Source organism: Rousettus aegyptiacus, unplaced genomic scaffold (assembly GCF_014176215.1).
Source record: "Rousettus aegyptiacus isolate mRouAeg1 unplaced genomic scaffold, mRouAeg1.p scaffold_m13_p_8, whole genome shotgun sequence".
In the NCBI taxonomy this organism is placed as follows: Eukaryota; Metazoa; Chordata; class Mammalia; order Chiroptera; family Pteropodidae; genus Rousettus; species Rousettus aegyptiacus.
The window spans coordinates 14,477,241-14,543,226 of record NW_023416311.1 but is presented as its reverse complement, the minus strand read 5'-3'; the positions used below and the strand labels follow the sequence as shown (position 1 = coordinate 14,543,226).

The 65,986-nt window shown below is 53.1% G+C and overlaps 7 protein-coding genes and 1 long non-coding RNA gene across 18 annotated transcripts in view; 5 read left to right on the top strand and 3 right to left on the bottom strand.

The window, feature by feature from the left end:
* The first annotated feature begins 28,374 nt into the window (after positions 1-28,374).
* On the top strand, positions 28,375-29,260 carry CLDN9 (claudin 9). Its single transcript, XM_016122225.2, has one exon. The coding sequence runs from the start codon at positions 28,375-28,377 to the stop codon at positions 29,026-29,028; it is 654 nt and encodes a 217-aa protein (XP_015977711.1). The 3' UTR covers positions 29,029-29,260.
* Positions 29,261-29,659: 399 nt separating this feature from the next.
* On the bottom strand, positions 29,660-33,391 carry CLDN6 (claudin 6). Of its 3 annotated transcripts, none has more exons than XM_036226079.1 (3): positions 33,322-33,391; positions 32,763-33,125; positions 29,660-31,059 (listed from the first exon to the last, which is right to left on the bottom strand). In XM_036226079.1, the coding sequence occupies exon 3, from the start codon at positions 31,029-31,031 to the stop codon at positions 30,366-30,368; it is 666 nt and encodes a 221-aa protein (XP_036081972.1). In that variant the 5' UTR covers positions 31,032-31,059; positions 32,763-33,125; positions 33,322-33,391; the 3' UTR covers positions 29,660-30,365. The 3 variants fall into 3 exon arrangements, with proteins under 3 accessions (XP_036081972.1, XP_015977710.1, XP_036081973.1); XM_016122224.2 differs by having other exon boundaries at positions 33,314-33,374; XM_036226080.1 differs by having other exon boundaries at positions 29,660-31,054; positions 33,314-33,374.
* Positions 33,392-33,502: 111 nt separating this feature from the next.
* Positions 33,503-35,547, top strand: TNFRSF12A (TNF receptor superfamily member 12A). Its single transcript, XM_016122263.2, has 4 exons — positions 33,503-33,657; positions 34,389-34,493; positions 34,708-34,842; positions 34,932-35,547. Exons 1-4 carry the CDS (start codon positions 33,564-33,566, stop codon positions 34,985-34,987), a joined length of 390 nt encoding a protein of 129 aa, XP_015977749.1. The 5' UTR covers positions 33,503-33,563; the 3' UTR covers positions 34,988-35,547.
* Positions 35,548-35,795: 248 nt separating this feature from the next.
* HCFC1R1 (host cell factor C1 regulator 1) lies at positions 35,796-37,221 on the bottom strand. 4 transcript variants are annotated; one of them, XM_016122259.2, is made up of 4 exons: positions 37,006-37,221; positions 36,639-36,764; positions 36,396-36,524; positions 35,796-36,156 (listed from the first exon to the last, which is right to left on the bottom strand). In XM_016122259.2, the coding sequence occupies exons 1-4, from the start codon at positions 37,098-37,100 to the stop codon at positions 36,021-36,023; spliced, it is 486 nt and encodes a 161-aa protein (XP_015977745.2). In that variant the 5' UTR covers positions 37,101-37,221; the 3' UTR covers positions 35,796-36,020. The 4 variants fall into 4 exon arrangements, with proteins under 4 accessions (XP_015977745.2, XP_015977747.1, XP_015977746.1 ...); XM_016122261.2 differs by having other exon boundaries at positions 36,639-36,695; XM_016122260.2 differs by lacking the exon at positions 36,639-36,764 and having other exon boundaries at positions 36,396-36,587.
* Positions 37,222-37,279: 58 nt separating this feature from the next.
* On the top strand, positions 37,280-40,167 carry THOC6 (THO complex 6). 2 transcript variants are annotated; one of them, XM_036225706.1, is made up of 14 exons: positions 37,280-37,549; positions 37,779-37,964; positions 38,091-38,206; positions 38,312-38,376; positions 38,468-38,571; positions 38,660-38,697; positions 38,782-38,830; positions 38,951-39,022; positions 39,114-39,216; positions 39,302-39,351; positions 39,437-39,499; positions 39,598-39,708; positions 39,793-39,927; positions 40,007-40,167. In XM_036225706.1, exons 1-14 carry the CDS (start codon positions 37,511-37,513, stop codon positions 40,085-40,087), a joined length of 1,212 nt encoding a protein of 403 aa, XP_036081599.1. In that variant the 5' UTR covers positions 37,280-37,510; the 3' UTR covers positions 40,088-40,167. The 2 variants fall into 2 exon arrangements, with proteins under 2 accessions (XP_036081599.1, XP_015977744.1); XM_016122258.2 differs by lacking the exon at positions 37,779-37,964 and having other exon boundaries at positions 37,288-37,549.
* Positions 40,168-40,246: 79 nt separating this feature from the next.
* BICDL2 (BICD family like cargo adaptor 2) lies at positions 40,247-47,714 on the bottom strand. Of its 4 annotated transcripts, none has more exons than XM_016122255.2 (10): positions 47,617-47,714; positions 46,091-46,386; positions 43,475-43,690; positions 43,234-43,350; positions 42,986-43,132; positions 41,908-42,099; positions 41,642-41,791; positions 41,111-41,241; positions 40,738-40,858; positions 40,247-40,648 (listed from the first exon to the last, which is right to left on the bottom strand). In XM_016122255.2, exons 2-10 carry the CDS (start codon positions 46,370-46,372, stop codon positions 40,487-40,489), a joined length of 1,518 nt encoding a protein of 505 aa, XP_015977741.1. In that variant the 5' UTR covers positions 46,373-46,386; positions 47,617-47,714; the 3' UTR covers positions 40,247-40,486. The 4 variants fall into 4 exon arrangements, with proteins under 4 accessions (XP_015977741.1, XP_036081598.1, XP_015977743.1 ...); XM_036225705.1 differs by having other exon boundaries at positions 41,642-41,737; XM_016122257.2 differs by having other exon boundaries at positions 43,475-43,687.
* LOC118606585 lies at positions 45,209-48,872 on the top strand. Its single transcript, XR_004952539.1, has 3 exons — positions 45,209-45,393; positions 46,214-46,398; positions 47,321-48,872. It is a non-coding gene; the product is annotated as an uncharacterized LOC118606585 (long non-coding RNA).
* A 14,651-nt stretch (positions 48,873-63,523) lies between these two features.
* The window catches only part of MMP25 (matrix metallopeptidase 25), a 10,903-nt gene continuing 8,440 nt past the window's right edge, over positions 63,524-65,986 (top strand). Inside the window, exons 1-3 of one of the 2 annotated variants that reach the window (XM_016122253.2) lie at positions 63,524-64,261; positions 64,429-64,581; positions 65,004-65,136. In XM_016122253.2, coding sequence (XP_015977739.1) covers positions 64,492-64,581; positions 65,004-65,136 — 223 coding nt within the window. In that variant the 5' untranslated portion in view covers positions 63,524-64,261; positions 64,429-64,491. Of the gene's footprint in view, positions 64,582-65,003; positions 65,137-65,986 lie in introns of both variants that reach the window. The other variant, XM_016122254.2, reaches the window with a different exon arrangement.

Here is a 65,986-nt window from a genome sequence, read left to right as displayed (position 1 = left end):
TCAACAAATGGTGCTGGGACAACTGGATATCTACATGCAAAATCTACTTAGAAAAATCTGGTCTAATCTATTTTTCCAAGTATGAATATTCATATATTTCTTGACAAAAACATTAATGAGTTTGATTACTGGATGATGTCCCAGACCCATGGGTGGTTACATATAAATGTTATAAGCACCCTATTAGCTTTCTAAAATCTGACACATTTTTTACTTCTGAAACACACCTGGCCTCAGGGGTTTGTGGACCTGTAATACTGACCTCAGGGAAGGCTCAGCCATAGGTCTGGCATGTACATTCCTCAATAAATGCTTTTATATAATAATATATAACGCTCTGAGTAGTCATTAAAAGGACACACAGTTACAATGGTCCCAGGCGTATAAGTGACCGTGTTGGGGAAGAGAAGGATGTTGTGTTGCTATAATGTTGTAATTGAAACAAAAACAAGAAAACAAAAGGGAAGACAGTTTAATTTTGAGAGGAAGCCACAGTGTATCAAAAGATGCCATACCCAACAAGGGGTGAGTAACAAACATGGAGAGGAGTCATCTGAAGTGTGCCCTTTCCATCCAGGGAAAGTGAGGGCTGAGGGAAGGTCCCATGCGGGGGCCTGTCTGGAAGCCTCACCTCACATACTGTGAGGAACTTTCCTCTGCCACTTTTACCTCAGGAATTCCAGCCCAGGGTTTCTCAAAGTGAAGAACTGAGATGTCAGAAACCCCAGGGCAGTGGTTAGAAGTACAGCCTCCAAGCCCAGTCCTGGAGCATTCGGAGTCAAAGGACATCTGCATCTTAAACAGGTGTTAAGATCATCCCAATGCCATTTACTTTCTAGCACCGCTGGCCTGGCCAAAAGGCTTTGAGGGTGGAACAGAGGTCGTAGGTGAATGAATCCAGGCTGGCCCTGAGCAGAGGTTGGGCGGGACACCTCAACTGACCACGGTCTACTGCGCTAGACTGAGTTCCTCCCGGGCAGGCCCACAGCTGATTCACCTCCGTGGGCGTGGGAAAACCCTGGCGAACAGATTTGAGTAGATCATCTGTCACGGGGGAGGGGCTGAAGATGGAACGTGGGTGGGGCTTTTCCCGGGGAGGGACAAGTAACCAGGAGGGGGGCAAGTGGCTAGGGGAAGAGGCTCCCAGATGAAAGGGGACAGGGAGGCTGGGGAAGGACAGAACAGCAGGGGCAGTCACTCCCAGCGGCTAAACGGGAAGTGGGCGGGGCCGCCGGGGGCAGGGCTGGCCCAGAATGGGGTTAGCAGAAGGGCAAGGCGGGACCCAGGCCAACGGTGGGGGGCTGTCGAAAGCGGATGAAGGAGGAGGTTGGAGTGGGGAGTGGGTGAGGCTGATCCGAGGAGGGGGATCTCAGGGAGCAAGGGGCTGCGGGGAAGGAGGAGAATGGGAGGGAGCGCGGTGTGGCTTGAGAACCCTCAGGGCTGGGGCTGGGCTCACCTGGGGCGGGTGGGCGGGGCGCAACTCCGTGAGGTCCCAGATTCCGGGTTGGCATAGGCCACGGGAGTCCTCGGGGCGGTCAGGAGGGCCGGGGTCTTCGGTCGACAGCTCTCTACGCCAAGGCAAAATGATTCTCTCCAGGGGGAACGGCCCGTGAACGCGCGCGGAGCTAACTCGCGCCAAAAATTCCAAACCGGCCTCGAGGCCCCGCCCAAGAATGCCTTATCCCCGCCCCCTCCTCGATGCAGCCCATCAGGGGCGCCCAGCCTTCTGGGGCTCCGCCCGCCACGTCCTGGCGTGCGCGTTGCCAACCCCGCCCCTCAGGCTCCTCGGGCCGTATGCTCTCATTGGACAGGCGCTCTTTTTCCTGGCGCCGGCCTGGGGCGGGTTTGGCTAAGCTGTGCGTCCTTGAGGCTTTGAGATGCGGCGCCAAGTCTCAGGCGATCTTTGGGCCCCTCCGGCCTGGTTCCCCCCGACACCCACTGACCTCTAGACCCTGGTCCTGTCACCCACCGCCCTCGCTGTACGGGCTTAGTTTTCGCATCTGTAAAAGGAGCGTTCACTACGTTTTGCCTCAGAGGTGTAGCCCCAGGAGGCAGTCAGCTCAGGGCAGGAAAGGAAGTCCTTGCGATCTCTGGGGTCCCAAAGGAGTGGAGTTTCCCGGGCTCGCTGGCTGCCCCTTCACACGTGCCGTGCCCCACACGGGGGATGCGATGGGGATACCTGACCTTCCTCCGATCCCGCGACCCGTGGAACGAGCTACTTCGGGAACCAGAAAAGCCGCCTCTTTTAGGAAGCCCTTCCAGATAACCAGACAGGATCCTCCCTGCCACCAGGCCTCAGCCACCTCCGAGGCAGCCCTTCCCATTCTTTGGCTGAATGACCCTTCCTGGCTGAACGACCTTGGGAATGCACCTGGGCCTTTCTGAGCTTCGAATTAGTCTCCTCTCCTGTAAAAATTGAACTAATGAAGCTTTCCTCATAGAGCTGGATATTCAAATGGAATGATCCCCTTAAAGTTCTTAGGGACAGAGCAAGCGCTGATTTCTAACATTAGTGCAGCTGGGGTTGCTCCTTCAGGATGAAGGGGAGTCCTGCTTTCAAGACACCATCCCTAGATTGCTTGGCACCTCATCACATTCTTCCTCTCTTCATTTTTGTATTGTGCTTATCTCTATCTGAAATTCTATCCTCTATTTATTGGTTTACTTGTTGACCAACCCCTCCCCCAAAGTCTCTGAAAGGTCGTGGACAGCAGACTCCCAACCCATTGCAGTGTTTGTCCTTCAAGGAGCACTCTCCAGTGCATGGACCAGCCTGGCATCCCAGGTTAGATGCAGAGCTTCTCTGAGGGCTGCAGCAACAACCCCGCCCCGCCCCCCAACCACCACCACCACCATGCACCCTTTACATTAGCATCTCTGGCAGCCACAGCCCCTATGACTCAGGCTGGGTCTTTATTAAAGACCCCGTGCTTGTCCCCAGGAGGTCTGGGAAGTAGGTAGGCTCCTCTCCAGCTGTCATCCCCAACGTCAACCCCATATCCAGGAGTCCTGGACTCAGACCTGTTTCCAAGTGCTCATTCTTGAAAGTCTAATTCACAGTGACTTTACATATTTTTTAAATTCAAAAACATCCTTCCAACAGACATTTCACTGTGTGGAAGGGATATAATGTAAAGTACGGATAGCAGATAAGAGCATGGGCCACAGAATGGAGAATTAGGGCCCCTCTGTCACACAGAAGCTGTGCAATCATGGACAATTCTCTATGCCTCTGGGATTGTTTCCACATTTGTCAAATGGGGTAATAATAATAATAATTTTTACCTCCTGGGGGGAGGGGCCATGAGCATTAAATGAGAAAATGAATACGAAGTGCTTAGTACAGGGCCTAGCACACAGAAGGAGCTTACTCATTGTTTAATGAGTAAACAGTAACACCCCTTCATTCGCATAGTGTTTTGTGGTTTTCAAAGCTGCCACCTAGGCCAAAAGGAGGACCCTGGAGGAGAGGGGCCAGGACTCCCGCCCCCACCCTGGCGTCACGCGGACAGAGACGCGGGCCGACAGGATTCAACCAAAGGGCTCGGCTGGGGCTCGGTTCAGCAGGAAGCCCCCAACCCCAGCTCAGGTGCAGGATTCCCAGGGTCTGGCCTCACATCCAGGTGAGAGCTGGCTTAAGACGCGCACGCCCCCTTGTGTGCCGTCGCGGCAATAGCACCGCGGACCCACCCAGGCTTTCTCCAAGAAGTCCCTCTAGGGATGGGTCTGGTCTACAAAACAGGATAACGCGAAGTAAGAAAGGCAAGGAAATGGCAGCCACAAGCACAAAAATGGCTACCCTAGCAGGAAAGAGGAGATTGTGATTGGTGCTTCGGAGGAGCTAGCCATGTTCTATTTCTTGACCTTGGGGTCAGCCGCATAGGTGTTTTCTTTAATAGGTATTTATATATTTTACATTTGTCTTATGCACACTTCAGAATGTATGCCATACTTCACACTGGCATAGGTTTAATAAACTGACAAGTGAGTGGGGAGAGGGAGTTAACAGAAGTCAGGTTTGCACAGTGCTAAGTGCCCCAGGGGTGCTTGGGAAGATGTCTGAGAGGTGCCTTGCCAGCAATTGGGCTGAAAAACTGCCAGATAGAGGGATAAGGGGGTGACCTGAGGAACCCTTAACATAGCTTGGGAGTCAGAAGGTGTCTGCCCTGAAGGCGCCTGGTCGCCCCTCCAGCTGTCCGCCCTTAATTTCCACCCTGGCAGGTGCTACTACCATGAGCAGCTGGCTTGGAGTCTGTTGACACAGGCTGTGCCATTTTAAGCGATGTGCTTCCTGGGCCTCTGTCTTGTTCTTTTAACACCCCAGCTGTCACCATGCCCTTGGCTTCTAGCTCTAGCCCTCAAAGTTGTTCCTCTTGCTAGAGTCTGGGTCATGTCCCCTTATTCCTGGGAGCAAAGGGTAGCCCCAGCCCAGGCTCCATCAGGGGTTCTCTCAGCCCCCAAGTAGTCCATGTGCTCTCAGGCCCAACCTGCCTTGGTGGGGCTGAGGTGAGCTGAGGTGACCAATTGTGCTGGAGGTTGAAGTGGCAGCAATGCCAGGGCTCTGGGTGCCCAACTGGGCCTGAGCAGCATAAAGCTGGCCCAAGGCCCCTGGCTGGCGGGATGGATGGCAGGCATTTTTCACAGGCCCATGCCAGTACCCAGGCAGCCTGGCATTGGTGGTGGTACTGGCATTCCCTCTGCCAGTGGCCAAGCAGGCACCCAGCCTGTACCTCCTGCATGGCCCCTCTTGGTCTTCCTGCCTGTCTCCTCCTGCGTCAAGCTTCCCTGGCATCCCGAGGGGTAAGCTGAGTATCTGTGTGTCTGAGTCTGTGTTGGTGGGCCCTCAGCTTTCCCAGGTCTGAAGCAGACACCTTGGGTCCAGACTAGCATAGGGAAGGCAAAGACAGCAGTGTAGCGTCTGGGGTAACTGGGCCTGTTGCTGCCCACAAATGCATGGAGTATCAGAGAGTAGAAGACTATGGACTCAGGGGCCCCAATAGACTTTGCTTCAAACCCCAGCCCCACTGCTTAGGAGGTGTACGGTTTGGGCCAGCTCCCTTCTCTTCTCTGCCTCTGCTTCCCCATCTGTAAAACAGGGTATGAAGTAGCTTCCTCAATATCTCTGACATGGTGGCACTATTAGTATCATCATTTTAGAGGAGAGAAAACAAACTTGGGGAGGCGAGATTCCTGCTCAAGCTCCCCAGCTAGATAGAGCAGGTACTCGAATCCAGCATCCAGCCTACTAACCATGAGGCCACTCAGCTGCCCTCCATGAGGAGACCAGGGAGCCAGTGCCTGCTGCCATGAGGAGGAGCAGGTAGCCTGGCAGAAAAGCCTTCCCCAGGGAGCCTGAGTAGATTGTCCCAGATGTTTGGGGCTCTCATGGGTGGTTGGAGCCAGGGGCCACCCCTGAGCCACACCCAGCATCCAGTGAAAAGTCCAGCCTCCAAGACTCCGGGTCACGGCTCTGTATTGGTTAGGGCAGGAAGTAGGCATGTGGGGTGTTGGGACAGAGCACTAGATTTAGGGGACCAAGCAGGAGCCTCATGCAAAGGTGGGTCTGGAGGGGGAGGTGGGTGCCATGGTGTGTGTGTTGTGTGCTCAGGTGAGCATGATCACTGGCTGTGGGCCCTCACGTGTGGGGAAAGAACACAGCAGGGTTGCAGCTCGGGGGTAGGTGGGAGGGGAGGCACAGGCACAGCTCAGTGCTGAGAGGACTACAGGTGAGGGGTACCTGGGAAAAGCCCTAAAATTCACTGGTGGTTAGACCCATCCCTATAGGTGTTGTGAGCTCAGAGGCCTTAGACAAATGCAACACCACCCCCTGCTGCCCATTCCTTACTGTAGCCACTCTCTAGGCCCCCGCCCTTCCAGGCTGCCTGGTTTGGCAGGCTGGACTCCTTAGCCGCAGATGCCAGGAGGGTCTGGCCGGGGAGGGGGCAGGCCAGCAAAAAGACAGGGCGTGGGGATTTTGGACTAAGACCCAGGAGGCCTGAATCACTGCTGTCCCAAGCCAGCCCGGTGGGGTACACAGACTCACTGGAGGAGGTGATGGCTGGTATCCAGACCCCCAACTCCTGGCATTTCCCAGGCCTGCCTCTTCTGTCTTCCATATTTGGCTCCCCACCAAGCCCCCTGTGCCTGGCCTGGCTCCACTGCGCCGCCCACTATGAATGGAGAGCAGTTACTAGCCTCCCAGGCACACTTCTTGCAATCCTGCCTCCACCATACCCTGAGCAGTCACCCCTGAGAATCTGTCTCCCAAAACTAAAGTGAGTGCTGCTGAAGTTCAGCAGAAATGGGGGTGAAGCTGGTGGGCCCTGCAGCAGGTGGGCCTTGACTAAACCTTCAAGAAACAACGAGGACCCTTAAGCAATCCGAGCATGGGATGACCCATCTCTGTGGTCACTATCCCTCAGAGAAGGGAGGCTTCAGGCCCACTCTTGCAAGCCTTAGATGGGGACAAAGGGCCATCTCCTGGTGGTGTACCTGTGGTCTTAAGCGTTAGATGGGATAATAGCCTCTCTTCTTGTGGGCAAGTATACCTGTCAGTTACAATGTACTACAGTGTCACCTCACCACAGGCCTTTGTAACACTGTGATCTCTACCTCCTGCTCTCTCTCTCCATGTAACACAGTAACTCATTCTGTGCCTCCCCTACCAGCCATGCCCACATTTCTGGGCCTGGGTGCTCTCCCCACTCCATGCTTACTTACCCCTAGTGCCAGGGCCCCTATCCCTGACAGGGTGGAGAAGCCTGGGGGCAAGATGGGGGCCTATTCCGTCTGTCAGCACCCATGATGGATGAGAGGGTGGATTCCTGCTGCAGAGGGAGGTAGGGGGTGGCCCCCTGGGTCTGCCAGCAGAACCTCTGCCACTCACAGCTGGCAGACTTGGGTGAGGGCCCCCACCCCGCAAGGGTGTTTAAAGGCTCTAATGCTGTGTGCCTTCCCACTCTGCTAGGCATCATGGGCGCCTGGCTCTTCCCCACGGCCCTTTTCCTGCTCTGCCTGACTTCTGAAAGCCTGCAAGGCGGTGAGGGCGGGAGATGGGCGGCTGCAGGGTCTAGGCAGCTGAGGTTGGGGCTGGGGATTTAAGTAGAGGATTGGGTCAGAGTCCGGGGCTCTGAGGAGAGGGAGGATTGGATATGTGAAGTCTTGGCTGGCTAGGGTTTTGGGAAGCTAGAGATAGATGCCTCGGTCTTGCCTCTCTCTGTCTCTGGGGTCCCCACCTGAGTCAATACTGCCCTGTTCCCCAGGGCTGCTTCTGTTGTCTCCTGGCCTAGGGAAAGGTGAGTGGACCCTCCTGGTATAGGGTCCAGGAAGAGGACCTGGTCTCTCCACCCAGGAGTCTGGGAGCTCTCTGGGGAGAGCCCCAAATGTTTCCCAGCTCTGGAATCCAGATATGGGGCCCAGAGGAGCACAGGGTCCCTCCCTGTCTTCCTGATAGGTGTTCTTGTCTATGGTCAGCTTAAGTGTGGGGAGCACAGACCCACGCCCTTAGAATAAAATAAGATGGGGCAGAATCTCAACTCTGGACATGGGAATATTAGGGCCTGAGGAGGAGCCTGGAGCTGGATCTTCAGTGGGGGGTTTGAATTGTGACAAGCAAGGGGAAGGACATCCCTGGAAGCAAGAGTGTCAAAGATCTGGATGTGGGACAGGAAAGGAAGAGAGAAGGGTGGAGCAGGGGAAGGCAGGGAGTGTCTTCACTCTAGGGACCTGGGGGGTCTTCAGAGTGGGAGAAGGGGCTCCTTCCTGAGACCCTATCTAAGCTACTGGAGAAAATGATTGAGGAGAGGAAGGAAGATGAGATTTCCAGGAAGGGAAGGGTCCAAAAACCCTCCAAAGTAAGAATGGAGGGGAGAAATGCACACACCCTTGAGGAGAGGAGGTGAGAGACCTGCCCATGGGGTCACAGACCAGACACTCTCGTCTGGAACCTCTGCCACCAGTCCGCTCACCTGGTTCTGTTCTCACCCCTCCCGTGACCAGAGTGGAAACTGAGCCCCAGAGAGGGAGGTGCACTCTTACTCCGCAGAGTGATAGGGGTGGGGCATCCATATTTGGCCCTCTTTGCCCCTTCCTAAGTCACTCCTCTTCTCCCTGACCCCACAGGCATAGGGAGTCCAAATGGTTACAGATCAGGTAAAGCTGGCAGGGTGGGGGCAGCTCTGTGTCCTCCAAATGAGGGTAGGGCACCCTAGTTCCTAGTCCCTCCTGCCCCCACCACTCAACATCTCATTTTGCCCCTCAGGCTACAGCCCCCCCAGTGGCCTGGGAGCAGGTAAGGGGTGGGCAAATGGGATTTGTGGGTTGGGGTGGGCAGCCGTCTCAGAAACATGTGGGAACAGCGCTGACACTCCCTGGGCAGAGAAGCCCATGTTTGACCGCTTCCAGCAGGCCTCTTTTCCCTCTTGCACATACTTCTTCTCACCTCCAGGAATACATCAAGATAGTTCTGGTGTCATCTCACCTGAGTACCCTGCCCTGGGTATCCCCCAACTCTTTATTGTCCCTAATTGTTCCTCATGTTATCCCACTAAGCCCAGCTCCAGGGTGGGCAAGCCTGGCTCACTGAATGTCCCCTAGGCCAGCTAGGAGCAGGCTTGGGAGGTGGCATCCTAGGTCCCTGAAGCCAGGTAAGCCCTGCCTAGTCCGAGCTCACTGCCACCTTCTCTCTCCCTCCTTCCCTCTCTCTCTCTCTCTCTCTCTCTCTCTCTCTCTCTCTCTCTCTCTCTCTCCTCCCTCCCCCTCCCTCCTTCTCAATCTCTGCCTCCCCATCTTACTCTCATATCCCTCACCTCTATCTGTTCCCCAGGATTTGGGAACAGGAATGGCCTGGGAGCCCAGCCAGGGAGAGTACTGGGGTCTGGGCTGGTCTTCTCTCTGCCTCCTTCCCAGGCCTCGGAGGGGAGGGGCAGGATTAGTGAATGATTGGGGGTAGGGTAGAGGGGGCAGATTGAAAGTCTTCAGGTTTGCTATTTCTAGCTGGGTCCAAGGGTTCTGCACACCCACCAACCTCACCAGTTCATCCCTCCCTTTCCCCACAGGCTCTCCAACTCAGAATGGCTATGGAACAGGTAGAGTAACATTGGAGATGGGGAGTACTGGAGACAAGGTTCTAGGAGCATCCCTGAAATGGGGCCTTCTGAGATTCTCACTTGACCCCCATCTCTTTCTCAGGCATTGGAGGGGGTGTGAAACCCTATAAGCCAGGTGAGCCCCCACCCCGCCTTCTCCCGCCATCTCTATGTCCTGGACTCAATTCCTTCCTCCTTGACCCCTTCCTGCCCTGTCTCCCCAGGGTTTGGGAATGGGAACGGGCTCAGAGCAGGGGCCTTCCCAGGTGCAGCAGCCCATCCAGGTGAGGCGGGGGAAGAGAGCCAGCTATGACATGTGAGGATAGGGCTGGGTCAGCATTGTTGGGAGGGGCTTCTCCTAGGCTCCTCCAGGGCAGGACTGGTAGAGGGAAGGACCTGATGTCTGGTTTGGATATGGGAGAACAGAATACCCCTGCTTCATCTCCCATCTCAGCTGGGACCTCAAATGCCCCCTGCCTCACCCCTCAGTTCAACATGGCTATGGAGCCCCAGGAAGAGGCTGAGTCCCTGGGGTTACCTTATCTACTGCATCTCTCTCCCCAGGCTTTGGAAGGGGTGTGAAATCCAGCAAGCCAGGTGAGAACCAGCTCTCTCTGCTGGCCCCTCTGTCCACCTCGCCATCTGGCTGGCTCCGTTTGAAGCCCCCTCTTCTTCCTTATTCTTCCCTCTGGCTCTGTCTCTCTAGGATATGGAAATGGGCTGGGAGCCAGTGCTTTCCCTAGCCTTGGAGCCCAGCCAGGTGAGGACAACTGGAGTACCACCCTGAGGTTCAGAACGAAAGAAGATTGGGGGCAGAGCTGGGATCAGGGAGCCAATAGGGAAGAGAGCTGGGTTCTTGGGGGTGGGGGACAAGGGGGCTTAGCCTCTCTGTCTCTCCCCAGGTCTGGGAGCAGGAATGAAACCTCCAAAGCTGGGTGAGTGAAGAGCCAGCCCATCCCATCCTAGCACGTTCCCTGCCCATTTCCATCCCCTGAAACCTGCCCACTCCAGGGCTTACAGCCCCTCCCCCCACCTCTGTGTCCTCAGGATTTGGGAGCAGAAATGGTTTAGGAGTCAGTACTTTTCCAGGGGCAGGAGCCCTGCCAGGTGAGGGTGGCTGGGGCAGGGACTGCAGGGAAGGGCGGGCAAGGGAGGGGGGTCAGATCAGGACTGAATTGAGGGGGAGGGCTGCTCGGGGTCAGTGTCAACCTCCCTCTCTCTCTCCTTGGGCCTTGTAGGGGGAATGAAATCTCAGAAGCCAGGTGAGAGGAGAGCCTCACCCTCTTGCACTGTGTTGCTCTCCCAGGGACTGCTCCCTTCATTGGGCTGCTTCGGCCACTCCTACGGCTAAAGCTGTGGTCTTAGGGAGGATCTTCCAGACTTCCAGGCACTTCTCATGCCCCTGAGAACTGTTCGGGGTGGGGGTGAGGGGTGGGGGGGCACACAGAGCTCCTGAGGTGAGAACAGCACAGGAGGTTGGAGCCCACAGTGGCTCAGCTCCAGCCTCTGCCCTACTTCTCTCCACAGGCCTTGTGGCTCAGAATGGTGGCCAGGGACCAGGTAGGGAGGAGGATGAGAACTGGAGGCATATGCTTGGGTTTGGTGGCTCAAGAGAGATCCAGGCTCCTTCATCTGGTCCCTGTCTCTTTCTCAGGAATTGGAGGGGGTGTAAAACCTCAAAAGCCAGGTGAGTCCAACCTATCCCTGTGTCTCTGTCTTCTTCTATCCATTCCTATCTACACCCTGCTACTTAGCTTGCCCTTACTCCTTCCTGCTCTGACCACCAGGATTCGACAACAGGAATGGGATGGGAGCCAGAGTCTTCCCAAAAGTTGGAGCCCAGACAGGTGAGGACACCGGGCCAAACTGGGGTTCAAGAAAGGAGGGAGGGGTAGGAGCAAGGGGATCGGAAGGGCAGAAAATTGATTTAAATGCGCAGAATAGGAGTGGGGCGGGGTCTGTACCTGGCTCAGTGGCAATTGGTCTTTCCCCAGGCTTGGGAGGTGGCATGAAACCACAGAAACCAGGTGAGCCAGAGACCCTGCCCTCCAGTCTCCCATCTTGACTCAATCCCCACCCATCCCTATTCTGTCCCCCACCAAGTTCTCCCAAACCCCCTCCTCACACTGTCGTTCCTTTCTAGCACGTGACATTGACAATGACCTGGGGGCCCAACTGGGGAAGGAGTCTCATAGAAAGAGGCCAAAGTCCCAGGCAACCCTGAACCCTAGTTCCTAGCAGAGGGGCTCTGAGGGCCTCATTCATTTCACTTGCCCTAAGCTAGGCCTCAACTCGTCACTGCAGACACCATGCTAGTCAATCTTGACCTGGCCAACTATTCACTGGGTTCAGCCCAGAAGCCAGAAGCACACAAGCCCAGTGTCATTGAGAACTGTGGTCAGGGCTCACGAGCGGGGTAGGGGGACCCATGGGAGAGAGAAAGCAAGAAGGCGGAGTCTGAGGTTGGAAGGGGGCTGGAGATTTGGGGACATGCCCTTGATGTTTCCAGGGCTGGACTCACTGGTGGCCATTGTGGGGGCAGGAAGAAGCAGTGCGAGTTAGACTACTGGAAGTCTCATGGGCCAGAAATAGGGCAACTGTGGGGATGGGCCTGGGGCTGCCATTCCTCACTGCCTCGGTCTTTCCAGCCCCTTTCCTGTCACAGGTCCCCACAGTCACCTCCCTACCTTGGAATCTAACCAGGCTGAACGGAGGGATATGCGAAGGGAGGGCAGGGATAGTGGGGCAGGGCGGGAGAGCCTGGGGGGCATTTCCACTTCAGCACCACCCAACTTTCTTGTGTCACCCCCCAAACAGGTCTTGCAGCACAGAATGGCTTTGGACCAGGTAGAGAGGGGATGGCTGGAGTACAAGGGCAGAAGCTGGGAGCCTGCAGCTGATTTTCTGGGGCAGGCCCAGAGAAAGGGGTTTTTAAGTCCCTCACCTGCTCATCTCTTCCCCAGGCTATGGAGGGGTCAGAAAACCCCAGAAGCCAGGTGAGCTCCACTCTGTCTAGTATCTTCTTATCTGTCTGTTCCCTCCAAGTCCCTGATCTCTCCTTACTCCCTCCTGCCCTGTCTCCCCAGGATTTGGGAATGGGAACGGGCCAGGAGCTGGGGCCTTCCTGGGAGCAGAACCCCAGCCAGGTGAGGCCCTGGAGCTCAGGAGCATGGGGGTCACTGAGGGATAGCTTCTATGTGGACCTGAGGAAGAGCCAGGTGGCCTCACGGACTTACGGACAGCTGCCTTCTCTTCCCCAGGTCTTGGAGGACTAAAACCTCAGAAGCCAGATGAGACACCACCCCCCGACACACCCCTGCTTCTCCTACATAGTGTCCCAAAAGAAACATTCATTCAACAAGTATCTAGGGGCCAGCCAGGTGCTAGAGACAGGCTCTTCCAGAGCCTGTGGCATACGGACAGGCAGAGGCAAACAGTATGGGAGCGTGAATGCAACACATGGCCAGGCTGCCCACTAGAGGGCGTGGCCCACTGAAAAATGAGGACCAGGAACGGCACAGGATGTGGAAACAGCTGGGAAGCCCCAGGGTTGGGGCCAGGGGGTGCTAATGTTAATAGCATGTAGCTGGTGAGGGAAAGGGGCACCAAGGAGTCCGCCTTCATGGCTGCTTGACATGGCTGCTGACAGTGACACGCAACTAGGTGGGACTCAGGCAGCTAGGTATGGCGTTCAGGCTCTAGTGGGTAAGGACCCAGCTGGGTGGGGTGGGGTGGGGGTGGGTTTAGAGCTAAAAGGGACAGGCTTTGGGTGGAGCCTCGGAGAGAGGTCAGTATCCACAGCCCCTCTCTCCTTGCGCCAGGTCCTGCAGCTCAAAATGGCTATAGACCAGGTAGGGGCAGCCTGGGTTCTGGGGAGGTGCAGGAATGGAGCCCAGTTTCCTTACCTGCTCTCTGACTCTCCACCAGGCTTTGGAGCGAGTGTGAAACCCCAGAAGCCAGGTGAGCCTCATGCTTGCCTTTGTCTCTCCACCTACCCCAAATCCTGAGCTCCTCTCCTGTCATTCATACCTGCACCTTGATCTGTCCCTCCCCTGCAGGATTCAGGAATGGCAATGGGCTGGGAGCCCAGCCAGGTGAGAGTGGGTGTCCTCTCCTCCCTCCCTCCCAGGCCTTGGAGAGGCAGGATTGGTGAATAATTAAGGGGGAGCTGGGAAGAAACCTCTAGGAATCTAGATTTCTGGCTTGGTCCAAGAGAGGGGACCTTCACTTCTGTGTTAGTGCAAACATCAATCCCTCCAGCTTACTCTCCCTATCCCCACAGGCCTAGCAACCCAGAATGGATATGGAGCAGGTAGGAGCAGAGCAGGGAAGGGTATGGAGAGGCTCTAGAAGGGGGCTCCTGAGTTCCTCACCTGTTCCCAAATCTCCTCCAGGCCTTGGGAGGGTCATGAAGCCCCAGAAGCCAGGTGAGTCCTGCTGCGATCTTGTCTGTAGCCTTATCCCCCCTGAAGCCAGAGTACTTCCTACTCATGCCTCCCTGTCTCTTTCCAGAATCTGGAAACTGCTGGGCCTTCTCTGAGGCAGGAGCCCAGGCTTCTTAGAGGGAGAGGGAAGGGTTAGGGGCTGGAGCAGTGGGCCAGTGGGGAGGAGAGCTGGGTGCCCAGCAATGGGAAGGTAGAGGGTTGACCTGGGTGGGGGTGTGAAACCTCAGAAGTCAGGTGAGAAAGGAGACCTCCCTCATACTCCTGCCTTGTCACTGAGGCTGCCAGACTCTGTCCTGTCTTTTGAACCCCTCCATTCACTGCCCTTCATGGCCATCCCCGTTTTTCGTCCCCAGAATTTGGTAATGGAATCGGACTGGGAGCCCAACCAGGTGAGGACAGCTGGGCCTGGTTCCTTAGGGGTTAGGAGGGAGAAAAGAAGCAAGAGCTGGGGAGCCCTGGGGACCAGGAGGACAGAGGCTTAGGGCCTGGGGAATCAGGAGAGACCTATCAGCCTTTCTGCCTTGCCAGGCCGAGGAGGGAGTGTAAAACTCCTGGGCCAGATGTTTCCCTCCTCATCTCTCTCAGGCCTCTCTGTCACCACCTCCCTCAACATTCAGTATATTGAGCTTGGTCCGTGCATGGCTGTGTGGAAGTGGGGCGCTACCCTTTTCAGGAGTGAAGAGGCACCAAGGACCATAGGGAAAGCAGTGGGAGGCAAGACCAAGGGACCCCCAGCACTGGCCTCAGCCCCATCCATGGCCAGCTTTATTATTCCCTTGCCTTCTCCCCACAGGCCCTGCAGCTCAAAATGGCTATGGACCAGGTAGGGGTTGGCCAGGGTTCTGGGGAGGTTTGGGGATGGGGCCTGGGCCCCTCACCTGCCACCTGTCTTTCCACCAGGTTTCGGAGTGGGTGTGAAACCCCAGAAGCCAGGTGAGCCTCATTCCTGACTGTCTCTCCACCTCCCCAAAACCTAGAGCTCTCCACTCCTTGTTCACAGCCCATTTTGATATATCACCCCCCAGCATTCAAGAATGGGAATAGGCTGGGAACCCAGCTAGGTGAGACTGGTGGGGTCTGGGGAGGGGGTCCACAACTGGGTGTCCTCTCCTGCCTTCTTCCAGGCCTTAGAGGGGCAGGACTGGTGAACGATTAAGAGGGGCCGAGGGAGAGCAGCCTGTAGGACTCCCGGTTCAGGCTTGGTTCTGAATAGGGGACCATGGACCAGCCCTGCATTCAACCTTAGCCAGAGTCTCAAAACCCCTGCTCACCCCTCCTACTCTCACCAGTTCCCCAGCTCAGAACAGTTACAGAGCAGTTACCGAGGGGGGTGAAAGAATCAGGGCACTGGGAGAGAAGAAAGTAGGGGGCTTTGGGGGTGGTTCACCAAGACCCTGTTCTGTGGGTCCTTTCATGGGCTCCTCTTATACTTGGAGAGCATGGTGTTGATGATTAAATGGAGGTGGCATGAGGCAGAGAAGGCCCCAAGATTTCTGGGGCTAAGCTGGGAGAAAAGGCAGCCCAGCTCCCCGCATCCTTTTGCCTCTCTCTCTCCTGTCCTCACAGGCCCTGAAGTTCCCATCAGCCATGGACCAGGTAATGAAGTGGGCAGGTAGTGGAGTGGGCAGGTGGTAGAGTGGGTGCTGGGGGCCAGATGCCAGGTTCTGGAGGAGAGGCCTAGTGCATGGGTAATGGGTCCCTCACCTGCTCCCATCTCTTCTCCAGATGTTGGTGAGGGCATGAAGCCTCAAAAGCTAGGTAAACCCTTTCTTTCTCACTCTACTGTGATATCATGATTTATAAGAAATATATATTTATTCCTCCAAAGGGGCCCAGCCAGATGAGGGAGGCAGGACAGGCATGAAGTTCTGGTGGGGAGGGCAAGAGGGAGTACAGGGCCCATGTTGCAAAGAGTTGGGTCCTGGGGGAAAAAAACGGGCAGAGTGAGGTCCACTTGTCACTCAATCTCTGTCTCTCCCTAGGCCTGGGAGGGGGCGTGAGCCCTCCAAAGCCAGGTGAGCCCATCCCCACCCTCTCCTGCCTCCCCCAGAAATATCCTCCACCCCAGCCCCTGCCCTCATTCCTGCTCTTCCTCCTAGGATACATGCCAGGGAACGGGCTTCTACCAGGTGAGTGCAGTGGGGACCTCAGTAAAGAGGAGACAGGGCTCACTCCTAGGGATGGGCTGGTCCCCGCTGGAGCTATCTTTGTTTCTCCTGCAGGTCTGGGAGGGGGTGTGAAACCTCAGAAGCCAGGCAAGCGAGAGCTCCCCCCATCTCTGTCCTATACCTTCTCCTGCCTCTCCTTCTAGAACCCACCCCCCAAACCCTGCCCCAAATACTGCCCCTCATGTTCCTACTTTTTCTTTCCAGGATTTGGCAATGGAAATGGGCTAGGGGCCCAGCCAGGTGAGGTCGAAGGGACTGGGGGATGCGCAGGAGGGAGGTGGGAAGAATGTCACTGGAAGGCAGAGGGGCTAGGTGGGCAAACGGCAGGAACTATGTCAGATGTCTGGGTCACCTGGTCCCCAGGGCAGGTTGTAACCCATAGGAACTGGACTTTTTCTGGCCTGGCCAATGTGCCGTTTTGGAAGCTGTGCCTGCCCTAGAAACCACTGCAGGCTGATGGCTTGACCAGGCCAAGGCCAGGAAGGCAGCCTTGGGTAGGTGCTGGCCTGGGGTCACTGCCTTCTCCTTTCTTCTTCCTTCCTCTCCCATCTAGGTCCCTGCAATGGGAGGGTTTCTCCATTGCTTCTCCCCAGACTTTCCACTCCAGGGGTCCCTTCCGATAGAGCAGGTGGCTGGGACCTTAAATTCCAGCCCCCTCCCCCATTGCAGAATGGCAAGTTCCCAGGTCAGTGTGAAGTGGGGGGCACGGGGCAGGATGTACCTGGTCCCAGGAGGGGCTGGGCCCGGGTTGGCTGCTCAGAAGCCCCCATGCCCATTCTCTAACTGAGATTGAGCCTTGTCACCATGAGCCAGCTGAGGAAAAGCCTGGACTCTGGCCCTGAGACCCCATGTGACTCCCAATATAGCAGCTCCCCCAGCCCCCAACCACATGGCAGGCTACAGCATTCCCAGCTTGCCAGGCCCCGGGCTCAATCTTGTTCCCTGGTTTTCTTCATAGCACCGACTCCAGCCATCCAGTGGGGACTGAAACCTCAGATTGCAGGTGTGAGTCTGTCTCTGACTTCCTGCCAGATTAGTGTCACTCCCCCATCACCCTTCTTCCCAGGCTGCCTCAGCTGCTCAGGCTAGGAAGTCCCTCCCTGAGTCTACCTTCCCTCTCTTTTGCTGCTTTCTAAACTCATTTCTCCTGGTTCCTTTCCCTGTGGATAAGGAGAGTCCCTCCTTCCTCCTCAGAGTCCCCAAGGTCCATAGTTGGAAAAAATCTGGGTCTTCCCCACTCATCTCCACTCTTCTTACAGGGTACCAACCTTCGAATGGCTATGGACCAGGAGCAGAACTGGGTGAGGACGCCCTTCATCTGAGTTCTTCTCCCTTCCCACCCCTCTTTTGGCTATATCTGACACTCCCCAGCTCTGACCTCCATTTCCTCTACCCCAGGTTTTGGTGATGGCCTCAAACTTAAGAAAGTTGGTGAGCCCCGAGGGTCCTCATCTAGGGCATGAACTGGTACCTGCCTCATGGCAAGCCCTCCCTGTTGCTTCCTTTCGTCATGTCTGTCTCTTTCCTCATTCGCTCAGCACATATTTACTATGCACTGGGCCATTATGGTGGCCAGAATCAGGTGCGATCCTAACTCAGGTGAGGGTAGAGGGACAGACTGAGGCCAGATGGAAAGGGAAGCGGCCTAGAGGGAAGCCAGGGAAATTTCTGGAAGGTGAAGGTTGAATAGGGTTAGCTTGAGGGTGGGGGTGGTGTGAGAGGCTCTCTCTAGGTGGCCTCTGAGTCAGTCAGCCTGCCTGTCTCTCCATGACCAGGTCTCTCTGGGCTCCCCAATACAACCCTCCCCCTCCAGGCCCTCTCCAACCTCTCTCCTGCAGGTTTCAGTTACGAGAATGGTGGTCTGGGAACTGGGGTCTTCCCTGAGACCCTCCCAAAGCCAGGTGCCTGGGGAGTAGGGTTGGGGGCAGAGTGGGGGTGGGGGCTCAGGGCTCTGGGGCTGCTATTGCCTCTGACCTCTTTCCTCCTCCAGGGTTCCCTGGGGCCAATGGCTTTAGGAATGGTAAGTCAAACTAAGGGAACAGAATTCAGGGGCTGAGGGGAAGGGACATCCTGGGGCTGGACAGGAATCACACAGATCTCTTTCAGGGTATGGCAAGGAAATGTTGATGTACCCCAAAGCAGAAGCTCCGGTTCCTGAAGGAAATGGTAAGAAAAGAGTTCAGGGAGTAGAGTGAACTCTGGCAAGGGCTATGAGGACCAGCCTGAGTGGGTGGGGGGCTCTGAGGCACCAACAGGACTGGGGCATCCTGCATGTCCAGCTCTGGTGTGGGCAGGGGTTCCCATGCCAGCTCTCCTCCTGCAGGTCAGATTGGGGCCCTGAGGGGCATTCTTTGGCCCTCCCTCCAAACTTGGGGATCTTCATTGAACTCTGGATATGGAGTCAAAGGTGCATATCCAGGGATCGGGAGCCAGCCAGGTAATGGGGTGTGTGGGAGAGCATTGTGGGAGTGAAGGTGGCTTTAAGGATCTGGGTCCTGGCCCCAGCCCACCCCATAGCCCTGCATAGATGGAGGGAGCATTTGTGATGGAGTAGGTGGGAAATAGACAGGGATGGATAGGGCTAGAGGAGGGGCTGGTAGAGCAGAGGGCCCTGAGCATGAGCCTAGAACTTGGGCTAAAATGGGAAGGTAACGGACCAGAACAAGGGCCAATGGGAACTCAGTACTCCCACTTTCCATCCCTCCCCCCCAGGGCCCTACGGGCATCTGAGGCCAGAGCTGGGCCTCAGGCCCTTCAGTGAATAGGGATCTCCCAGGGCATGGGGTAAAGCTGTGGGCAGCAAGAGCACTCTAAGTCCTCCTGTGACCTGAGTCTCCTGGCTTATCTGTGTGTACCTTAGGGGGACCCTGAGGCGAAGAGAGACGGCAGCAGCAGATTGGAAAATGGCAATGGAGGTGAGAGACAGAACAGTGGCCCTGTCCCCCACTCTCCCCATGCCACCATTGTCACCTCTCCAGCCTGCACTGGGAGATGCCCTCAGCCCTTGAGAGGAAGGATAGTAGGCTCTCAGGCCACCTATATGTGTCTGCTGAGGGACTGACCTCAGAGACCAGAAAAGGGAAAGAGCTCGGCTCCTCCCAGAAGGTGAGGAGGTGGCCCTGCTCTGCCTCTTCCCAGGCCATTGCCCTCTTGGGAAATGCCGAGCACCTGAGCTGATCCACTGCCCATCCTGAGTGCCTCTGTACCAGAGCCTGGTCTGCTGGGCGAGAACGACCAGACCCTCAGACTTGGCCTCTGACCTGGGGTCTCCTGTAGTCTGGAAGTATTAATAAAGGCGCTATACTTCCCTGTTTGCCTCTGTTTGCCTCAGGTGAAGGGAATCAGCTGTCTGGAGTGGGGGTGGCCTGGGCCTACAGACTTTACCCTGAACATCATTCATTCATTCATTCATTCATTCAACAGTGAGGCTGTGTGCTAGGGGCTTTGCTCTGATGGGAGAGAACATGAAAGCAGAACAGATTAGGGCCTGTCCTTGGGGAGGGAGCATTACTTGGTCACAATCTAGTAGAGGAGCCACATCCAAGTTAGAGGACTTGTGCATTATTTGTGTCTTAATTTATAATCAATTTATTAAAATCATTAAACTAAAATCTCATTTTCTTTAAGACTTAACACTTGCTTCGGGAAGTCATTGTATTGATTAATCTTATAATTTGGATGTAAAACTCACTTTCAGTCTTTGATTAATGTTCGATTAGATGATAAATTTGACAGATCCACACACCCCCTTTATATTTAGCATGCCTTACAAGCCTGATTAATTCAATTCCCTTAAACACTTCAAACAACTACACGCATTATCTACTTGCTCTCTTAAGGGGGGAGACAAAAATCCAACCATTAACTTCTTCCTAAGCACTTAAGGGGCTCTTGGAAATGGATAAATCAGACATTTATTGTCTCATTACCGAACACTTTCAAACATCTTAAACATCTTAAAAAGCCACTTACTAATCCACTATCGGTATCAATGCTACTGGATTGCTTTATTTTCTTAACTCATAACTACATATTTACTTCTACGAATGCAAATGAAAATTACTCTCCTAGGCTGGATCTGGAATGAAGTTGCACAATTAGGGATTGACGGCTATTCTGAACTTTGACCCAGAGCCTGGCCAGTCCTAGGATCAGTCTCTCTGAGCCTCTATGTTCTAAGCTGAGCCTTTCCAAACCCAAACCTCTTCTTGCAACCTGGTGAAGTTTTAATTGAAGAATTCAAATCGGATAGAGTTGATGGGATTTGATACCCCATGAGGAACTCACTCATCTTTACGGCCTGGTTTACAGTAACTTAGGTGTAGACCAAAACCTTATCACAGTAAGCACAAGGTTTTGGGTTTATCAACCTTTAGGAGATTCTGTAAATAATATTGGAATTCCAGCCTAATTTCTTTTAGCGTACCTCATTTTATTTACTCAATTTGAGAATCATTATAGACTTTTGCTTTTTTCACAGAATTACTGATTTTTTAAAAATATGCAAAGTGTCTCATCTTGTATTTCTCTTCCCTGAGGCATGGAATAAACCACATCCTCTCTTTACTGGAGAAAAGTATTAGAAGGGAACATCTGGGCACAGGGGCCACCAAGCAGACTGTGTCATGGAAGGCAGTGGATGATACCTTTCTAATCCACCTATAAATGTTCTAATATTATTCTACTAAAGGTTTCTATATTCCAATTTTAAATGATTGACCATTCTCTTTTTTCTGATTCTTGCTCATCTATAGTCATTTACAACTGTTCTTAGCAACGTTAACAAATGCCCCATGCCAAACTTTGCTTTTGAATTAATATCGTTTTATCTTTTCTATGAGATAACTAAAAATCTGCGTATATCTTTACCCACACGCAAATACATCAGTCCGGAATCACGAAGGCCGACACTAAAATTTGAAGGGAGCCACAAATTGGCCGCCGCAGGGCTCAGTGGACTCTTAAGCCTGGTGGGGGCGCTCACTGCGTATGCAGCGCCTGGTCTCAGGGTTAGTAGGCGCCCGCGGATACAGTGACTGAGCGGGACCGGGAAGGGGCGGGAAGAAGACTGTGACAAAGAGCGCTGCTGCCTCTGATTGGCTGCCAGGGGTAGCTCGTGCCAGCCAGCGGCAGGAGAGATACGTAGGCCGCTAGCGCATGGGCTCTTGATTGGCTGGACGCGAAGGCACGCGGCTCGGATTGGCCGGGCCGTCCTCCGTGAGGCCCGTGGCCAGCCGCGGGAGGAATGAGGCTGCGGCTGGTGGCGTGCGCGGGGCCTGACTGCAGCGGCGGCAGCCAAGCTGGCGACGCGGCTGCCCGGCTCTCGCTCCCACCCACGGCTCGCCGGCGCCCATTCACGGCTGGGCCGGGCCCGCGCGTCGCTGTCACTAACTCCGCCACCCCCGCCTACCCTGCCGCACCCCCCGCTGCCCGGCCTGCCTCCCGACCTGAGACCCGGACCGCCGCCACCCTTGGCGCTCGCCCAGGCCGAGCTGCCCCCGCTACCCGCGCTCCCGCTACGGCCTGAGCCGCTGGAGCCCTGGGGACCCGTTGTCCACCTGGCGCTGCCGGAGCTGCCACCCGAAGCCTATGTGCCCGCGCCGCCCGCTGCCGCTCTCGCCCTGCAGGACCTACCGCGCCTGCCCGCGCCCGCACCGCCGCCTGCGCACCTGCCGCTGCCTACGCTGCCGGAGGCTGCCATCGCCGCCACACCCGGGCCCGTGGGCGCCCGCGGCCGCCCACCCCTCCTGGCGGAGGCGCCCCCGCTGCCGCTGCCGCCGCTACCCGCGCGCCCCTCTCCCTTCAACCTCCTGGCGCTGCCCGCACCCCGTGACCCCTGGTCACTGCCTGCCTTCACCCCGCCCCTGCCGCCCCCACCTCACTTCTACCTGTCGCCGCCCTGTTGATGCCCGGCCCTCCAGCGGGCGGGTGAGTAGGCAGCCTTCCCTGGACACGAGGCTGTCTGTGCTCCTTACCGCCTTCCCCACTAGCACGTCCAAAAGGCATAGGTCAGAAACTGGCCTGGGGAAGGAGAGGGCGTCAGGCGAACAGCCTAGGTTTGAGGAATGAAGGAGCACGTCTGAAAATAAATGCTTTTAAGGGTCTTTATTCCATTTTCCGCTTCTGCCCTACAGCAAGCCTCTTGCCTGGTTATTTGAGAATAACCCTGTGCTGATAAGCTGGCTGGTGATCAGGACAGGGGGGAGGGACTGGCGGGGAGAGGAAGGGGGGGGGCATAGCTCAAGGCTTGAGGAAATGAAAACAAAAGTTTAAAATGCATTAACTAGGGTATTAGGGTACCCAAAATGTTTCATTTTCTCATAAAATAAAGGGTTTGGATGCCATCGACAATGTCTTCCTCCACGTACATTTGTGTGGCTTCTTGGAATCTCAGATCCTGCATTCCAAGTCTTAAGAAGTCATACTTTCAGCTGAAATAGATCCAGGGGTCCCAAGGGCCTAGACATACCAGTAAAATGGCAGCATTGATGGACAATCGATACTGGGCTGTGGAGCAGGAATGTCACATGCAAGGGCTGTGAAGTCATCCCATGAGACAGGAAAGCTCCCATGGTTAGTCAAGACAGGAAGCCCCTGTTCTCTCCCTTCTTTGCTTGCTCCCCCCGCCCCACCCCAATCCCTGCCTGTTTCTCCCTAGTTTGCCTACAACTCAGAATAAAGTACCCTTTGTTATTCAGGTGGCTTGGGCTCAGGTAACCAGGCAGCCATCCTATCTCAATGGGCTCTTCTATAGCAGCTCAGGAGTGGTATCAGGAAGCCAACTTGACCTTGGGGGACCTCTGAGAATCTGGAACCTACCAGCAAGAAAGGCAGTGTATGAGTTTCTTGTCAGTGCTGTAGCAAATCATCACAAGTTGGGTGGCTTAAAACAACAGAAATTTATTCTGTCCCAGGTCTAGAAGCCAGAAGTCTAATTCAAGGTGTCACAGGGCTGCGCTCCCCACCAAGGCTCTGGGGGATGATCCTTTCTTGCCTTTCGCAGCTTCTCATGGCTTCTGGTGTTTCTTGCCTTGCGTCCGAATCACTTGTCTCTGCCTCCATCTTCATATGGACTTCTCCCCTTTGTCTGTTTCACATCTCTGTTTTTTTCTTATGACACTTGTCATTGGACACAGGGACTACCCAAAATCCAGAATGATACCATCTTAAGATCCTTAATGTAATTACATCTGCAGAGATCCTTTTTTCAAATAAGGCCACACACAGGTTCCAGGGCTTAGGATCTGCACACAGAATTGGAGGCCATTATCCAATACAGGCAATTTTCTCTCCACTTTGGGGCTGGCCCACCTCCTGAACTGTCTTCCCAGCTCCCCTTACTGTGTTTTTAGGCCCTATTCCTCACTGACCCGCAGCCTTGGGTGCCCTTGAAGTCCCTGGGCAGGAGCCAAAGACACTAGTACTTTAATAAAGCTTTCACTGGTCCAGGAAGAAAGCTGATGATCTTTCCCCTTTGCTGAATGATGGCCAGGTTCCCATTCCTGCTGGCCTGCTGCTTCCTCCACCCACTCTAGGTCTGAGACAGCTCTGAGGAAGAGGCAACCCCACCCTTGAAATTCCAGATTGATAAGGGCTGCTGGTTGAAAGCTGATAATTACTGCTGATAATAAAGTTAACTGCTATCCAACCTGGAGTCTGCCCAGGTTTACAAATGAAATCGCCATTACGTTCTCATGGATACCTATAGTGATCCTCAAGGTGTATGAGGTGCTAGCAGCCTGAGCAGATGCCTTTTGGCCTGACTCTGGAGGTAGGTAGGGAAGACTTCTTTCTCCGTTTTATAGCCAGAGGCATCTGAGATTAGAGCAGTTGTGACTTGCCCATGAAGGCCCTGGGGTGGGGTTGACACAAGGTCTGACCCAAAGTCCAGTAAGCTGCCTGCAGGTGGTTAACAAACATGGTGCTCTCTGCATCAGTGAAAGTGAGACAGGGTGGAGGGTGGCTTCTCATGGAATCAGATACAGATGGAATGGAATGCAGGTGGAGTGGCAAGGTGGGAGGCTTAGCCCTGGGGTGGCTTTGCTGCTACTGCTTTCAGAGAAGAGAAAGGTACTGGGAGGCCCCACTACCTTACTCCCCCTCCAAAGTCAACCAGCGCGCTGGGCAAAGAGCCGGCTTTAAAGTCAGGGTCTGAGGTCGCGTCTGGCATGGCCTATTTTGCACAGGTACACTTACATGGCCACATTTCCTTAGCTCCCTGAGCTTGTAAAACGGGGGTTGTAAAACTCGCAAGAATTCTTATGGGACCTCAAGGTTTGATTCAAACCAGGACTGGCTTTTCTATCTATAACCCTGGGGCCTTGGGCACCTCCCCAAAGCAGTGGATGATACTGCTCTTCAGGTTGTTGTACAGCCCTTAAGCCCACCCACAAGGCCCCTTTTTAGTTCCATGGTAGATATGGTGACTGCTATTTCCCCAACTTTGTCACTGGGCCACACTTGTCTCTGAAAGAGTGAGATAGATCATGGGATTGGAGTTAACTCACTTCCTGAGCCTCCCACCCCTGCTCCCTCCCAGTGAGAACAAAGACCTGGTACAGTCCTGTCCCCACCTGCAGAGGCTACCCAATGCCTGGGTTTCCTCCCTAGGTTGCTAGTGGGGGAGGTTCGCCTCCCTCACCACATCCTGGGGCAGAGGCCAGTGGGGGTGGGGATTCAAGGGGACGTGTTAAAGTGCCATTGAGATGCTAACTGAGGTGGGGTCCTTGCCTCTCCACATCAATGGCATTCCGGCCCCATCGCAATCCTGGTTTAGGCCAAACTTTAACCCTTCAGTTCCCAGATCCAACTGAAGCCAGGTGGACCAGGGGACCCAAGAGGGAGCTTGGGGCCTCCTGGCCTCTTCCTAAGGAGGGCTGAGTGCAGGAAGTGTGTTCCTGCCTAGGTGTCCTGGGAATTGTCCTCTGCCGCACACCCCCTCACTGGGCAGTTCCTCTGATAACCTGGTTTTCAGACTTTCCTCATTTTCAGACAAATTTTTTACTTTTTCTCTAGACACCTTATCAAAGGGGGAGAAGAGGGAGACAGGTGGGAGGAAGCTGAAGCCATCCAGTGGGCCACTCTAGAGGCACGTCCATGAGGGGTTGGTTCCTGGAGGAGGGAGAGTAAAGGACGGCGTCTCATCCTCTGAGCACCCACCTCCCATGTGGCTGAACAGCCCCTGGCAGTGCAGGGTCTCCCTCTGAGTGTAGAGATGTTGGGCCAAAGAGCTAAGATCTAAAAATAATTAGGATCTTCTTAGTGCCATTTTGGAGCATAACACCTAGTATGTGCAGCTCCTCACTGGGCCCTGTCACATCCTTGGGAGTTTAGAGCTGTCTGTGGAACTGGTGGGCCTTTGAACCAAGGCCTGACTGCTGGATGACCAACTGTCCTGGTTTCCCTGGTGAGGTAGGGAGGAGGCAAGATAATAAAAGTGTTAAATCAAGCTACATTCAGAGACTGCAACATGCTGATCAGCTCTGCAGCCAGGTCACAGGACACCTGCAGAACAAAGGGAAGTTTCTGCTGGGGTTGCTAATAATCCATTTCTCACACTTGTGAAGGGGGAACAGGAAAAAAAGTCGTTAAATGGCTGCCCTACACTAAATAAAATTGGCCATTCCCTCTGTCTAAAACCATAGGGAACCTTTATATTAAAGGCTGGAAATTGCCAGCAGGCCTTTCAGGCTACATAATCTTACCTTTTCACACTACATAGTCTTCCCTTCCTCACTGTGTGTCCATATCAAAGGAAATGGGTAAACAAAGTCTTTAAACTGTAACTCACAGGAACTAAAGAATGACATATAAACTGAATTCCCAGAACACTCAGGGCCCCTCTCAGTGTCTTTCTCTTGGTCCTCTTTACTCTCTCTCACTGTCCCTCTCTCTCTGCCTCTGAGAGGAGACCACACAGTGGAGTGTTACCCCTTTTCTAATAAGCTTTCCTTTTGACTCTCACTTTGGCATGTGTGTTGAATTCTTTCTACCTCTCTGTCAAAGGACTCTCTTCTCCTGTCAGTGCAGGGCTCGGTCTCCCCCAGCTCTGGGAAATTTACTGTCCTGCCTCAGGAGAACTCAGTGCTCAAACTGGCAATGTCCCAGTCACCTTATTTCCAAGGCAGGACACATACTTTTTCTGGGGCCGTGGGAGACAGAAAAGACCCTGGGCTGGGTCTGCCCAGAATGGGAGGACTTATGGGCAGGTCAGTGGGCCCCTCCAGGGACCTAGGCTTGCTGAGTGGGCCTGACACCTGCCCAAACCTGTGGGGCTGGATTCCTGGCGGTCCCGAAGAGAGCTTACTGAAGGCTTGCTTCTGTTTGCCCTTCTTCTCAGCCACCCCCTACCCACCCTCATGAAACCTGAGGCCTAGGAGGCTGGATGAGCTGGACAAACCTGGCCCCAAGATTCCCGTGCCCATCACAGTCCACTGTCATCAGCAGCCCCCCACCTTGTCCTCAGGCATCCAGGGGACACCAGGCTGCCCTTCATACTGGAGAGCACTGCCTCATGGCCCTATGAAGAGGCTTCAGGCACGGAGGAAGCCCCAACCACCGAAGCCCATCATGCAGACCCACTGACTGGCTCTGGCCTCAGTCTCCTCATTTTAGGGGGTGGGGTTCTCGAGGTTTTTTGAGTCACCTACCCCTTTGCAGATCTGATGAAAGTATAAATCTCTCTTACAAAAATATCCTTAAACATATCCCAGAGCAATGCACCCATCCGAAGTTAGAATTATTTATAAATAAAGCCCTCACTAATCAGGTAACCTAGTGCCTTCCCTTCTCCCAGGGCAGTAGAGTAGTGCAGTGACCAAGTGTGCCTGGGGGGTCCTCTCAGCCCTCCCAGACTCTCGTTGAGGGGCACCTCCTCCCAGGGCAGCTAGGCCTCCAGGCTTCCTCAAAAGGAGGAGTGGAAGTGAGAGGCTCTCCCAGGCGAGGGCCCAACTCTGCCTTTGAGAATCCTACCAACCACCCTGGAAAGTAGAATTTTCATCTGCCCCCATTCCATTTTTACACACTTATCTTCAGTTCTCCGCATAAAGGAAGGGCTTGAGGGAATTCATGACCTCTCCCCCCAAATGAGGGGCTCGTGATTATGGGTCTCAGGAAGTTTCTCAAAGGGGTCTTTGACCTAAGGTGGTTAAGGACTTTCCATGATCTCTCCCAGGTGGTGGGGAGAGGAGGAGGCAGGATTTGAGCCATGATCTGTGCTACTCCCAGGCTGCCCCCCACCAAGGGGAGTCACAGGGCTCTGAAGAGCTCTCCAGGAACGGGTCTGTCCTGAGGCATGTGAGGCAGGGATCGGGGACACCTGAGTCACCTGGGCCTAATCTCTGTTGACCTTCTCTGTGGCATCCCGCCCAGAGTGATCACTCATTCCCCATGGACAAGAGTGGGGTCCTAGGCTTCACTCCCACCCAGGGCTCCAGCCCTGGCTACTCTTCCCCTTTCACCCCAGGCTCTGAGTGCCCTTCCCCCACCTCCACAACAGGCTCTTTATTCCCTGGCCTCTAGAGACCTTCAGCAGCTCAGGTAGGCCCCCAGTTTCAGAGGAGGGGGTGGAAAGGGCACACCTGAGCTGAGGTAGACGTGAGGGGGTGGTTTTCTAGGCCGTTGCCTGGACGATGCCACCTGAGCTAGGCTCAAAGCACCTGTCACCCGGGAAACAGTGCGGGCGGGGTTTCTCCCTTGGGAGCCAGCGCCAGGGCCACTGGGCTGACGAGACAAGATCGAATTCCGAAGAGCCCCAGCGGGCGGATGGAAAGGGGGTTAGGTATGGGTGGGCGGAGGTGCACGATACTGGCGGAGATGGGAGAGATGGGATGCGTTTACATCATGAGATGAACTGGGGCGGGGGGGAGGGCGTGTGGTGGAGGGAAAGCAAGAATGGCAGGGAAGGGGTGGCTGGGCGGGGAGGAGGCTCAGCAAGGCAAGCTGAGCCCCTCAACATCTCCACTTCTCTGTTCTGAGCCAGTAACATTTTGCCCCCCATTCCTTCTTTCCAGCTGATTCTCAGTCTCCCCATTTCTTCATCCCTGGGTTTTCATGGATGTTCTTTCCAGTTCCTTCTTGACACTGAGCACCCCCCCACACACCACCACCATCCCCGCCTCTGCCTCCTCCCCCCGAAGCGCTGGCTTCCCCAGTCTCTGCCTCACTGCTCCTCCCCTGCCTTGGCCTTAAAACACCCCCACCTGCAGCTAGGAGCCAGCAGTCCCCAGGTGGCACCCAGCAAGGGAGCACAGCTCAGCGTTAACCTGTAAACCTGCGCCTGCCAGAGGGGATGAGGCTCTCTCCAGCCTGAAGGTGGGTTGTTGAAGGGGGGTTGTTCTGTGCAGCTGGTTAGACAGTGGCCAGGACATGACTGCAGGGTTTCAGGAGCAGCAGCCCCTGGGCAACTAATGGGTGACGGGCCCCTTAAAGGGACACCAGCCTCTCAGCTGAGGAGGACTGTGAAATTGATTTGTGTTTGTCAGGGGCCAGAGACGCACCTGTGAGGGACACCAAGCGAGGAGATGCCCTGCAAGAGGCCCACAGATGTGAGGACTGTCCTGGTCTGAGGACACTGACTACCGCTTGCTGGTGGGCATCACGACCCTGACCTGGCAGCGTCTGACCGACTCCTCCATTAACCAGGCCGCCAAGGATTGAGAAGACCTGAGGGAGCAGATGGCTTCAACTGGCCTAGAACTCCTGGGCATGACTTTGGCTGTGCTGGGCTGGCTGGGAACCCTGGTGTCCTGCGCCCTGCCCTTGTGGAAGGTGACCGCCTTCATCGGCAACAGCATCGTGGTGGCCCAGGTGGTATGGGAGGGGCTGTGGATGTCCTGTGTGGTGCAGAGCACAGGCCAGATGCAGTGCAAGGTGTATGACTCGCTGCTAGCACTGCCCCAAGACCTGCAGGCTGCCCGCGCCCTCTGCGTCATCGCCCTACTGCTGGCCCTGCTTGGTCTTCTGGTGGCCATCACTGGCGCCCAGTGCACAACCTGCGTGGAGGACGAAGGTGCCAAAGCTCGCATTGTGCTCACAGCAGGAGTCATCCTCCTCCTCTCAGGCATCCTGGTTCTCATCCCTGTCTGCTGGACGGCCCATGCCATCATCCAGGACTTCTACAACCCCCTGGTGGCCGAGGCCCTCAAGCGGGAGTTGGGGGCCTCTCTCTACCTGGGCTGGGCAGCAGCTGCCCTGCTTATGCTGGGCGGGGGTCTCCTCTGCTGCACTTGTCCTCCACCCCAGATGGAACGGCCCCGTGGTCCCAGGCTGGGCTATTCCATCCCTTCCCGTTCTGGCACATCTGGGATGGACAAGAGGGACTATGTGTGAAATGTCCCCTTGTGCTTGATGCCCTCTCTAGGCCCTGCCTTCTGTTAACCCCTCCCACAAGTGAAACTCACTTGGTTCCAGCCAAGCATGGCTGCTGGGCTAGTCGCAGATGGCCTGGCTGAGACCAGATCCTCAATAGGTTCTCACTTCCTGGCCTGCCCCTGCCTCCCCTGCCCAGTTGTTTCTTCTGCTGTCCAAGACTTAGGCCAGCCCTCCTGCTCTTCCTCCCTGAGCCTTCCCCTGACCCTGGAACCTGGGCCTCACCCAAAGGGCAGTAGCTCCTTGGCTTGAAACAAGAGGATCATGCTCTGCCTGCCTTGTAGTTTCCTCCCGCGTGGCCACCACTACATCCAGACGTCCAGGTCAGACCCTCTGGGTGAAGTGTCTCCTCCAGGCCAGGAGGCCCAGCACAGTCCTTCCTGTCCCCATCCAAATCCCCAGAATAAATAGAGTATTTGTACCTCTGGCTGCTTTGATCTGTTATTGAGCAGGGAAGGCCAGGTGGCCTCCCAAGTGTTGCCAGGCCAAGGCCTGCTCCAAGTCCTGCAAGGCAGGGGGTCAATAAAGGAGGCTAGTTGTTGACGTTCACCTCACAGTAGGCTGGAACTCAGCAGCCCCCCAGCAACACCAATGGCAAGTAACAAAACACACTTTATTTAGTAAAAACTGGTGAGTGTGGGTGGGGCATGACAGAAGTGTGCAGGGGCTGGAGGTGAGAGGTTCAGGGGTTTAGCGTACGGCTGGGATGTGGCTCAGGACATGGCTCAGGTCATGGCTCAGGTCGGAAGAGACAGAAGCTTTGGAGGTAGATGGTTCTTTGGTAACTTAATCACCTGCTCTTGGAGAGGTTATTTGAGGCTCGAGAGCCCCTGGAGCTCCAGAGGCTTGACCAGCAAGGAGGGGCTTGTCTCTGCAAGCTCAGGAAGGCACTGCTCCACTGCAGCAAAAACTCTTTGGAGACAGACTGTGAAAGCATCTTGTCACAAAACACCTGGCCAGCAAGCAGCCTTCACCCTTGGGCCACAGCTCCAAGCTGGCCTCCAAGATGGAAATGTCCAGGGTAGAGAAATCCAGAAACTGAAGTGTCGCCTCCTTGGTTTTATCATCCAAAGGTGAGAAATAGCAGCAGAACCCAAGTGGAAGATTGCGTTTCTTTTTGGTTTGGTGGTTATCAAACGGATTAAAAACAAAAACAAAAACAAAAACACCCCACCCCCACCCCCAATAAAAAGCAAAACCAAGACAAAAGCAACCCTGAAGCTGTCATGCATCTTGATGATTCCAGCTCAGGGGGTAAGGCTCCACTATCAAGGGAGACCCCACTCTCCTACCCTACATCAGACATAATTCTTCGTGGGGTACTCGGAGGGACCCTGAGAGTTGGCACGTGGGGCTGATGCTGAGTATCGAGCCAGGTAATGGTTGGAGCCCTGGGACCCCCCAGAGGGGCAGGTGCAGCACAGCAGCCCCCCACCCAGCAACAAAAGGCCAGAGGCTGCCCAGCCCAGATAGAGGGAGGCCCCCAGCTCCCGCTTTTGGGCCTCTGCCACCAGAGGGTTGTAGAAGTCCTGGATGATGGCATGGGCAGTCCAGCAGATGGGGATCAGGGTCAAGACCCCTGCAATGACAAAGATGATCCCGGAAGTGAGCACCAAACGGGCCTTGGAGTCCTTGTCTTCCACGCAAGTGGTGCACTTGGCCCCACCTAGGTAGATCAGCAGGCCCACCAAGGCAATGAGGAGGGTGATGACACAGAGGGCACGGGCAGCCTGCAGGTCTTGGGGCAGCGCCAGCATCGAGTCGTACACCTTGCACTGCATCTGGCCCGTGCTCTGCACCACACAGGACATCCACAGCCCCTCCCACACCACCTGGGCCACCACGATGCTGTTGCCGATGAAGGCGGTCACCTTCCACAAGGGCAGGGCGCAGGATACCAAGGCATTCACCCAGCCAAGGAGTGTCAGGATGATCCCCAGTATTTGCAGACCAGCAGAGGCCATGGTGAGATTGAAGCTGAGAGGAGCTGCACTGGGAGACAGAAGCAATGTTAAGACCTGCTGGCCCAGACCCCTTGTTCCCAATGAGTGTGCTACTTAATCCCCATGCCATGTGCCACAGCCACAGAGAACGCAGGACACCAAGAGTATAAACTATGGAAGTTGAGAAACCATGTCCTGTAACATGGGCAGAGCATGCTCCCTGAACCTTATTCTCTCATGGGCAAAATGAGCATTTAATGCTTTAGCATTTATTTACTTTTCCCTAGTTATGTGACAAGCACTGGCTTACAATAAGGAATAAGTAAGCCATCTGGTCATGGCTCTTTCGAGTGTAAGTGAGTAAAATATAAAGCCTATGGAAATGCTAGTCCCTGGCCTCAGCCACTTTGGGTACATTATATCAAACCCAAAGGAGCAAAAAGGGCATGAAGAGACAGAGTGAAGTTTACAGATGTTTTCCACAGGGCACATAGATGGGAGGTTGGCTCTAGCCATGAGGGACAGGCTCAAAACTTGTCAGTTTCAAGACCAAGATTAGAGATCCAAGTTTCCTCCCACCACCCAACAGGAGTGTGTCCAAACCCCTCACACCAAGATGATTTGTATCCCAGGTAGGTGGTTACCAGTTTGATCTTAAAGATCTTGTATCCACCTGGCCTGCCCCAGCCCAGCCAATGCCTCCAGGAGCAAGACATGAGGAAAAAAACCCTCCCACCCAAAAGCACTTCCTTCCCAAAGGCCAGAGCTGCCTCCCTGGGTCCTGCTCTTCTGCCCTCCCTTAGGCCACAGAACATACTCCCAAAGGCTGGGGACATTTTTCTTGTATATTCTTTCCCAAAATGCTCTCAGGCTACGACTTCCCTAAAAGGAGCTAAAATCTTTGGGGTCTATCCAGTGAACTAGGCAGTGACCCCATTGTCTCCCCTCACATCCAACTTAGTGTTGGAGGTCTCCACCGGGATCAGTTCTGTTCAGGGTCCTGTTGTGGCTCTCCATTGCCCAAAGGTCCCGCGTTGGGCTTGGACCGAAACCTAGCACCAGCCCAGCAGTGTGGCCAGGGGGCGGACTCTCCACTCCTAACTTGCGCCCAACCCTTATCAGGCCGGAGCTGAAAAGGTCGGGGGATATCCGACAGGGTGGGACAGCCCTTGCTGGTCCCAGTCCTCTGCCTAGCCTCCTGCCTAGCCTCCAGGTGTCTGGCCTTGTTAGGGACGGGGCCACGCGATCCTCGGCACCCTGCGCCCCTCTCCTGCCCTCGACCCCATTCCCTTTTCGTACCCTATGAGCTCAGCCTCAGTCCGAGGGCGCCCCTGCCCGCTCTCAATCCCACTTTCCTTAGGAGCCCGGCCTGAAAGTGGACGTTCTCAACACCCCCAGCCTGGGAGCCATGCGCCCAGGATAGTTTAATGGCGGCGCCTACTCAGGGTCCGCTCCTGCAGGTGAGGGGGAGGGGAGTCCGCCCCAGAGAGCAGCGCAGGTGGGGGAGGGGCGCCCAGTTTCGGTGCCTTTGTCCCAGGGGAGGGGAGAAGGAGCGTTTAACCCTTCATAAGTTGCATAAGGACTCGATCTACTCGGCGGCTTCCGAGCAGCCCCGCGCCCGGAGACTCGTCGGCCACGGTGGCCGCCTCCAGGAGATCACTCTAAGTTCTCCAGCGGGCCACACCCCCTACACCCCGCTCGTCGAGGCAACCACATCCTCTCCTACAACATGTACATTGCCCACTGGCTCACCTGAGGCGAGTCCGCAGAGATTCGTAAGAGCGAGCCGAGTGCAGGGATGGGGCGGAGGCGGGGTCTTAAAGAGGTGGTGACGTCACTGGACCACCGCCCCGGGGAGGGGCAGAGACCCCAGTCCAGACCGCCGCGGGCTCGCGAATCCCAACTTCGTCAATCGGGGGCGCTCGAGACTGGGGCTGCTGCGCCTACACCTGGCTCGGTTGCGGGGACATCAGCGGCTGACATCGCGGCCCTCGGTGGGTCAGGGCGCGGGGCGTGGAGCCAAACGGAGCTGGGGTCTCAGCTCCCGCCTCTGCCACTTACTAACGCCGTGATCTCAGGAACTCACCTAAGTTTCCCGAGCCTCGGTTTCATAATCTGTAAAATGGAGACAACAAACCCACATTTTACTAGGTAATCATGTCCTAAGGTAGAAATGAAACATTATCACATTTTTTGTTGTTGTTATGCTTTTGTTATACCCCCAGGGCCCTTAAGAAAGCTGCAGTTAACTCTGCAATGTGTGGTTTCATATCTGATCCCCCTTCACCCCAAACCTCCGGGACCTGAGCACCGAGAGGGCAGTCAGATCTGCGTCCCTGTTGTCTCGGCCGCTAGCTCTTAGGGATATTTGCACAGCGAAAGACTGAATTTAGCGGGCCGGGAGGGGCGGGGCGTCCGGGGGCGGGCCGATGGGCTGGCGGAGGCGAGGGGTCTGCCCCGGAAGGCGGGGGCGGGGGCGGAGCTGATGCTGTCTGTCCCGGCGGCGGGCCGCGGGCGGCGGTCGCAGACAGCAGCGGCCGCGGGACGCTCACCATGGCTCCCGGCCCGCTGTGCCCTTTGCTGCGACTCCTCGTGTTGGGGCTCGGTTTGGCGCTGCTGTGCGCCGCGGCCGGGGAGCGGGTGTCAGGTACGCTGTGCGCGGATAAGGGGCTGGGCGTGAGGACGTGAGGACCAGGGAATCCCCAGCCGGGGATCGGGGACCAGGTTTTGGTGTCTAGAAGAGAAGGCAGAACTAGGGGGACATGGGATCTTGGATCAGGTCTCCAGACACCACGCTCTCTAGCCAGGGGAGGTCCCATCTCGCTCAGAGTGTCATCCTCGGTACGGGCTTCAGTTGTCTGCCTGTCCAACTCGGGGGGCTGCTGTCCTTAAAGTCTGGACTCGGAAGTGGAAAAATTTTGAGGGCGGGATGTCTCGTTCAGTGAAGGGGCATACCCCCACCCTGGTCAACACCAGGTCTGCCCAGCCCCAGTGGCCGAAGAGTCGTAGCGGGGGGCTGTCGAGAGGGACGGGGGTCTGTGCCCCGATACCATGTGGGGTGCCCCCTTCCATCCGGTGACTTCAGTGCCCAGCTATGTGGGGGGAGGGACCGGGGTCGGGCCCGGTGCCCAGGAATGAGTCACCCGCCGGCGGCGGGGGGGAGGGTTGTGGGGACCTGATCCCCCCTCCCCTCCCCTCCCGCTCTACGCCCCCCTCCCCCCCGCGCTGCAGTGTCCCGGTCGGGCCGTGCGGTCACCTGTGAGGAATGCGGGAGGAGGGCGCCGGTGACTCACGTTATTCGAGCCGGCGGACCCTGACCTCAACCCCCAGAATAGCTGCGCCCCGCCCCCAGCTTCTGACCCACAGCCCCCTCCCCAGGCACCACCCCCTGCTCTCGCGGCAGCTCCTGGAGCGCAGACCTCGACAAGTGCATGGACTGTGCGTCGTGCCCGGCAAGACCGCACAGCGACTTCTGCCTGGGCTGTGAGTAGCGGGCAGGGCCAGAGGCGAGCAGACCCTTACTCAGGGAAGAGAGTTGCTGGAGGACTTCGGATGTGGGAATTAATGTGGTGGGTGGGGAGTAGGGAAGGGCCTCTAATCCTGGTAGGGGCCATCTGAAGGAGAGACTTGAGGCTCAGATCTAGTGGGTGGGGCTGGTCCAGAGAGGGGAGGTCTGACGACTGAGTTTCACTCCCAGGCACTGCGGCCCCTCCAGCCTCCTTCCGGCTGTTGTGGCCTATCTTGGGGGGAGCCCTGAGCCTGGCCCTCGTGCTGGGGCTGCTTTCCGGCTTCCTGGTCTGGAGACGGTGCCGCAGGAGAGAGAAGTTTACCAGTAAGTGTGCCTGCCCGCCCACCCATCCCTCTTCAACATCTCTTCCCCACCCTCTCCCGCTCTTGACGACCCCTCTTCTTATCTTGCAGCCCCCATAGAGGAGACGGGCGGGGAAGGCTGTCCTGGAGTGGCACTGATCCAGTGACAATGAGGATACTCTGCCAGCAGGAGGCCACACCCACTTATTCATTCATTCATTCATTCTGGAGCCAGCCCCTGCCTCCTAGGCACAGCCAGAGCCAGGCTGCTCCAGCCACAGGGGTGTGCAGGGAAGGGGGACGACAGGTGAATCACTTCTCTGAGGCCTGGACCCAGGCTTCAGAAGAGACTTCCAAGGTATCTGACTGCCCTGTCTCTGGATCCAGGACAGAAAGAGAGACCCAGACTGGCTCACACCAAACAGTTGACACTAAAGAACCGCAACATTTGCACAAGGGTCCTGCACCCCATGGCCTGGGGGCCAGGCTGACCTGAGGGACAGACACACCACCAAGCCCCACCCACTCAGATGTGCTGAAATTCCAGCATTGGGGTCTTAGCCTGGGGGTTTAGGGACCTGTTCCTAACACTAGGGGGCTGGCCCTCTAGGGGAGCTAGCCCTAAGACACTGCCCCCCCCAACCCTCAAAGGGGGGGAGATATTTATTTTGGGGAGAAAGTTTGGAGGGGTGGGAGAATTTATTAATAAAAGAATCTTTAACTTTAAGTGGTTCGGAGAGTGGCATGATCCCCAGCCTGACTTCCCAGAGCTGGAAAGAGGAGTGAGTCAGACAGCCGCGGGGGCGGGGGTGAGGCTCTGACTCACACATTCTCAATGCCTGAGCCCAGCCTGCCAGGACCTGGCCTGGCCCTGACCGTTTTCCAGGGAAGATCTTGAGGAGAAACCCTAGTATCCAGTGCCCCAGCCCTGCCCTCCCTCTCTCCAAAGGCCCCAGGTTCCAGACTAAAGCCTTCATCAGCTTAGTAATCTTTATTCAGTTCTGGTGTGTGTGTGGGGGGATGCCTCCCTTCCCCTGCTGCTATCCTTCCTGCCCCTCCCAACCCCAGGATTCATTGAGGCTCATGTCCTGGTGCCCAGAGGCCTGGTCTGGAGGAAAAGCAGGGCATCTGGTTGCTTTGTGGGGGTGTTGGTCTCCGTTGTTGGGGAGGATGTTTGGCAAAGGCACTGACTGCCAGCACTCAGAACTCCATTATGTCCCCAGCCGTGGTTGTACGATAGTGGGGGGCAGGGGTGTCCCCCAGCCTCAGAAGCCGAACGGTCTCAGGGATCAGGTTTCCAGGGTATCGCCAGAGAAGCAGCTCAGAACAAGGGCCCCTGGAAGAGGAAATGACAGGGCAGAGGGCTGAGGCTGGCTGGGCAGAGCCACCCCCAAACCAGGTTCAGGTCCCCAGGGGCTCCCTGGCTGCCAGCACCTTCTAAGGAGCCAACATGAGGAATGACAGAGGTTGGCTACAAGCTAAAAATAGCAGATGAGGCAGGGCTTAGAGTTTGGCTCCCAGGACCGGGTGTGATCCTTCAGAAGACCCAGCCGGTGGATAGTAGATGGTGCCTACCTGAGTGGGGAGAGAGCTGGGGGGAAAGCCATGGGGGGGCTGCAGTAAGGGTGGTCATTGTGCAGGCTGAGTCGAGAGAAGTGGGTGGCCATGTTCTCCTCAGACAGGAATTGCTTGCGCAGAGGCTCCCTGGGGAGAGACCGAGAGGCTGGCAGGCTGGGATATTCAGAGAGGAGGCAGGCTGATGGGGACCTGAGATGATAAGAAGTCTTGTTGGGAGTCCCTCCCTGCCCTCAAACTCACTGCTCCTCCTCCAGGCGCCGCTTGGTGCTCATGGGCACAGCTCCTCGGGGAGGGGAGCTGGGAAGAAAAAAGAGCCAGGTGCACTCCACCCTCTTGGCCCCATATCCAAGATCTGCTCGCCTGAGCCTGCAGGGTAAACCAGGAACCCTCACCTCACCTCATGCCTCTCAGCTGACGCCTAAGTCACCTCTACTCTCCTGGGTCATCCAGGAGCCTGGCTCAGAAGTCTCCAAACCCTTCTGCGCTTATACCCAGGCCCTGCTGATTAGCCACACCGAGTGTCATCCTGTACATCAGCCCTGAGCCCCCAGATAAAGTTCCTGTGCCCCCGGGCCAGAACCACCCAGGGCCCCCCCCACACACACACCTCGCGTCCAGGCCTCGAGGCGCCCCCGAGGCGGCCCGCGAGTCGCGCAGGGCCCGACCCGGGGGACCTCGTTCCGGAGATTGCTGAAGGATCATTGGGGTTCGGGGTCCTGTGGGTAGAGGGGCGGGAACCAGGCTACAGGGGCGGAGCCTTTGAGGGCGTGGCCCAACGCGAGAGGCGTGGCTTTAGGCGCGCGTAACGACAAGGTTCCGCGCAGGCTTGGAAGACAGTTGGCGCGCGGCTAGAAGGCGGGTCTGCTTGGTGGGGTGGGGGAGGGAACCCAGTGTAGCGGGGCTGTAGTGGGCGCCACTTAAGTGTTGGGGATCTTCGCAGCGGTCACCTCGGCTCCTGGGCTTCTCTGGTGGTACACAGCGGCCGCCTGCGCACCGATGCGACCGGCGGTATTGGGGTGGTGAGGTTCGGAGGTGGTGAGCCGCTCAGGGGCACGTCGGGACCCGTGAGGCTGCGTTGCGCGCGGAGCACTCTGGGACGTGTAGTTCTCGCGATGGAGCGAGCTGTGCCGCAGGCGGTGCCTCTGGGTCAGGTGAGGCGTGCGTGGTGTGCGGTGCCTTCTGGGCTTTGTAGTCCATGCCCGGCTCGTAGGGAGCGGATCCTGAGCCCCGTTAGTGCTACTCGGCTTCTGACTTCGGGACGGAAGATTAACCTAGAAATACCTCAGAGACCTAATGTGAAAGTCAGTAGGAATTAGAAGGCAGGACGTTTTTCTGTATTGGGATAATAGAGCCACTGTTTATGTGCTTTCTTTGAGGCAGCCCTGTGCAAAACTTTGTATACATAGTTCATCCAATCGTGACAGAATCTCCTGTGAGCTCCATTTGACAGTTGAGGAAACTTGGAGGAGAAGCTGGGGCTTGCTCAAGGTCCTACTAGGCACTGACGACTCAACTTTCCCCTTCCTCACCCTCTTCTTGGAGCCACTACTGGAACTGTATGGGCAGGTGCCTGCTTAGTGCGCCTCAAAAAGCTGAGGAGTTTGGGCAGTGGCCCAACTGGTGGCAGGGGAACCAGGAAGCAGTTTGTGGATGGGAGGTCCCAGATAGCCTTCATCCAGCCTTTCCTCACAGATGGAAGTGTTTCAGGCCCTGCAGCGGCTGCACATGACTATTTTCTCCCAGAGTGTCTCACCCTGCGGGAAGTTCCTTGCAGCTGGCAACAATTATGGGCAGATAGCCATCTTCAGGTACTCTCACGCCTGCTCCATACCACCCATTAGCTCTGGCACTAGGCCCTGCTGGGACTGATGCCCCTTGCTTCTGACTCAGACCCCGCCCCGCTCTCCCTTCAGCTTGTCTGCTGCTTTGAGTTCCGAGGCCAAAGAGGAAAGTAAGAAGCCCGTAGTGACCTTCCAAGGTGAGTGAAGCCATTGAGTCTGGCTTACAGGGACCCCAGGGTAGAGGAAGAAAGCAGGACGGGGTCACTCAGGTTCTGCATTTCCGTTTAGCCCATGATGGGCCTGTCTATAGCATGGTCTCCACTGATCGACATCTGTTCAGCGCGGGTGACGGGGAGGTGAAAGCCTGGCTTTGGGCAGAGATTCTCAAGAAGGTAAGAAGTACAGAGCTGGGGTACAGGCGCTGGGGCATCGAGCACCTGAGAGACCCTTTGAGGTCACCTATTGTTTCCCTCCACAAAGGGCTGTAAGGAGCTGTGGCGACATCAGCCCCCATACAGGTGAGCCAGAGCCATGTGAACAGAGAGCACATGGGGGTGCAGGTGCTGCCTCACCAGAGCTGACCTCCACTTTACCTCTCCTAGGACCAGCCTGGAAGTGCCTGAGATCAATGCTTTGCTTCTTATTCCCAAGGTCTGAGCCCTTTATAACTAAGGCTTTACTCTGCCTTGTTCTTGGCCCATACTTTGATCCTTCTCCATCACTGTCCTGATTTGACATTGATTGTTGATCCCACCTTCCCTTCCTCTGCAGGAGAATTCCCTCATCCTGGCAGGGGGAGACTGCCAATTGCATACGATGGACCTTGAGACAGGGACCTTCACAGTGAGAGGGCCATGGAGCTGGGGTAGTCAGGGAGGGGTGGGGAGAGGCATTCTTTCTGGATCTCATCCTGACACTGCCTCTCTCCCTGTAGCGGGCTCTCCGGGGCCACACGGACTATATTCACTGCCTGGCACTGCGGGAGCGGAGCCCTGAAGTGTTGTCGGGTGGCGAGGATGGGGCTGTGCGGCTTTGGGGTAAGGGAATATCCAGCTGAAGGGAAAGATAGTGGTGAGGGAAGCCAGGGCAGATAGGGTGCCTCTCATGGTTCTTCCTCCACAGACCTCCGTACGGCCAAGGAAGTCCAGACGATCGAGGTCTACAAGCATGAGGTAAGGGCTCACCCACACCATGTCCTCCCTTCTCCCTGGACATCTCCTGCAACTTCACCTCCTTTCTTCCCTTCATGTTTCCCAGGAGTGCTCAAGGCCCCAAAATGGGCGCTGGATTGGATGCTTGGCAACTGACTCAGACTGGATGGTAAGCCGGGCAAAGTACAGGACAGGGTGGCACCTCTGAGCCCTACCAGCTCAGAGCCTGTGGCTCATGGTGGCTGGGATCCCCACCTTTCTGCCCAGGTCTGTGGAGGGGGCCCAGCACTCACCCTCTGGCACCTCCGATCCTCCACACCCACCACCATCTTCCCCATGAGGGCACCACAGAAGCATGTCACCTTCTACCAAGACCTGGTGAGGCCCTCTGTCTTGATTTTGCCACCCTTTCCCAGCTCCTCTCTCCAACCCTAATCCCTATGTTTCCTCCCTGCTCTCTAGATTCTGTCAGCTGGCCAGGGCCCTTGTGTCAACCAGTGGCAGCTGAGTGGAGAGCTTAAGGCCCAGGTACCTGGCTCCTCCCCAGGACTGCTCAGCCTTAGCCTCAACCAGCAACCAGCGGCACCGGAGTGCAAGGTGGGTCCTGCAAGGAACTGTGGGGATACTGGGAGGCCAGGGTGTGTGGGCAGGTCAGTCACCCTCCTCTTGCCTCCAGGTGTTGACAGCTGCAGGCAACAGCTGCCGGGTGGATGTCTTCACCAATCTCGGCTACCGAGCCTTCTCCCTGTCCTTCTGACCTCCAGCAACACCCCATCTCCCCATCCCAGGATCTGGAGTGTTTTCTTTTTACGAATAAAATTTCAAGCTTTCCTTCCATGCACTTTCTTCCTAAGAATGGAGACCAAGTCAGTATAATGATTTATGTATGTATTATTACTCTTAATAAATACTCACACGCTCTGGGGCATGTCAGGGCCAGGGGGCCTAGAAAGGATAAGACCTATATAGATTCAAAAAATAGATTGCTCTGCCTCACCTTGCCCCGCCACCCACCTGGGGCTCCTGGTCCCCAAAGCTGGCCCCTGCTCCCAATGAGCCCTGCCCAACCTCCTTTGGAAGACAATGGAGGCCCTGTTGCTCCATTGGCCAGAAGAGGAAAGTGAGCCCGAGAGGGCAAGGACGGGCCCCTTGGTCCTCAGGTCCTTCGGAAGAGATTGCTGAAGAAGCCGCCAGCGGGCCCAGGACCCTGGCGCAGCGAGAAGCGGGGAGCAGGGCGCCGCGGAGCTGATCCTGCTGCGCTCAGCTCTTTCTGGCGTTGGGAGCGCAGCTGCTGCCCAATCACCACTTGCATGTCGTCCTGCAGGCAGGTCAACCGGATGGGAAGGGCGAGTCAGCACACCAGTCCCGCCTCCTGTAGACCCCGCCCCTCCAGCCCCTACCCCTCACCTGCCAGGCCTCCAGCTCTTGTGTCAGCGCCACCTTCTGGCGGATGGTGCGAAGCAGCTCCCGGGAAAGAGAGTCCCGCTCCAGAGAGACGCGGCTGAGCTCCAAGGACAGTTCCAGGGCCCTGCAAACGAAAGGGGCAGAGAGAGGGTAGGAGGGCGCTGGGGTCTCAGCGAGCAGAGGGTTCGGGGGCTCCTGGACCCCAGCTTGAGTGGGACTAGTAACACCAAAAACAAGGAGGTTAGAAAGCCCTTGGGTTGGAATAGGAATAATTATAAGCCAAATCATGAGTGAGGCCTAGAAAGACCAGAGTTCCCTGGGGGCCCGCAGCCCCACTGGGGAAGTAGTAGATGGTTTCAGAGGCAGGCTCACTCACTTATTCACTGCCTCCTCCCTGTCAGACAGGGCGCTGCTTAGGGCCTCCTCGAGGTCGTCCTGCTCTCGCAGCTCCTTCTGCCTTTGCATCTCCTCCCGCAGGGACTGTAGCTCTGCCCGCTGCAGCTCGACCTGCAGGTAAGAGTGGTGGCAGAGATGCGGGTAGGCTACTGAGTCTTCAAGCCCTTGCTCTTCCCAGCAGCCCGGGCTCCAGCCCTCCACTGCCCACTCCACAAACACCCCAGGCAGCTGTGGCCCTGTGCTAGAGATAAATTGTATGAGCCCCCAGGTTGGTGCGGGGCTAATTAGGTGGTATAAGTTTGCATGAAGAAGCATTAGTAGGTGGGACTAAGGGGGGATGCAGTCCAGGAAGCCTTCCTGAGGAAGGTGGCTCTTGGAGCATGACTGTAAGTTTGTTGGGGTGAAAGGTGATCCAGGTAGCGGGAGATGAGTGTACAAAAGCTCAGAATTGTAGATGGAAAGGAGAAATTGTGGCTCTGTACCCAGCGCAATTCCCTCCCCACACACACACCTCATCCTGCAGCTGGGCCATTTCCGCCTCCTTCTCTTCCAGTATCTCCCCTGGGCTCAGGGATGCTCGCTTCTTGGGAGGCTCCAAGCTCTCCTCCTGGGTCAAAGGCTGGAGATTAGACATCTCTTGGGTCTCCGGGGACAAAGTGGTCTATTCACCAAAGGAATTGGTTAGTGAGGTGTTGGACTTTCTCAGGAAAGAAAGAAGGGTGTAGTCTGCAGCCCTCCTGTATGGCTCACGTTGGGACTGGTGGGCTATGAGCTCACCAAGGAATTTCTGCATCCATCTGCGTTCTGGTCCTGATCACTGTTAAAGCTATCAGCAAGCTCTGACTGCAGTGAGGCTCCCGACATGTCAGCGTCCTGGAGGCGCGAATTCTCTTCCAGCTCCGAGACACGCCTCTGCAGCCTCCGCAGCGTGCTCAGCGCCTCCCCAGCCTCGGAGCGCGCACGTTCCAGCTGTGAACCCATGGTCAGAAAGACAAGTGTGGGTGGACACACAAGCTTGAGCGGTCAGCCAGGTATGCCGGCTGCCGGCATTCCGCGGCCCGCCTCCAGGGGGCGCCGGCACGCCATGGAGAGCCAGGCGGTTCTGTGCATCGGCGCGCCCCAGCAGCCAGACCCTGCTCTCCCTTCTGTATCGCTGGGCGGCTTTGGTACGCGCACTTCTTGGCCAATACCAATTTCTTTGCCTATAAAGCAGGGCGCGCGCGGGCACCCGGCTTTAAAGACTCCCATCACCTTTCCTCCAGTCGCACCCCATCTGGTAACCTCGAAGAAAGCCCCGCCCCATTCCCAACCTGTCAACCTTTTTCACTAATTGCTAACATCTAGCATTGATTGAGTCTTCCAAGTCCGCTCTGTGCTCAGTGCCTCACATGCTCACCAGAGGTCTCATTACCATCCCATCTCACAGATGGGAAAACTGAGTCTGGGGGGTCCCACAATATAAGAAGGGATACTGGGAGAGGAACCCAGAAAACTTAACCCCAAAGCGCAAACTCCTGAGATCTCAAATATCAGGCCATTCTGCCTCTTCATTCCCTTTTCTCCATCTCCACTGCCCCAGACCTGGTCCAGGTCCCCATCATTTTTGGCTTGAGCTATACTCTCAGCCTCCTCCTTGACCCCCTAGCTGCCTGGCTCTGTTGCATTCTAAGAGTGTACCACCCCTGCTTAATACTCTTCCATGGCTCCCACTTGCCCTTGGGTTAATGCCTATGCTCTCATGGCCCAGCTGCTGGGGTTCATAGTGACCCAGCTCTGACCTCATCTCCCGGGAAGATGTGAGGCAGTGGCTAAGGTCCCAGCTGGATGTACCCACATACCACAACCCCCCGGTCACCTCCAGGCTGTGTTCCCTCTTCTCACGCCGCAGTAGCAACAGCTCCTCGTGGGTTGCCTGTAGCCTGCCTTGACCCTTCTCCACTTCCTCACGCAGGCCTCGGATCTGGGCTTCCAGGTCCTGCCGTCGGCTCTGCAGCATCTGGTTCTGGCGAAAGGCCTCAGAGTTGAAGGAGAGGTGCTAGACCAGTTCTAGATAGCCTGCAGCCTTCCTGGCTCAACAGGCCCCCAGCCCTAGCTGGCACTCACTTCACCCTGCAGACTCTCCAGCCGTGTTCTCAGCTCTGCTCCAGCCAGGGCCTGAGTCTGGCACTGCCCCCGAAGGGTATCCAGTTCCCTCTGAAGCCCCTGCTCAGTCTGGGAGGCCTACGGAGAGGGGAGGAAATGGAAATGTCAACTGGCCCAAGCTTCAGCACCAAGCCCTGGGCACCCCCACATCCGGACCCTGGTGTCTGCCCCCAACCCTGACCTGAGCTCAGGGCTGTCTTACCTGGGCCAGTTGCTGGCTGAGCCGAAGGTTCTGCTCACTGAGTTCACTGAGGGCTCGTGCCCGCTCACGCCCACTGTCCTGCTGCTCTGAGCGCTGCTCCCCTAGCTGGGCCCTCAGGGCCTCCACGTCCCCTTCCAGCTCCACAGCCCTGGCCTCCCATTCGGCTCCCCGTGCTGCCAGGCCCCGGCGGAGCTCATGGTTCTCCTGCTGTAGCTGCTGTGGGGATACAGGGTCAGAAACAGAGAGGGAAAGATGAGACTGGAATAGATGCTGAGGGACTAAGATAGAGAGACAGAAACCCAAAGAGAGTCTGAGGAGTTCTGAGACAGGCATGAAAGCAAGAGGCAGTAAGGAAAGAAGCGGACAGAGAGAGTGAAATGCAGAGATTCAGAGAGAAGGAGGGGGGAGCAGTAAAAATTTCCAGGCCAGACAGGAGGGGCTGACCCCAGGCTGTGGGGTGGGGCTTGCTGATGCCCACTCACCTCTGGCTGCTGCCTGGGCTTCTGGACTCGAGGTCGCAGGCGCCGTTTTTGGCGCCTGAGTCTGGCAGAATTTAAGCCCCTACCCATGGCCTCACACACCTGTGTCCCAGGGGCTCTGGAGATTCAGCTTCTGCCCAGCCCCTCTCCCCCAGCTCCTCCTGGCCAGCTCCCTTTAATTAACCCTGGCCAGCCCCGCCCAGGCCCCATGCCTCTGCCTGCCCTCCCCAAAACCTGTCCGACTAGCAGGGGGAGGCACCTGACAAACCCAGATGCCCAGCTTAGGGAGGCAGGCAAGTTGGAGGGCCAGCCTCTGGCCTCTACTCTCTTTAGACTCTCAAAGCTGGAAGGCGATGCTCAACATAGCTGCTACAGCTAATAGCAGTACTGCCAGGTCCTGTGCTAGTGTTTTACCTATACTATTTCATTTAATTCACTAGCATTGGAATCATTAACATCTTCATTTTACAGAGGAAACAGGGGCTCAGAGAGGTGAAATGCCTTGCCCAAGGAAACAGTGAGTTAGTGGAGCAGGGATCCCACCGAGGCAGCCAAACTCTTAACCAAATATTGTGTGTGTGTGTGTGTGTGTGTGTGTGTGTGTGTGTGTGTGTGTGTGGCGGGGGGTGTGGGTGGGGGGAGTGGACACAGCTCTGAGAATAAGTCCACAGGACTGGGTTACAATTGTCCTGGCTGGTGCCCAGCCCTGTTGCTGCTTTGTGTTCAGGCAAATTCCTTAATATACCTATGTTCCATCCATCCATCCACCCATCCATCCATCCATCCATCCATCCATCCATCCATCCATCCATCCATCCAATATTTCATGAGTTCCTTCTGTTCTGGGGTCTGACTGTCAGCAGTAAGCAAGACCACCAAGTTCTCTGCCTCAAATACCTCAGAGACCAGAGGGTTTGAGGCAAATGGACACATGCTTGAACTAGGTCATTTTGGAGGGACAGTAAAGGCTATGAGGAGATGCTGGGAAGTGAAGAAGAGGAGCGGGGTGGAGTGGGGGCTCCTTCAAGAAAGTGATGTCTAAACTGACTCCCGCAGAGCAATAAGGAAGAGGGCTACATACAAGGAACAGCAAGTACAAAGGCCCTGAGGGAACAAGCTGGGGTTACTCAAGGAACTGAAAAGAGGCCCTGCTGCCAGGAGGGGTGGTATGCTGAGCTGAGGTCAGGGAGGCTGCCCTGGGGACTTTTAGGACCTGATGAGGAGTTTCAATTTCATTCTAAGTGTGATGAGGAGCCATTGGGAGGTTCTGAGCAAGGACTGAAATGATGTGATTTACAATTTTTGAAGATCCCTCTGGCTGCCCCTTAGAGAATGGGCTTCAGAGAGCAAGAGTAAAAGCTAAGGACCAGTGAGGAGGTGGCTGCAGTGTCTGGGGCAGAGGTGATGGAGGATGGGACCAGCTTGGAGGCTGCGGGGATGGTAAGAAGTGGGTAGACTCAGAATCTGGTTTAGAAGACTCAACAGGGCTTGCACATGTGAGAGAAGAGGTCATGGAGATACTCAGGATCTGCTCCTGCTGTGGAAGGTGGGATGGGGACAGTGGGTGACGGGTCGTAATCGAGCGCCACTTATGTTGATACCCATTAGATGGTTTCGTGGAGCGGTGTGGGGCAGTAAGCTACCCATGTCGGGACTGGGGCAGCAGCTGGGGCTGATGATATGGATTCACTGTTGTCAGTGGAGTCCAGAGTATTTAGGGGCCAGATATGACCTCGAGATGACAGTGAGTCTGACAACAGAACCTGGGCAGAGGAAGAACTGTTCCTACCTCACGGGGTTGACTGAGATGATGCACGGAAAGTGCTTAGCTCAGAGCCAGGTGAGGAGGGGGTGCTCAGTAACTGTTGGAGCCGCACTATACCATTTAGGAGCCGGATCCGAGATTCAGAGAGCGCCAGCAGCTTACCCAGTGTCACACAGTCAGACAGAGTCTAAACTCAGGTTTTGATTTATCCTCAGAGCCCATGTTCTTAACCACCGGACAACACTGCCAGGGGGAGTGGGCCCAGCCCTGAACCATTCCAGAAGCATCCCCTACCTGGCTTTCCTCCTCCTGCCTACTGTCCTGCCCCTGCCCACCCTTGCCCCCTGCCTGCAACCCCTGCCACCAGCTCACTTCCTCACGCTCAGAGTGCTGGGTGCTCAGCATCTCCAGCTGCCGCTGCAGCTCCTCATTTCGCTCCAGAAGCATCTTGCCAAGCTCCGCAGCCAACAGCAGGTCCTTCTCCTTCTGTTGCAGCTGCAGGGCCAGGTCCTCAGGCTCCTCAGGCCCTGGGCCACCTCCCAGAAATGAGTCCCGCCGCTCCAGTACGAAGGGGAAGAAACCCTCATCGCCACTGGGGGAGGCGCCCCCCGAGAGCAGCCCCGACGGGAAGCTTGGCCCTTCTGGGGAGCTCATGGTGCCTGCAGCATCTGTGAGGACAGGTAGGTCTGTGAGGACAGGTAGCTGCAGGACACTCTACTTTGCAGCCAGGGTTCACTCTTAGCTGGCCAAGACTTGGCCCACCCTTAATTCTTCACCTGCCCACTGGCCCTTCCAGTCCTGAAGCCAAGACCACAAAGGGTTAATGATCTATGTTTTGACCACTCAACTCTGTTAATATCCCTAGGGTAAATTAAGGCAGGGAGACATAGGAAGTGGGCTGTCCTGCCTTCTGCCTCTGGCAGACATACTCTGCTCCCAGAAAATCTGTCCCCGTGCTCTGGAACACAGGCCATCCTGATGACAGTTCCTCTTTCCAGACTCTCACCAGCTGGGAAACTCTTCCCAGGACCCAGGTTCTTAGGGACTCAAGACTCAGGGATAAACTAGACCCTTCTCCTTCCAAAACCAGGGCCTTGGGAACTTAAGTCCCCAGCAATCCAGCCCCCTCCTCTTCCAGAAGCCCAGGTCTGCAGCTCCTCAGGACTCAGATGCCCTGCCAGGTATCCCGGCCTTGTTCTCCTATTTTCTCAGGAACCCGGTATATTGGTCTGCACCCCTCAGAATTCAGGTTCCGGGACCCTACTCTGAGCCCTCCCTTCTGGAGTGTTGGCTCAGTCCCTCAGTTTCTAAGGGCCCAAATGTCAGGCCGGCCCAGGGCAGGGCGAGGTAACAGGTTGTGCCAGCAACTGCTGCCTCGCCAATCCAGGTTTCTGTTTACTCACCAGCCCGCCCCTGGGGATTGGAGCCTGGTGGCACTTCCCTAGGGCCTCCCAGAGCCTGGCAGTTCAGGGGTTCCAGAGGGAGGGGATACATGAGGCTTCCCTGGCACACTCCACTGCAGTCCTCTGGGGGTCCCCCCATGCACGCTCGTGCGTGCACGCACACACTCACACACCTCTGTTCCTTTCCTCCCCTCACCAGGTGTCTAAGCCCAGCCCTACCTGCAGCACCCAGATGTCACAAGAGTTCCAGCTCAGACCCACCTGGGGGTTTCTTTGACCTGGCTCTTGAGGGCCCGACCCTGTTCTGGAAACCAGAGGGCGACCCTCCTTCTCCACACTGAGCTGCTATTTAGCACCTCAACCCAGGCGTCATAACCCCCAACTCCAGGCGTCCGAAGCCCAGCCACCGCTTTCCTTCCTGCCGGCCTCCCCTGCTTCCCCGCCCCAAGAATCAGGCCGGGTGCCCCTGCTTCCCAACCAACCGCGCCAACTTGCCACGGTTCTCTCCCGAAGCCTGTCGGGAGTCTGTTCTCTGCGCCTCCTAGGCTCTCACCCGACGATGCCCGGCTCCCTCCGAGATCCCCGCAGTCCCGGGTCCCCTCTTCCGGAGGCGGCGTCAGGTGCACTGCCCGCACAGGTAAGGGGGCGGTGCCGCAGACAGGGCTGGGGCGCCCCCTGGTGGCGGAAATGTCCGGGCGGCGCCCAAGGAGAGTCACCTCAACCCATATCAGAGGCAGTGACCTATCTTGCTGCCATTAATGGAGTGCCTATTGTGTGCAGACACCACGTGAAGCATCTGCGTCAGCTCCTTTCCCCTCACAACTGTCTTGTGGGATAGAAAATTATTATTTTTTATTTATACGTGTTTATTTTTCAATTAAAGTTAACATACAATATTATATTAGTTTCAGGTGTACAACATAGTGATTAGGCATTTATATAGACCTTCGAAGTGTTCACCCCAATAACTAGTACCCACCTGGCACCATTCAGAGTAGTTACAGTATTATTGACTATATTTCCTATGCCGTACTTCACATTCCTGCGACCATTTTTTTTTCTTTAAATATTTCTTTGTGATAGAGGATGCTTACTCAATTAGAGGTGTTTTTTTAAAAAAACAAACCTATCATGCCATTAATTCACAAGAAATGGGCTCCAGCAGCTCAGTCTCCTTTCCATTCATTCTCACAAATTGTGCTGCTCTGAGTGGGGCAGGCTGGTGCTCCAGTTGAACCCAGGTAACTTTCTTTTTGGCTTCCTCCTTTTTTTGATCATTTTTCTTCACACGTTTCAGGAAACTATCTCGAACACTCAGAGTGCTTAATATGCTCAATATGTCCATTAATTCTCTTGGCAAGAATCATGCCCTTATCTTGTTTGTTTACAACACTGCCAACCACATGCTGGGTAACGCTGTAAACTTTTTCAGTTTTGCTGTGGTAGCATTTGTGGGGTGTTCCCTTTTGAACAGTGCCCATTCTCTTGATATCTAGAATATCACGTTTCTTGTAGATTCACATGTGTGTGGCCAAAAGAACAACTCTGTATTTTCTAAAAGGCCTAGAAAACATGTAGTGGCTACTTCTCTTCTTTCTCTTTGTGTTTGGTCATTTTGGTGAATTACTGGAAGATGGCGGTTCTGGCCAAAAGGCTCCCTGTGACTATTTTATAACTCTCAATTTGTACTTCTTAATCTCTTTCACCTGTTTCACCCATCCTTCAACCACCCTCCCTCCCCCCACCTCTGTGGCAACCATCAGTTTGTTCTCTGTATCTATGAGTCTGTTTCTTTTTGTTTATTTATTTATTTATTTATTGAATTTCATTTAGCATAATACCCTCAAGGTCCACCTATGTTGTAACAAATGGCATGATCTCATTTTTTTTATGGCTGAGTAACATTCCATTGTATATGTACTACATCTTCATTCAATTGTCTATTGATGAACACCTATGTTGCTTCTATATCTTGGCTATTGTAAGTAGCACTGCAATGAACCTATGGGTGCATATAACTTTTCAAATTAGTGTTTGGGGTTTCTTCAATTAAATACCCAGAAGTGGAATTTCTGGGTTATATGGTAGTTTTATTTTTATTTTTTTGAGGAACTACCATACCGTTTTCCATAGTGGCTGCACCACTTTGCAATCCCACCAACAGTACATGAGGTTCCCTTTTCTTCTCATCCTTGCCAACGCTTATTTGTAGATTTATTGATGATAGCCATTCTGACAGGTGTGAGGTGATATTGTGGTTTGGGACAGGAAATTATTAACAACGATAATAACATGTTAAGCACTCTGCTAATTCGGCTCTTTTATAGTCACAAATTGTTTCGTTTCATGACATCATAATGAAACAAGAACTACTATTATCCCCATCTTGCAAAGCTGAGGCTCAGAGAGGACCTAACTTGCTTGAATTCACATGGGCAGAATTTAAATGTGATCTGCGGAAGTGTGACTTTAGGATATGTGCTCTTATACTGATTCTCATGTTGCAGGCAAGAACAGCTAAAGTGACTTGTCAGTGTGGCTCCCAGCTTGGGCCTCTTAGTTCCCAGGCTGCCCAGAGCTGGGCACTGTGCTCCAGTCTGGGACAGAGGCCTTGGAATGGAGACTAGAGGATTCAGGGTTGCGTTCCTGGGTCCAGCCTTATGTAGCTTGGGCATATGGGTGATGCCCCAGCCTTGTGGCTTGTCATGATTCTCCTCAGACTTCCAGGGCTCACTGGGTCCCTGTAACAGAGGCTACTGGCCTGGTGAGCAGGGACAAATGGAGGGCTGGGAGCAGTGGCATGCTGGTAACTATTTAAAAATTGGCTGTCTAGGAGAGAAGAAAGCCTGGGTTTGTTGTATTTGCCAATTCTGTGGTATAAATACTGCCTCCATGGCTGATTTCAAGCTACCAACACAACATTTTTGAATATGGGTGGAGATGTGCAAAACCAGCTTTGCCAGACAGTACCAGTGGTTCCCATATCCCTTTGGCCAGGATGCCTGAGTCATGGGGAAGTACGGGCCTATTTGACTGGGTCCTAGAAAAATAAGAGGAAGGTGGGAGCTAGGACTTTTGACTGTGGACTCTTTGGAGGGGTGTTTTAGGGATCGAGACTCCAGGGTCCTGAGACTGGGACAAGGTTTCCTGCCAGTCCAGAGTAGAGGGGCCGAATTCTTTGCAAAGGGGTCTGAGGGCTGCATTGCCTAGCCGGTCCTCCATAATCTCCCACACACCTGTGGGAACAGCCTGGTGGACTTTGCAGGGCTGGAGACACCCTAGCCTCCACTTGCTGCTGCCATCTGACCTTCTCCAAATGCTAGGGTCACCCTGGGCCCCACCCCCACCCACCTCCATTCAACACACCTTTCCTGAGCCCCTCTCCGACCAGACCAGTCAGGGGGCTGGGTTCACCTAAAGATGAAGTGGTCAGGGCCTGGCTCCCAAGAGACTCACCCAAGAACTAGGAGGGGTTTCCAGTCATAAACCAGGAATGAACCAATAAAGCAGTACAATAAAGTAGTACAATAAAGCAGTACAATAAAGCAGTACAATAAAGCAGTACAATAAAGCAGTACAATAAAGCAGTACAGCAAAGGAGCTTGGCTCATGGGTGCTGTATCACACAGCTTCAGTCCAGACTCCAGTTTGGCCACTTAGCTGTGCATACCTGTGTCATTCAGCTGATTAACCTCTGCAGCCCTCAGTTTCCCCATCTATAACATGGGGATGATAGCTCCTAGGGTTGTGAGGATTAAATGAGGATGAAGTGCCAGCACTTAAGTTGATGCTAGTGACCCTCGGCCTGGCCACAATAGATGGCTAACCATGCACGTTACGATGTTTTTCATTTTCATAGCAACCTAATGAGGTCATATCCTTCAAACAGTGAACCAGCTCAGGGGGACAAAGTAGTTGGCCTATGCCTACATGGCAGACCCTTTCCTGGCTCCCAGCCCCAGTTACTCTTCAGACATTTGGATCTGGCCTCTGGCCTTCTCCGAACCCAGGAGTTCGGCCTCCAGTCGCCCTTCTCAACCTGAGCCTTGGCCTTCCAGCCTCTCCCTGCCCCCAACTGCCTCCCTGCCGATTTCAGGAGGAAGATGGATATGAGCAACAGAGTGGCCCCAGAGAAGCCCTAGGGAGGCTGGAGTATGTCCAGATATAAGAGGTATTGTCAACCTAGTCATCATATGCTCTCCACCTGACACTCAGACAAGCCAGCTTGCTGGGGCCTCCAGACCCATGCTCAGCCTGGAATATTCTCCCCACTTTCTGAGCCCCTGCTGGGCCCCTACTGTTCCACACCTCAGCTTGTGGTTTCCTCCATGGGGAAGCCTTCCAGGACCTCATAATACCTTGGGCAGTCTATGCGGGGCAGCAAGAGGACAGAAAAATGCCCCATTGCTCTCCCTGCCCTCATCATTGAGGGGACACAGGGTTGGAATGAGCCATTTTCAGACCAAGGCACCTCCAGGATTTTACAACATATACAAAGTCTACGAACAATAAGGAGTATTGTTAGGAGCATTTAAAATCTTTATATGAAATATTTCACACTGAATGCATTGTTCTGCAGCCTGCTTTTCCTGTTTAACCTGATGTTTCCAAGTTTCTTCGTAACTAAAAAAAAAAAATTAACTTTATTGAGGTATGTACGTATTCATTTTCTGGGACTGCTGTAACAAATTACTAAACAACAAAAATTGATCATCTCATAGTTCCAGAGTCCAGAAGTCCAAAATCAAGATATGAGCAAGGTTGGTTCCTTCCTGATGCTCTGAGGGTTAAATATATTCTATGCCTCTTTCCCAGCTTCTGGCGCTGTTGGCAATCCTTGGCTCGTAGACACAGCACTGTAATCTTTGCCTTCATCCTCGCATGACTTTCCCCTCTGGGTCTTCTCTGTGTCCCTGGATCTCATATCACTTTCTACTTTCTTTTATAAGGACACTGGTCATTGAATTTAGGGCCCATTCTAAATCCCGAATGATGTCATCTTGAAATCTTTGAATTATATCTGCAAAGACCCTATTTTTAAATAATGTCACATTCTTGAGGACTGGATGTTAGGACTTGGATTTATCTTTTTTGGAGACATAATTGAATCCACTATGAGGAATAATTCTTATATAATAAAATTCACCAATTTTAAGTGTTTCATTTGATGAGTTTTGGACAAGTATGTGTATTCACATAGCTGTCATCACAATCATGATCTAGAACATTTTCATCGCCCCAAAAGTTCCCCATGACCCTCTGCAGTCAATGTCTCTCCCCATGGCTAGTCTCTGGAAACTGCTGGCCTGCTTTCTCTCACTATCGTTTTGTCTTTTCCAGAATGCTTTCGAAATGGACTCATATATAGTGTGTGGTCTTTTTGTGCTTGTCTTCTTTGATAAGCTTAGCATAATGCTTCTGAGATTCATCCATGTTGTACGTATCAGTGGAATCGATAGGTTTGAAAATTTTTCAAACCTAAAGAAAAGTTTCAGGAATAATATAACGGCCTCTCCATAGACTCACAATTGTGAACGTTTTGCCACATTTGCTTTCTCTCTCTCTTACAGTATATACACTCGCACACAGTTTGCTAAACCACCGGCTACTTCTGGCTTCTTACTCAGCATCTCCTGAGGACATAGATATTCTCCTACATAATCATGTATAATTATCACATGTGATAAATTGAACGTTAAAAAAATACTGTAGATATAATAATCTTACCCAATTCACAGTAATGCTATTTTTAGATGACTTCCCTCCTCCCCCATGATCCAATCAAGGATCACGTATTACATTTAGCTGTCATTTCTCTTTAGTCTCCTTTAACTAAAATAGTTCCCCTGCCTTCTTATATGTCTTTCAGGATCCTGACCTTTTTTTTATTTTTATTTATTTTTATTTTTATTTTTAAGAATCCAGGAAAGCTGTTTCCCAGAAGGTTTCTGAGATGTAGCCAGGATGGCGCGTTTGGATTTAGTTTGTTCCTAACAGCTATCTGGTATTTCATCCAATGTCTATGCCCCACTTTATTTCTCCACTCGCCTGTCAATGAACATTTAATCTGTTGGCACCTTTCCAATGTTACAAACAACATTCTAATGCACATCCTTGTACAGATAACTCCATGGACACATGGGTGGGAGTTTTGTGCTACCGTCCATCTACAAGTGAAGTGAGTGGAGAGAGGTAATCCAGTGATCTCTTGCTGTATAATAACCATCCCACAACTTAGAGACTTAAAACAACAATTTGGTTTTCTCTCACAATTTTGAGGGTTGGCTGGGCTCTGCTGGGGTTCTTGCTCCTAGGCCTTCATGCAGTTGCATGTAAACAGTGGCCAGGGCTGGAGTCATCCAAAGGCTTCTTCACTCCCATATCTGGTACCTGGGCTGGATGGCTGCATCAGCTGGGGCCAGACAGCAATTCTCTCTCCACACAGCCTCTGCCTGTGACCTACATGGATTTCCTCACAGTTTGACTATCTTACCTTCTTACATAGCAACTGACTTCCCCCAATGTGAGGTTCCAAGACGCCCAGACAGAAGCTGCAAGGCTTCATAAGACACAGCCTTGAAGGTCCCAGAACCATCACTTCCACAGCATTCCACTGGTCAAGCAAGTCTCTGAGCCCAGCCTGGGCTCAAGGGCAGAAGATTAAATTCCACCTCTTAAAGGGAGGAGTAGCAAAGAATTTGTACCCACCTTTTATCTACCACAGAGGTTATCCTCTTTAGGTTCATTAAATATCACCAAACTGGTTTCCAAAGTGTAGGTATTAATTTACACTCTGTAATAAAGAGTCTGACTCCATTTTTGATGTTTGCTCACAGCCTTAAAGCCCCATGCCTCCCTCTTCCCCTTGTGCTGCACAGCTAGGCAGGCTGACAAGAAGGTCCTGATCTCTCCCTTGCACTTAAGGGAAATTGAAATCATCCCCTAACCACAAAAAAAACCCCTCTTTGTTCTCTCGAGCCATTTCAGACCTGCCCTCCTTCCTCCTGAAAGCCTCATCATGTGAGTAATCCATCTCATCATATTCTCTTGGTGGAAGTAGTCTCATCAGCCTATACTTTTGAACCACATTTTCTGGGGAGCATTGATCCCATCATGGAGCAACCGCAAAATATACTCAGCAGAGCTTGAGTTTCATCTGGCCCACACCTGGCCAATAGTTGGCATCATCGGACTTTGCAATTTCTGTCAATCTGATGACAAACATGGTGCGAGATAATAATAATAATAAAAAAGTAATTGTGTGTATGTGTGTGTGCGTGTGTATGTGTGTGTGTGTGCGTAATGTTGGTCTCTGCCCCATTTCCTGGCACAGGGCTCCTAAAACCCTTGTAAATGGTTACTATGAGAAGTGAGGTTCCCATTGCTAGACCAACCTCAGATTTCAGTGAGTCTGAGCTTTGGCCACTGGCCTCAAAGCTGCTGCCCAAGGTGAAAATTGTGCAGGGAAAACCGAAAGTATGTATCTCTAAGATCCGTGACCACCAAAAAGGTAGTCAATGTGGGGAAGGGCAAAACCAAGAAACTACGGAAACCAAGGGCATCCTGTGAAGGAATCGTTTCATTTGTAAATTGGTATCACCAACTTCCTGAGAACATTTACTGAAACGGATTGTAAGAGGAACAAATTTGGGGGCTGCGTCTCTGGTTTCAATGTTGCAGAGTGAGTAGAAGAGCAGTTTAGGTTGAGACAGGACCCTCAGCTCCCCGTGGAACCATCACAGATGGCTGTTGTGATCCAGACACACACAGGAGGTTCTTCTCAAGGGAACAGTCAGCCTGGTGGACTGGATAAAAGCCACAGTAAGGTCTGTTTACCCTGAGAAGGGGGACTGTCCATCTCCCTCTATCAATGCCAAGTGGAACACCCCAGATGAAGCAGCTGATATACTCCGTATGCAAGCCATGTGGGACTGGCTCTATGACTGGAATATTCACCCAGTGAGTGCATATTACCCAGGTCATAGTAAATGCTGTGATTAAGGGGGCTCTGTTGCATGGACACCCTGTGTAATATTACTGCTACAAAACTGAAGGACCATTCAGCAAGACTTACAGAATTTGTTCTCTCTATTTTCCCTCCTAATAAAAATATTAGTTTAATTAATAAGAAAATAGAGAAAAGCGAAGGAGAGAATCAAGAGACCAGTCTTATCAGGGTAGATATTTTTAAAGTTATTAAGAAGTAAGGTGAATTAAGCAAATTGATAGGAGTGAAACAAAGAGGAAGCACTAATGACTAATGATGTTGAGCATCTTTTCATTTGCTTATTGGCCATTTGTGTATCTTTGGAGAAATGTCCATTCAAGTCCTTTGTTCATTTTTTTTTTGACCCATTTTTTAAAATGATATTTTTTATTTTTCAATTATAATTGGCATATAATATTATACTAGCTTCAGGTGTACAACATAGTGATTAGAGTGATTAGACATCTATGTAACTCACGAAATGATCACCCCAACAAATCTAGTACCCCTCTGACACTATACGTAGTTATTACAATATTATGGACTATATCCCTTATGCTATACTTTATATCTCTATGACTATTGTGTAACTACCAATTTTTATTTCTTAATCCCTCCCCTTTTCGCTGCCCCCTAAACTCCTCCCTCAAAATGTTCTCTGTATCTAGGAGTTTGTTTCTGTTTTGTCGTTTGTTGTTATTGTTTATTTCGTTCTTCAGATTCCACATGTATGAGGAATCATATGGCATTTGTCTTTCTCAGACTTACTCCACTCAGCACACTACCCTCTAGGTCTGTCATGAAATATCTTTTTCCATTTCTTTACTTTCCATCTATGTGTGTCTTTTGATCTGAAGTGAGTTTCTTATAGGCAGCCTATGTAAGGGTCTTGTTTTCTTCTCCATTTGGCCACCCTTTCTTTTGATTGGAGCATTTAGTTCTTTTTCATTTGAAGTACTTGTTGATAGATATGTAGTTATTGCCTTTCTTTATTCATTTTTTGATACATATTCTTTTCTTCTTCTTAAAGAAGTCTCTCCAGCATTTCCTGTAATACTAGTTTGGTGGCCATGAACTAAACTTTAGCTTTTTCTTATCTGGGAAGCTCTTTATCTGTCCTTTGATTCTAAATTATGGCTTTTCTGGGTAGAGTGATCTTGGTTGTAGATCTTGAGTTTTCCTCACTTTGAATATTTTGTGCCAAGCCTTTCTGGCCTGCAAAGTTTCTGTTGAGAAATTGTTGAGTCTTATGAGAGCCCCCTTGTAGGTAACTAAGTGCTTTTCTCCTGCTGCTTTTAAGATTCTTTCTTCGTATTTATATTTGTCATTTATATTTGTCTTGGTGTGGACCACTTTGGGTTCATCCTGTTTGGGACTCTCTGAACTTTCTGGGGTTGTATGTCTATTTCCTTCACCAGGTTAGAGAAGTTTTCCATCATTATTTCTTCAAACAGGTTTCAGCTTCTTGCTCTTTCTATTCTTCTCATATCCCTATGATGAGAATGTTGTTACGTTTGATGTTGTCCCAGAGGCACCTTAAACTATCTTCATTTTTTTGGATTTTTTTCTTGTTGCTGTTCTTATTGGCTGTCCTCTGCTACCCTATCCTCCAAATCACTGATTCTATCCTTTGCTTCATTCACTCTGTTGATTCCCTCTATTGTACTCTTCATCTCAGATATTGTATTCTTTTTTTCTGACTAGCTCTCTTTTATGTTTTCCATCTCCATTTTTTATGTTTTCTGTCCCTTTGTAAAAGTTCTCACTTTCATCTACTCTCCCCCTAAGTTTCTTGAGCATCCTTATAACCAGTGTTTTGAAGTCCGCATCCAGTAGATTGCTTGTCTCCATTTTGTTGAGTTCTTTTTCTGGAGCTTTGTACTGTTCTTTCATGTGGAACATATTTCTTTTTCTCCCCATTTTGACTGCCTTCCATGTCTGTTTTTATGTGTTAGGTAAGGCTCCTAAGTCTCTCAGTCTTAGAAGAGTGGCTTTATGTAGTAGGTGTCTCATGGGACCCAGTGGCACAGTCCTGGGAGGGTTCAGATAAAGGCCTGGTTCAGCTAAGGGCCTAGTTCAGCTGCAGCCTATGCACCTTCAGAGCCACCAGCAATCCAAATATGGCTGCCACTTGTGCCGAGGCCAACCCAGGTACCAAAGCCAACTGCTGCTGGTGCTGGGCTTGGGGCTGCTCAGCAAGAGGCACAGGGCACGCTAAGGCCAGATGCTGCTTTTTAAAAAATATTGTGAGCCTTTGAGAGATTTTAGGAAAGTTAGCAGCATGAGCAAAGACAGGCCATTTGTATGGAGTAAGCCACTGGAATTGGCTTGGGTGGGCCCACAAGTTGGGAGAGGTGGACTCTCAAGAAACTTCCTGAGCAGAGTGACCTGTGTTATTTAAGTTGATGGTGACTTGGATGTGATGGTGCCTGCATTCACATGCTGGGAGCGGGGAGGGCTCAACAAAGGAACAATGGACTCTGCTAGCACTTTTGTCTGGGAGAAAACAACCCCTTCAGCCCTCACCCTGAAGCCCAACAATTCAGTGTCTTCCCATATGTCCCTGGTGCTCCTTGAGCAGCTGCCCCAGCACTGGAGCTCAGAGCGAGTGAGTCCGTCCATCAGCAACTAAGTCCAGGCATGGGCCTTTAACAGGAACATCTGTAACTCCCGCAGCCTTCCATCTCACTCAACCACAACCTGGGCTGGTTTTCACAGCCAGAGATTGTGGACTCTTCTTCCCAGCAATGGAACCCTGGGCTGGGGAGTCCAGAATGGGGGCAAGTCCAGTATGGGTGGGGGCTCTGCAGCCAAGATAACCTTCCTGATTCTCAATCGTTACATGCGGTTGTGGGATTGGGATGTTTTGCATCCCTGCCCCTCCTACTGGTTCGAAATGACCTCTTATTTTTGACCCTAGTTGTAGGGCTTCTGTTCAGCCAGACCTCTGGTGACTACACGTGACGGTTGCTCTGTAGTTTTGTTATAATTTTAGTGTGATTGTGAGAGGAGACATGCATGGCTTCTACCTTCTACGCCATCTTGACCAGTCCCCCATTGCCCATATTTGAATCAAATTGTGTGTTTTCTTATTGTTGGGTTTTAAGAGTTTACATATTCTGAGTTTCAATTCCTTATCAGAGATATGATTGCATTTTTCCCCCTCCTGTGAGGTACTTTTTTATTTAATGGATAGTATCTTTTGATATACAAAATTTAAAACTTTTAGTGAAGTTCTATTTGTATATTTTTTCTTTTGTTACTAGTGCCTTTTGTGTCATATTCAAGAAATCATTGCCAAATCCACTGTTGTAAAGCTTTTGTACTATGTTTTCTTCAAAGAGTTTAATTGTTTTAGGTTTTTCATTTAGGCCCTTGATCCATTTTTTGTATATGGTGTTAGGTAAGGATCCAATTTCTTTCTTTTGCATGTGTTTATTCAGTTTTTCCAGGACCACTTATTGAAAAGACTATTCTTTCTCCATTGAATGGTCTGGCACTTATCAAAAATCATTTGACTGTATATGTGAGAGTTTATTTCTGGGCTCTGTATTCTATTCCATTGGTCTATATGTCTGTCTTTAGGCCAGTACCACACTGTTTTGATTACTGTAACTTCGTAGTAAGTTTTGAAATCAGTAAGTGTGGATCCTCCGGTTTTGTTCTTCTTTTGCAAGATTGTTTTGGTTATTTGAAGTCTCTTGAGATTCCATATGAATTTTAGGATTTTTTTTTCTATTCTGCAATAAACGTTATTGGGATTTTAATAGAGCTTGCATCAAATCTGTAGATTGCTTTGGATAGTATTCATATTTTAACAAATTCCTGCAAGTCGTGTGCTAGCTGCTCCAGTAAACGTGCACAGCTGCCTGCCACATGGCTGGGCATATAGGCTGGGTAGCTGCTACCATAGTAAGAGATACAATTTACCACAATTTACTGTTCATGCCATTTCCTGGAAATTGTTAACCTTCAGAATTTCATAATAGTTCCGTCAGACAGATTCTGCCAGTGCAATGGTTCAGGTGGAGAGATAGATTCCTGGTGCTTCCTATTCCACCACCTTCCCAGAATCCTCAGGGAGTGAAGAAAAGTTCCCAGGGTTCCTTGATACAGGAGCCTCACACACTGTGGTGCCAAAACCCACTGGTGAAGCCATGACTGGGCTACAATTAGATTGAGAGAACATAAAAATAAGAGCCAATAAGATAATGAAAGTTGGAATATTTCAACAGGCTTTATGTAAATAAGTTGTGTCTTCTTTACCTAATGTTTTATGGGATGGATATTATGTCCTACTGGGGGACACTTCCCCTACCTAGTATTGTAAAACTGAGAGACCTGTTGATAAAGTCCTCATAGGGGCTAGTTAGGAACGTAAGAGGTGATGGAAGTCAGGTAAAAGTTATTATAAGAACTGGTACGTTTTAGCAGGCTTTATATGAAGTGGTTGCATCTCTTTTACCTGATTGTATCATGGGAATGGACAGTGTATCGTCTCTACCTAATCTTGTAAAACAGGCATGTAAATCTGCCCTTCAAGCCACAATAATTGGATGTGCTAAATGAGAACCTGTGCAATTGCCCAAGCCCACACAGTGTGGAATAGAAACTGGAGTGTGGGTGGGGCCACTAGCAATAGCTAGCTCATGTGGAGTGTGGACTGGGGCTGATGGCAACACCCCATGAGCACCTCCTCGTGATGGCTACTGGAACTTTGGACAAGAGAATTTCTATTTGAGGGGCAATTTACTACTTTGCTATCAGACATAAACTGAACTTATTCCCTATGACTGAACCACATAAAATGATCTTGAAACCTGAAATACCCACAATGTCTTTAGTGATGTCAGAGGAAAGCTCTAATGGGTATTGCAGTGACCCAAAGATTTTGATAATGAAACAGAAATGGTTTGTACAGGATCGTGCTACCTGGGAATGCAAGGAGATATGAGCAGGGAGCCTCTTTTCCCTTAGGACCAACTTCGGAACGGTATGAGGAGCTGCTGGATTTTACTGTCACCTAGACAGTGCCCTTGACTGACTAACAAAGAGCTATTTGGTTCATGGATGGCAGTTCCACAGTGAATGGACGACATCCTATTTGGAAGGTCACCACTCTGATGGAAGAAGGTAAAAACAATTAGTGGGCTGAATTGCATGCTGTTTTCCCAGGAGTGATAGAAGAATTGAACAGTGGTAAAATTCCCTATATTTTGGTTTCTACCAATTCATGGGTAGTGGCCAATGGCCTGGATGGGGCACAGCCTTGTGGAAATCCCTATGGGAATTTGAGGGGCGCATTGAAGTAAGACATGTTGATGCCCATTGGAAGAATCCCCTTCCAGGTTCAAAAGGCAATTGGAATAAGCAGATATCCCTGTGTGCTCACTTGAAGTGGCCACCTGGGCCCATGAAATAAGTGGACATGAAGACTGCATGTGGCTATGTGGCAGATTCCCTGGGGGGAAGGCCTTGATCATAGTTGGCAAGTCCGACTGACATTGGTGGCCCTGGGAGGCTATGAATGGGTCCTGATGAAAACAAACATTGACTCTGGACAGGGCTTTACTTATCCAGGACATAGATGCAAATGCTCAGAAGCTATTTAAAAATCAGAACAAAAGACACTGCACCAATTTGGATGGCCAGTCATCATTTCTTCAGACCAAGGACCATACTTCATAACTCATAATATCCAACAATAGGCAGAGAGATGTCCTCCTTGGAGTTTTAGTTTGGCAGAGAATTGGAATAGGCAATTGAAACATTGATTGTCTAAAATAGAAGAAGATAAAGGCCTGAAGAGCTGGCTTACACACCTTCATGAGTGTGTGCTCACACTCAACATGAACATGAGTGGGACTAAAGGAGTTTCCCCACTAGACAGATTCCTCTGTTTTTCTGGTAGATCTGGGGAAGAGAGAGTGGGGAATTTTGCTGGTTACACACTACAATTCTTCCTAAGGAGAGAAGATGCTGGAATAGTAACCTTTCTTTTCTTTCTTTCCTTTCCTTTCCTTTCCTTTCCTTCCTTTCCTTTCCTTTCCTTTCCTTTCCTTTCCTTTCCTTTCCTTTCCTTTCCTTTCCTTTCCTCTTTCTCTCTTTCTCTCTCTCTCTCTCTCTCTCTCTCTCTCTCTCTCTCTCTATTTCTCATATGACCTCAATTTCCCCCCGCCCCCATCTGATGCAGTGGTCATATAACCAAGGCTGCAAATACAAGTCCCTGAAACAGCAATGCTTCCTAAATAAGAGATCACAAACATATTTTAAACCTTATGTCTGAATTTCTAAAGGCCTGATGGACCAGGATGTGCTTTCACTCCATCTGCCAAAGTTGGTGTTAGCAATGAATGCAGCTGCATGCCTGATGGTAAAGACAGTCCATTAGGTCTGTACCTGTGTAACCTTGCTCTATGTAAACAGGAGTGGACTGGGGGTGGGGGAAGGCACTTGGTAGACTAGTATTTCTGCCACCAGCACAATGGCCAAACCTAATATTCATTCCAAGGGTGTAAGAGTTTGGGTATAAATGGAGATGAGGAATAGCAGCTAAGAGAAAAGTAGTAAATAAATAGGTTAGGTACTGAGGGAAATCCAATACTACATTAACATCTCGAAAGAGGCTCAGAGCAAAAGATGATATCATCTCTTAGCTCAATTATATTAGATAGCTGAAAGGGTGAAGCCATGTGTTTGCTGAGACCACTCCTACTTTTGGACCTGACAAGATTGAACGGAAGCCTGAAAATCTGACTGGCCTCATTCTGGGGGACATTTTCATATGAGATGACGATGGACTGAAATGATTACTAGTGACTGTGTGAGATCCTAGTAATGTGCCGGTATCTTCTGACTTGTATACTGTTTTGCTGTAAGGGTTTGGATGCTAGAGACCATGAAATAATAGAAAATATATATTGGTCTCTGCCCCCCGTTCCTGGCACAGAGTTCCTAAAACCCTTGTAATTCTCTAAGTGATGAGAACACTAAGAGCATCTTTTGTTCTATTATTTGATCTCTGACCCCAGTTCCTGACCCAGTGCTCTTTAAATCCCTTGTAATTTTCTGAGTGATAGAGGAGTTATCTTTTGTCCTAATAAGGTGACTCTGAGTGGGCTCCTAGTATCTCCTGGGCGGGGACTGGTCACCCAAAAGACCATCATTAGAAACTTGACACTTTCAGCCCCATCACCCATGCTCCAAGGAAGGGAGAAGGGCTGAAGACTGAGTTAATAATTGATCATGACTACGTGATGAGCTGCCATAAAAATCTCAAAAGTATGAGGTTCAGAGAGCTTATGGGTTGGTGAGTACATATACATGCCACAACTCCATGGGGACAGAAGCTCTTATTCTTGGGACCCTTCCAGACCTATCCGATATCTCTTCATCTGGCTGCTTAGTTGTATCCTTTATTATATAATAAACTGGTAAACGTAAGCTAGTATCTCCCTGAGTCCTGTGAGCTGTTCTAGCAAATAATCAGGGGTGGGGGTGGTAATCGGAACCTGTGATTTGCAGTCAAGTCAGCAGAAGTTGTGGGTAACCTGGGACCCACATCTTTCCACTGGCATCTGAAGTGGGGGTAGTCTCCTGGGACTGAGCCCTGAACTTGTAGGGTCTGTGCTAACTCTGGTTAGTGTCAGAATTGAATTGTAGGACACCCAACTGGTGTCACAGAGAATTACCTGCGGTGGGAAGAAACCCCACAAAAACACACATCTTTATGTCAGAAGTGTTGTGGGTGCTGTGGAGTAAGAGAGTAGAGAAGACACAATCAGGAGGAAGGCTGGGTTTTTATCACACATGGGATCTACTGCAGACTGATCCCAGGACCTCAGAATGTTACTGTATGTGGAAACTAGGCCTTTACAGAAGTGATTATGTAAAATGAAGCTCTTGGGGTATGTCCTGATCCCATCTGACTGGTGTCCTTTTAAGAAGAGGAGATGTGGACACACACTGAAACACCCCAGTCACATGAGCACAGAGGAAAGACCATGCCCAGGACACCGGGGGAAAGCAGCCTCCTGCAAGCTGAAGAGAGGGGCCTTGAAATGACAGGAAAAACATCCTTGCCAGCACCTTGATTTTGGACTTCTAGCCTCCAGAACTGTGAGAAAATAATTTCTGTTGTCTAAGTCACCCAGTTTGTGGTAGTTTGTTATGGCAGCCCGGAGGCCTAACGCAGGATATGTTTTAGTTTGCATCCCTAGCTCACTAATCTTGCTTTCTTTTAATTTTGTCTAAAATACACCTTTGGTTCCATGGCTGCACTGCTCCAGAAACAGTGGCTCTATCACCCACACCCACTCTCCCGCCCCTCCCCTCGCCAGGAAGGCACCCCCTACCACCACCCTATTCCTCCGGATCCTTCTCCAGCTGCCGGGCCTCCTAGCCCTGGGCTCCCTGGGTGGTGCGCGGCGGTAAGGCGCGACTCCGAGGGTCTTCGGTCTCCAGGATCTGCTCTCGCGTGTTCCTGGCACGCTGCAGGCGCTCGAGCTGCTGTAGGGATGTTACTGGATTATAAATGTCTCGTACCTGCTGAAAAGGGGCACGGTCCAGGGCAGCTCCTGAGTCTGGGATTCAGAGATGCTGTGATCACGGTGTTCGGAGGCCGAGACCTCCGCAGCCCAGATGGTTTGGGAAATGAACACTAGGACCACGTGGGGCGCGCCCGAAATCCCCTGGGGAGCAACGTCCTAGACTCCCGCGCCCAGAACTACACCTGCGATCTGCCCGCCTCCCCTGGTGGGGCTGCTTGGTCTGAGAAAGCAGAAGCCAGCGGTGCCCCGGGGACTCCCGCCGGAGCTGGGATCTGGGAAGAGAAACTTGTGACTGCGGCGGTGGGAGGTGATGCCAGGGGCGTGGCCAGGGCTCCTCCCGCCGCTCCTCGCCCGACCAGCCACGCCCTGACATCGCGGGGAGAGTACCTTGGGTCCTGGCCAGCGGCCGGGGATACCACCTGCCCCGCCCCTTCTCGCTGGATGTCCGAAGATTCGGCCAGTTCTCGAGCCCAGCCGTCACCGCTTAGCCGGGTGCGCCCGCTCCGCCCGCCTGGAGGGGATGCTGCCCGCATAGTGCGGCGCCGGGACAGGACCGGTCCGGGAGTACGGATCTCCGGCCCCTCCTGCACGCTCAACCGTCCCGGTACCCCAGCGATCCCCGCGCCCCTGGGCCCTCCGCTAGACGCCTCCGTACACCTGCTCTGTGCGGCCCAGGGCCCCGGGTCCCGGTGCAGCCCCCAGTCCTCCTGCCTCCCTTCATACTCTGCGCCGAATCTCCCTCACCCCCGAGTCTCTGGGCTTCTCTCCTAGGCCCCCAGGGTGGCTCCGTCCCGGCCCCCTCGAGCCCCGCTGCAGCCCCTGCAGGAGCGCGCCATGCTTTGGCTCCTGGAGCTGCTGCTTGCGCTGCTCCAGCCGCCGGCGCGCGCCCAGGAACCTGCGGCTCAGGACGTGAGCCTGGGCTTGGTGAGTACGGAGTCCACCCGCTCCTGGGATTTTCTGGTGGGCTGGGAGAGGGCAGCAGGTACGGGACTCATAGGTCAGGTCGGAGCCTGATTCAAATGTCCAAAGAGTGATTGGGGTGGGGTCTGGAAACCCAGATTTTTGCATCTGTCAGGTTTGGGGTAGGGATCTGAAGATCTGGAAAGGGACTGGGGTGGAGAGGTGCGGACCAGGACCCTTCGGGCCAGATGAAGACTGGCAACCCCAAGTCTGGAAGGCCAGGACCTTGGGGCCTAGGGGGCAGGGAGGAGCAAGCAGGCACCTGGGGCTGGGGGCCCTCGGTTCCTGATGCCTGGTGAGAGGTGGGGCTTCGAAGATGGTAATGCGAAGGCAGAGCCCCATCCCTCCGACCCTTCCTGCTTCACCCATTCCCTCCTATGGCCTAGGACTGGCTGACCCGCTATGGCTACCTGCCACCACCCCACCCAGCCCAGGCCCAGCTGCAGAGCCCTGTAAAGCTTCGGGATGCTATCAAGGTCATGCAGAGGTTTGCGGGGCTTCCTGAGACCGGTCTCCTGGGTAGGTGGCCTCTACTCCCTCCCTAGTCCTGCCTCTGCACCCAGTCTGACCATTATCTAGCTGTTCTTAAACCTCAACATGCACCTGAATCATTGAAGCTATAAAAATGCTGATCCCAGGTCCCAACTCAGGTGGTTATCAGGCATTTCTCTTTCAGTAAATATTTATCCAGAATCTCTTACATGCAAGGCCAATTTAGGCTCTGCTGATATAGCTGTGAGCAAAGTAGATAAGGTCCCTGCTCTCAGGAGGCTGACATTCTAGAGACAGACACACTCTGGAGATCAAGAACGGAAATATGCAAGATAATTTCAGATAGTGGTGTTTTGAAGAAAATAAAATGTTAATGGATGGTGTTGAGGGGCTGGTCAGGTCAGGTCAGCCTCCTCTGAGAGATGTCATATGAGTTGAGAGGAGCTCCTATGACACAAAGAACCTGTAGGACACAAAGAGGAGGGGCCAACCATGGGAAGATGTGGGAGAAGAGTGTACCTGGCCAGTGCAAAGGCCCTGTGGCAGGCAAAGACTCTGTACCTGTGATGAGAGGGGACTGAAGGGCTGAACGAGTGCCTGATTGGGGAGAGGGAGCATGAAAGGTATTTGGGTTTGATTCCAAACATGGTAAGAAACCATGGGAAAGTGTGACAGAAAGAAGCAACTGTCTCGCAGTTTTACACTTCCTCTTGTTGCTGGTGGAGAATGGAGGATGGGGCGAAAAGAGGCCAAGAAAGAGGCATTGCAGCAACCAGGAAGAAATGACGGTGCAGCATGACTAGGGTGTGTGTGTGTTTGGGGGGGGGTGACAAGAAGTGGTTGAATCTAGGTTGCGCATTTTAGAGGTAGAGCTGAG

Bases quoted from the DNA above. Each gene is read 5' to 3' on its own strand.
- CLDN9 (XM_016122225.2), top strand. From the start codon at position 28,375: ATGGCTTCAACTGGCCTAGAACTCCTGGGCATGACTTTGGCTGTGCTG.
- CLDN6 (XM_036226079.1), bottom strand. From the start codon at position 31,031: ATGGCCTCTGCTGGTCTGCAAATACTGGGGATCATCCTGACACTCCTT.
- TNFRSF12A (XM_016122263.2), top strand. From the start codon at position 33,564: ATGGCTCCCGGCCCGCTGTGCCCTTTGCTGCGACTCCTCGTGTTGGGG. The intron at 33,658-34,388 runs GTACGCTGTGCG...CCCCCTCCCCAG, and splicing joins GGCCGGGGAGCGGGTGTCAG to GCACCACCCCCTGCTCTCGC. The intron at 34,494-34,707 runs GTGAGTAGCGGG...TTTCACTCCCAG, and splicing joins CAGCGACTTCTGCCTGGGCT to GCACTGCGGCCCCTCCAGCC.
- HCFC1R1 (XM_016122259.2), bottom strand. From the start codon at position 37,100: ATGATCCTTCAGCAATCTCCGGAACGAGGTCCCCCGGGTCGGGCCCTG. The intron at 36,765-37,005 runs GTGTGTGTGTGG...TTTACCCTGCAG, and splicing joins CCTCGAGGCCTGGACGCGAG to GCTCAGGCGAGCAGATCTTG. The intron at 36,157-36,395 runs GTAGGCACCATC...TTCCTCTTCCAG, and splicing joins CCAGCTCTCTCCCCACTCAG to GGGCCCTTGTTCTGAGCTGC.
- THOC6 (XM_036225706.1), top strand. From the start codon at position 37,511: ATGGAGCGAGCTGTGCCGCAGGCGGTGCCTCTGGGTCAG. The intron at 38,572-38,659 runs GTAAGAAGTACA...CCCTCCACAAAG, and splicing joins GGGCAGAGATTCTCAAGAAG to GGCTGTAAGGAGCTGTGGCG. The intron at 39,023-39,113 runs GTGAGAGGGCCA...CTCTCCCTGTAG, and splicing joins TTGAGACAGGGACCTTCACA to CGGGCTCTCCGGGGCCACAC.
- BICDL2 (XM_016122255.2), bottom strand. From the start codon at position 46,372: ATGAGCTCCCCAGAAGGGCCAAGCTTCCCGTCGGGGCTGCTCTCGGGG. The intron at 43,133-43,233 runs GTGAGTGCCAGC...GCCTTTCGCCAG, and splicing joins TGGAGAGTCTGCAGGGTGAA to AACCAGATGCTGCAGAGCCG. The intron at 41,242-41,641 runs GTGTGTGTGTGG...TCTTACCTGCAG, and splicing joins TGGCCCAGCTGCAGGATGAG to GTCGAGCTGCAGCGGGCAGA.